Genomic DNA, 72,089 nt, shown 5'->3' with positions numbered 1-72,089 from the left:
CTGTCTCCAGTTTAAGAGAAATAAAAATCTTTGATTTAAATTCTTATCACTCTCAGATGGGCACCAAGATTTATATGCAGTCATCACATTTGGACTCCTCACAAGATCACACTAGAACAAAAGAAATTAAACCTACTTTTCCTTCTATGTAGATTTTCCAGAAAGTCTTTTTGTAATTTTCTAACTACAAAAAACATCAGTTTTGAGAGGAAACTGAGAACTAAAATCAGACTACCTGGACTGGAAAAGGAGGTTATCACTGACTGACCACATGCTCCAAAAGAAGTACAAAGAAATCAATCGGTTTTTCAGTTGACTGTGGTGTGCTGTCATTGTTTGTAGTATCAATATTCCTGTAGCTGAAAAGGGAACTGCAGCAAACTGACACCTAACTCTGGAGACAAATCTTTTTTCTCTTCAGCCAGTTTCTTTCTGCAATAATTAACAACTGTTACTACAGTAAATCCCTTTGGAATTCAAAATGTTCATAAAATAAACCCCAAAACTCTGGATACAGAAAAGACTTGACTTATTGGAGCTCTAGCTTTCATTTTCCTGTCTTATTTGTTCCATGTGAAAACAAAGAGATCTCAGTATAGTTTTGGGAAATATGAAACTCAGTTTGTGGGAGAACAAAACAGTGATCTCAAGATAACTAAGAGAGCACATCAGCTACAGCCACTGTTTAATTGTGTGTGAATCATGAGCCTGATGAATGCAAACTGTTGACTCGAAGTGTTCCCTCAGCAGTTCAGAGGTCTCTTTGATGACACAAATTAATATCATGTGGGCCACTGACTATATTGGATTTTGTGCAGAATTTTCAAAACTGGGCGAGGGAAGACCTTTAACCTCAGGAAAATAAAAGACAAGTAGACTCAGATGAAAAACAAAAGTCTTTCTCAAAGACTTTTTCCACTACATTTTTACAATGAATTCAACATTCATCTCTTTTTAAGCTATTTGAAGAATGACAAATTTAGAATAACACAGTATGGCAGAAGTGGGCCACCACTTAATTAAAGATGCATGACCAGTGGGAACCATTTGTGTGTGAAAAGTCATTTTATTTCCAGGGTTCTGGATAAAGACAATTTTGATGAACATTTGGTTCACAAACAGCTTAACTGATAGACAGCCTGTGTCCAAAGACAGTGGACCCATTAACTGGGACAGTAACAGCCAATTTACTGGCAAGTGACTTTGTGAAAACAGGCTAAAAAAACAGAGATTCTGAAGGACCTAATGGCCCTCATCACTTCAACCAAGAGCATTTGCTGAAGCTGTGCATGAAAAGGTATCAGTTCCCCAAACTGGACTTAGACCTAAGAAGACCTCCCAAGAGGTTGCTCTGATGCAGGAGTCTCAGTCTCTCTTCCTGCATCAATTTTCCTCTGCTTGACACACTAGCACCAAGTGGAATTATATGTCAAATTATAGCCACCAGATTTAGCACAGCAATCCATATTTGCTCCCTCTCTTTGGCCCACTCCATGGAAAGCAAACAAAGTCACAACCTCCTCACCCCAGAATAACCTGGAGCAATGTCTTCCTGCACACAAGAAATTACTGGATCCAGACAGCAATGATAAGAATTTTTTTTATTACTGTCACAATTAAAAAAAAAAAGAAAATAAAAGAAAAAACGGTAAACATCTTTGAAGTCTTTTTCTGTCTTTTCTCTCAGAGTTCACAGGATCTCACTACTCAGCAGCTAATTAGCATCATGTTGAAAAACAGTGCTGTGAGTCAGTGCCAAGTGACAGGGGAGGGGAGAGGGCTGGAGACTGGTTCAAGCACACACACTCCTTCCTCTGCAGCCTGACCACAGGCACAGGGAAGGGAGGAACCTGAGCAAGAGAAAGCATTGTGGTTTCTGATTTACTGGCAAGCCACAGACGTGATAATTGCACTCTCCGTTCTTCTCTCACATCTTTTGCAATACTTTTCAAGCAGGAATTTGGAACTGAAATAATTAAACAACATAATTAGACATTTATTTTAACTCTGTGGGCCAACGTGTTGGCTGAGGCTCTGCAAATGACGAAAACCACAGCTGCCATGTTCAGCTTTGGGAGCAGCTCAGCTGCACTATGTGTCATCAGTTCCCATCCTGCTCTCTTGTTTTAATTAGACTCTCTTGCAGGCAACAAATCAGACTGATATTCTTCCTAAATGCTGCAAGTGCCCAGAGCAAACTGTGAATACTAAGGGAAAAACAAAGAGACAAACTAGATGTTTGTGTTCTTATGTATGAGATACAAGAACTTTACCAATACAGTCAAATCTATCAAAAGAGCCACATCCAAAAGTGTCATGCTTCTGTTGCAGTAGTGTTACTTCAAAGTTGTTAGGCAGAAATTCTTCCGGCAAAGAGAATTTCCATGTGCTCAGGCTTGGATTATGTAAGGCTCCTGGCCCAGGTCCTACCCCCACTGCTCCTTCTCCAACATTTCTTCCAACCAAGGGGATAATGCCAGAGTATTGCCTGTGGCAGTGGCTAGGAAAGAATGGATGTGGCAATAGGGATGTGTTGTCCATGCCTCCTTCCAGTCTGCTCAGTAAATAGACCAGAACTCCTTTAGTTTTAAAATCCTTAATTGTCTCACTTTGCACCAAAACAAGGGATCAGATTGACTTCTTTTAGTTAAAGTCAACATGAGAAAATAATTTGCCCTTCTTTAGGTGGGAGCACAGGGCACTCCAAACTAAAACAGAAATATTCCTCTTTTATTTTTTATTCATCCCTCTTTCCCCCCTCAAAAAAAAATCTCCCCTGAAGTTAGAGAGATGGGAAATCACCAACCATATGAAGTTTAACCAAGTGCTGGATCCTTTGCCTGGGATGGGGCAAGCCTGGGTGATGGGAATGAGAGATTGGAAAGCAGGACCTCTTACAGGGAGTCCTCATCAGTGCCAAGATGAGCCTCACCTCAAGTCCTGTGTGCAGTTTTGGGTACCACCATTTGAGAAAGATAGAAAGTCTAGATGGAAAGGGAGTGTCCAAAGAAGGGCTACAAGGATGGTGAAGGGTCTGAAGAGAAAGACATATGAGGAGAGGCTGAGGTCACTTGGCTTGTTCAGCCTGAAGAAGAAAAGACTGAGGGGGGCACCTCATTGTGTTCTTCAACATCCTCACAAGGGCAAGTGGAGGGGCAGGCACTGACCTCTTCTCTCTGAAGACCAGTGAAAGCACCCAAGGGAATGGACTGAAGCTGTGTCAGGAGAGGTTTACACTGGATGTCAGGAAAAGGTTTTTCACCCAAAGGCTTGTTGGAACAAGCTTTTGGACAGTGTTCTTGGGCACATAGTGTGATTCCTGGGGCTGTCCTGTGCAGGACCAGGAGCTGGACTCAGTGATCTTTGTGGGTCCCTTCCAATTCAGGATATTCTATGATTTTGTAAAATTAGAACACTGAATCTTTCTTCTTCAATATTTTCCTCTCCTTGAAGAAGAGCTTTTTGAACCTGTGAGCTGTTTCCCATCACCTGAACTTCCTCATGTTGGCCAGTAATATGTTCTGCCTCTATTGTATGTCAAAGGACTTTGTGAATTGCTCACATCTCCCCCTCTCATGATCTGCATCTGCCCACACAGTCCCCAGGAGCACACACAGCAAAGCACATTGTGCAAAAGGGACCAAGTAGAGGAAACAGCTGTAATAAGTAGAAAATAGAACTTACTGTGGAGGAAAAAGATGAAGCATGTCAGGGCCTTGGCACTGTATCTTGAGATGAATCTTAGCTCCCACAATTTCTCATCAGCTGCAGATGAGATGTTCCTATAATAGGAGGGAAAGGGAGGGAGAACTCATGGTGTCCCAAAGCCCCCAGAAGTTAAGAAAGCTATTATTAGTAGTATTTTAGTATTACAGTATTTTAGTATTTTAGTATTACAGTATTTTAGTATTTTATTTTAGTATTTACTAGACAGTAATTGCTAGTATTATAATACTTGGTTAAATAGCAATGAAATGTTGGTACAGATGTTAGATGTAAGTTTCAATATAGATGTTATGTATAGTTATATAGATGTATATATATTATTACTAACCTATATATGCAATATAAATGCTGTCAAAGATTCAAACTAGAACCCCCATCACTAACAGTCAACTGCAGGGAATAAATCCAGATCTCAAACATGGAATTATTCCTTGCCAGACAGCAGTATATATTTGTTATCACACTATCAAAGTATTCTGAGCACTGTAACAGTCTCTTTTCTTCAGAAAAAAGAGTTCCAGACATGATGTGAGAAAAAATCCATTTTAGCAGGTTTCATTCTTTGAAAGAGGTGGAGGACTCTAATCTTTAATGTTTCTAAATTGGCTAAGACATAAAAAGCTGCTTCCACTTTTTAAACTTTTTAAATTTAAAACAATATATTCCCAAAGAAAATTATTTTAAACCATTCTCAAATCTGCAGACCATTTTACATAAAGATCTGAACTACTTGTGCACTGCATGAGCCATACAGTAACAGGCTAATTACTGAATAAACTACGGCTCTGAAGGATGATTACAGCTGAGGCCCTGGGCATACACAGAGCAAGATCCTATAATCTGAAATTATCTTGATTGGGAAAAACAGCAGAGAAGTAGCTTTTCTCCTGATGTTGTGGAGGTAAACTGTTTTACTGAGGCAGGAATGCACCGTGACAGAGAAATTGGGGGAAAAAAGGGCTAGTGAAGGCTCTCTCTGGAATGTCAATATCTGGGTTTTGAAAATATGGCGCTCACAGTCATACTCATTATCATGTAAGTAATACAAATTTCATTATCCTGATTCTGAAATATTTGTATTCTAATATAATTCTAAAAGAGTGTAAAAGGTTGAATAACAAAATCATCGAGCTGTGACTGCATGAATCCACAGATGACAAATTCCCAATTCTGGGCACTCATCTGATTTTCCTAAGTGAGGGCATGTGAAAAAATACTCAATTGTTGGGCTGAGTTGAGGGAACTGAGGGAATAAACACTGCTAGAATAATTGCCTGTTGACATATTGAAAGGCATGTACATGTTTGCCAAGGCAGGCAGCTCCTAGGGATTATGCTTTCCTCTGAAAAGCTATCAGCCTTCAGCATGTATCTGAGTTTACTAAAAGAGGTTTAAGAAAATATGTTGAACTGCAAACAAAAATAGTACCAAGTGCAGGCACAGCTCAAACAGCTGCATTGCAGTAGATGTTTGCTTTGAACATCGTGACAGAACGGCATTCAACAAAACTATCCAGTGCGTGCGCTCAGAGAGGGTGCCAGCACGTTGCCAGCTCTTGTACTCCCACTTACTGGGATGACAAAACCATGAGCACAATTGTCAGGCAGAAAGAAGAAATGAAGAACTGTGCCGAGGTGCTTCGAACAAAGGAACATAAAGATTTCTGTGATCAGCTTACGTGTCACCAGACTATAAGGGGAGAAAAGGCACGGGGAAGAGTGAATGAATAGACTGATGAGAGCACTAGAGACACACTCTGAAAGATAAAGGATTGGCACTGCAGAGAGGAAAATCTCTGCACAGTATTGAAAAGAAAGAATGAGCAAAAGATTATAGAAGAATGTAGAAAAACTAAATAATATAAAAAGAAAACATTGGAAAGCTCATAAGGTCTTTGGGTCAAAGTCTCTCTCTTCCTGTGTACCTTACCAAATATGACCAAGGCAGAGTCTCTGGGGCTACAGCTATATGGCAGACATGAGGGTTAAAGCAATTGTGCTCCACAGGGCCCCAGGATCTGTCAGATCTCTTGCCAGATATCCTTCACTAATGAAGCAAAGTGCGCTGAAAAAGATTACAATGAATCCATTTGGTTGGTTGTTTTTAAGTGAATTATAGGAGCTCAGTTAAACAGCTTTTTATGTGTTGAAAATTATCTGAGCCAACGGCTACATGTTAAATAGAAGAGGTAGGCAGGCTCCACAGCAGGACTTAGCCAACCCAGTTTTTTCCCCAAAAAATTGCATTCAGCAACCTTCAAACTGGGAAAGTAGTCAAATCCCTTTGAACACTCCCAAAATCCTCACTGACAGCCTTCTACTCTTCTGCATATCTGCTTCAGCCTGCCTAATTCAGCAACTAGGTCCCACCCAAGTCTCAAGAGGATGCGAAATTATTCATTCATCCACGAAAGAGTGTTTACACAGGTTTCATAATGCCCATAATTCACTCAGGACAAGACACTCTGAGAATGCTATTTGCACTGGACTAGTACAATTACACAGCTTCTCATTCAGAAGTGGTGAATATACAAGCAAAAATACCTTTACATTCAAGTCCAAGTTTATTTATTAAATTTATGCATTTATTGAACGCATCCTCTAAGCTAATTTAAAAATTAAAAATACTATGTTCTCATTTGTTGCTTTTTTTAAATCATACGTGATTTTTTTTCTTGGAAGGGAAGAAATGGGAAAAGCTGATTTTATTTGAGAGCTGGGTTGTTTTGTAGTTCAACATCCTTATTTTCTTTTTAAGAGATTCAGAATTCTCAGCTATTTTTTCTGACCGATTAGCTTCTTAAAACTTAAGAAGTTGCCTTTCCCTCTTATTCTTGTCCACTTAGTTATTCTAACACCTGATTTGTTTCAGCCAAACCAATTCATTATTATTATATGCTGATTTTAATGGTTTCTTCAATGCTCTTGCAAATGCCTCCTTTATTTTTTACCTGCCTCTAGTTCTCATGAAGCCACTTTGCTTCTTTTTTCACTAAGCTGTCGCATCATCCTTGATCATGCTTTCTCCATTATCATCACCCACAAGTTTTGACTCAGAAATCAAAGATCTTCTATTAGACTGTTATTTCAATCCCTGATGGGTAGATACTTCATTCTCATGACTTTACTCATGCATTTGTATATTATTTCAGTACATCCCTCTATTATTATAGTTATGTTGTTTCTGAGTAATATTTCTCCATTCTAATACTATTTTTAATATAATAAATGCCATTATCTCTTCTTTATTTACTGAGCAAAGGGCCCTTTGTTTTAACTCTGTGTTTGAGGTTGACTATAATTTTCTTTATCCTACTCATTTTCTGATCTCTAAGGCATTTAACTCAAATCTTCAGTCTTTCTTTGACTGCTTGAAGGCAATCTAATTCTTCCCAAAAACCTGAGAAGTTTACTAATTTAGAAAGATACAGAGCTATTTTGTACAATATTTGAATCACAGATTTCCTGCTCTTTTCTTTCTTTCCTTAAGTAAATTTCATACACCACCTTCAAATCAGTTTCTGAGCATCTTATTTCCATTTGTCATCAGCTCAATTTCCTTCATTCATTGTATATCATAGTTTAGTCTGAGAATTGGACATCTTAATTATAGACCTACTTTTGTTTTCACAAAATTCCAAGAGAACTGACAAATGTCAGTTTAATCTCAGGATGTTTTGTATTATCAGAACTTTTTTCACATTTCCAGTGCTTACACACTACCTCTTGATACAAATTTATATTCAACTATATGTTCAATGGAATTATAATATCAGAAACAGAGGGAAGCCTGAACAGAAGAACATGTGACTACACACAACTATCTATCTAGTAAACTCCACTTTCATTGGCAATTAAGATATAACACCTAATCCTAAATAAAGAAAACACAAACACGCCCTAAATAATAGCAGTCTAAAATAATAAACACATCATAACTAAAAGTATATAACATTGTTGCACCAATTAAATATATTTCCAAGAGTATGGAAATATATTTAATGCTAATGCACCCCATCTCTTCTTGTCCCTTTCCCCAATACACAGTGATACCAGTAGTGATGACAGCAGCAGTAATCAACAGTAATTAACTGCTGTGACTCCAGTACATCACAGCTACCTCTCTTTGAGCCAACAAGGTGCAGGTTTGTTCCCCACTCTGAAGCACTCATTTTATTGATATTCCACTTTTTACTGGAACACATGGCTTTAATGAATTCACCTGCAGCTTTTGCTACTTTGACATCACATCTGCTTTGCACCACAGCCCATTCCATCGTTGCACTGCTGAAATATTTATTCAGAAAGTTGTGCAGATGGAGGGCTGGAAAAACCAGGACCTTTTCGCTGCACCATCAGAAAAGAAGACAGGACATAACTGGAACTGTCTGGGTGAAACACAGTTTGGATCTCACCACTTGCCTCTACATTCAGCATTCTAATTCAACACGGGAAAGATGAGCTGCAGCCCAGTTAGAAACTAAAAGCAATATTGAGAACATCATGGTCTAAGGAAAGCTTTTGTAAAAACGATATTTCTATTTTTAAAAAATTAGTATTTTGATCATTCTACGTACAAATGTAGTCTCTTTATTTTTACCCTAGGAAAATTAATATATAGACCAGGAGTTGGAATGGGATTAGAAAAAAAACTATGCAGACAAACTGTCAGTCACCAGATTATTCTATGTGACAAAGACTGTTGCAGGAAATTTTTAATGAAGATGTAAACTCTTAAGAAACACAAGGAGTTATATTCACAAAAATATGAATCAAAATAATAATTTTTTAAAACCCACACTTGATTAGGTTTTTTTTTTTTTTCTGAATGAAGAAAATGCAACTTATTTTTCTTGACCATAAGAGGTCAGCTAATCTAGACACAAAGTCAAGGCAGGACCAACAGTATTGAAACATTTCTGATACAGGCTTTTTAAAAAGAAAAAGCAATAAGAAAAAAATCCCTATAGACGCTCCAGTGCTTGAATACAATAGCAGCTTGAATACAATAGCAGCTACAATGCCAAAGGTATCCCTCCTTTGAGTGCCTACCCATAAGTTTGAATTGCTGGACAAAATGCAGAAGACTAAGGAGTAATCTTCTACATACAGATAATCAAGAGAGCACATAAAGCCAACAAGATGGAAACATAATTAAAATCAATCACTGAAATACAGAGGGGAGTTGAACTAGTGAAATATTAATGACACAATATTGCCATCACATGAATGTCTCTGTTTTTCCAGACACATAGAGACACAGACCATTTTCTCAGTTTTAAAGCCTCACATATATAAATTTCTATAAAAAACACTCACTGGCAGACATGGGTCAGCAAGCACTGGGCTGTTTGACACCACCAGCAAAGAGCCATGAATCCCATAAAAGCTGATAAACCTGAAGGGGTAGAGGAATTTATGTCAGAGTAAGAATCTACTTTCAGTTCTGCCCTGCAAAGAAAGTGTTTACTACTCCTCTATCTCTCCAGTGATACTACCTTCACATTTCAAGTTTTCAGGTGTATTACTCCACTTAATTGTTCTTAGCTGTTTAAAGGCCTCCAACAGGGATTTTTTAGAAGCATTGTCTATACCAGCAATTGCCATTCCTGATATGAAGAAAGGTATAGAGCTTCTTTTCCTGTACTAGCTTGAATTCAAGAGCATTTAGAGTTTGCTTTTTTTATCCCTTACAATTTCCTGTTTGAGGATCATAGAAGCTATTCACTTTATGTAATTGTTTCCTTAAATTGCTGTTTTCAATTTGCATAATGTATCATTTAAGTAAAGGTAAAGAAGCATTTCATCTTGATAATTTCTGCCACAGCTGAGATTGCAAAATTGCTTCTTGTTAGAAGGAAATTTTTAAAAAGTGCAATCACTGCAACTTTCCAGATGGCATCTAACATATTTTTCAGTCTGCTGCAATAGTATGTTATAGAGATGCTTACTATTCAGTTCAAGCTAGGCAACATTTTCTCCAGCTGAGGTAGGTCTTTTGGCCCCACGTTTTCATACTGCATCACATTCCTTGATAATTTCCTGATTTATTAATTCCATAGCTCTAAACGTTTTCTTGTATAAAAAAAAATCTCTACAGGTTTGACTTACCAAGACACTCTATTTCTCCACTGCTAATTTCTTTGTCATTAAATCTGAATAATTCTTTTCTACAGCCTTATCTAAGAGTGCCATAACTTAGCCAAAATGCCATTCTATGTTTATCAGTAGCTTCTCCTAACTTCAATTTTCTTTTATTATTAATAGCAAGCATTGAAACATGCAGTACCCTATACCTCAGATGTACCCATAGGCTGAAATCCTCAAAACATAAAACTTCCTAAGCTTCATGCCTGTTACTTCTCTAGAATTAGCCTTTAAATATAGTGTTGCTAGAAATATCAATGTCATTTTATTGAATAGTTCTGTGCCGGTCCAAATCTGGCAATTGATTTATAAATATGTATTTTTGGTACATGTTTAGTCCCACATTCACCTGAGCTTTTGACTCAGCCAAGCATATGAGTCTTATACTTCTGTAAAGTATACTTACATGCCTAAACTTTGATTCAGTGTGGGAATACCAGCAGAGACTGTTTAAATAAAATTTATTTCATTAAATAAAAATTATTTTGTTTGAATAAAATTTAAATTTTAATCAACTATTTAAATAAAATTAAATGTAAAAAAAAATCATTTCTTTATAGGTGATAAAGAACATATAGATCATGGTGGCTGAAACAACCCTATTGCTTAAGACTGCAAATCAGACTCAGTGCCTGCCAGAGAGAAAAAAAAATAGAGTTAGCCTCAAGCTCTTCACCTGGTCAGGAATCATTCTTGTGTACCTGAACTCTCCCATTCTCCCTTTGCACTTCAAGGCAAGCAGGGTCATGGGCCTGTGCAGATAGGCAGCAAAGTAAAACAAGATTTGTCCTTGATTCCATCATCTTCCTTTCTTACATTTGGAATGCTGTATTTCTCTATCTCTCTATCACTTGCAGTCTCCAAGCTGATGCAACCCCTCACTTGAAATTCTTTCATTAGATCAAGAGCTTAAAATGGGGCATGCATATCCCTACTTGGTTGCTATATTAATCTGTCTTTTTCCATCAGAACTGGACAAAATTTCCAAGTTTTTCATTAAAAATTTGAAAATCATTGTTTTGTTGACTTGAAAGCTTAGATGTTTTAAGGATTTATCTTTCAACCACTCTTGTTTTCAAGATTAATTTTAGAACCAAAGAAAACAAAAATCTATGATAATGTCATCTTTTATGACATCTCTCTTGGTCAAAGTAAGCTCCGTGACACATATCAGCTTCAAAGAACTCCAGTGCTTCCTTTATGTTTGATGATTATGACATGGACTCAAGTGATCTGCAAGATCTGCAAGAAGGCAGCAAAATCAGCCACCAGCATGCAAGAGTCAGGACTGTTTATTGTCAGACCTGAAAGACTACAAAGAGTGCAGAGTTTATCTGGATTGTGTGCACATCAGCCACGTGGTTGTTCATGATTCAGGAGGCCATCACCATTTCTTGGTCTGGGTGGAATATGCTGGGGGATGTCTCAAGTGAATTGTTGGTGTAGCGCTGCTTGGATGTGGTCAGAGGCTGTGCAGTTCACATGTGACAGCACCAGCAAGATCATCTGAGATCTCTGAAATATTAAATAGCTTTATCTCAAACTGAAGGACGCTGTTAGGCTTATTTCCCTGGCAATGAAAAGCATTTGTAAAGAACCAAATTGTAATAATACATGCAATTTCATTTTGAAAGACAGGGATTAATGGCACACAATGCCAGTAAAGGTAGCTAAATTTGACCTCCATCAGGGATTGTTATAACCCAGAGGGTATTCCTCTGCAACTGCTTTTAAAAATTTTACTTCCCACAAAAAAGTTTGCTGTGTCCCTCCGTAGTCCTTTAAGGAGCACAAGGACTCTTCTGTACCCCTCTGCAGCCTGGTGCACCCATGCTATGAGGTTAAACCTGCCCAGGACTGTGCCTGTTGCTAAGGCCAGCTGGCACTGAGAGATGAGTGATGTCATTTTCTCCTCTTGCCCTCCAGTGAGGGCAACTGTGTATTGAGAAAACTCCCATCAGGAGCTCCCACTTGTGTCCAGAAACCACTTGACTAGCTGATGCAAACCAAAACCACCCCAAAGACTAGCTAGGTACTTACCTTCTAGCATGGAGATTGTCAAGAAAAAACAAAGACTTAGAGAAAAATTAAATAAAAACATGTCTTTCACAGATTCATCAAGGTTGGAAGAGACCTTCAAGATATTCTAGTCCCTCAACCCAGCACCACCATAATCACCACTAAACAACAATCCAAGTGTCAGGCACCTCTTGAGCAGCTCCAGTCGCAGTGACTACTACACCACCTACCTGGGGAACTTACTTCGATATCCAGCCACTCTTTTAATGAAAAAATATATTAATATCTAATCTGAACCTCCCCTAGAGCAAGTTACCATCATTTCCTCCTATATTTTCATTTGAGACATGGCAAAAAAGACCAATCCCCACCTCACAACCTCTTGTCAGGTAGCTCCCTCAGCCACTCCTCACAGGACTTGTGCTCCAGACCCTGCACCAGCTCCATTGCCCATCCTCAGACTCACTCCAGCACCTCAATGTCTTTTCTGAAGGGCAGAGCCCAGAACCAAACACAGCACTTGAGGTGTGGCCTCACCACAGCCAAGTACAAAGAGGCAACCACTTCTATGGCCAAACTACTGCTGATGCAGGCCAGGGGGCCATTGGCCTTCCTGGCCACCTGGGCACAGCTGGTTCAGGTTCAGCCACTGCCAACCAGCATCTCCTGGTCCTTCTCAGCTGCTCAGCTTTCCAGCCTCTCTTCCCCCAGCCTGTAGCACTGCCTGGGGTTGGTGTGACCCAGGTGCTGGATCCAGCACTTGGCCAACCTCATACAATTGGCCTTGGCCCATCAATCCAGCCTTTCCAAATCCCTCTGCAGAGCCTTCATGCCCTCCAGCAGATCAACACCCCCGCCCAACTTGGTGTTGTTTGTGAGCTTACTGGGAATGGTCTCAATCCCCTCATCCAAATCACTAAAGATATCCAACAGAACCAGCCAAAAAGCTGATCCCTGAGGAGCACTGCTAGCAACCAGCAGCTGGCTGGATGTAACATCATTCACCACCCTCTCTGGGGTGGTGCTGGCCCAGCAATCCAGCCAGCTTTTCACACAGTGAGGAGTATCACTGTCCAAGCTCAGGACTGCAGAGTATAGCTACTGCACTGAGGGATGCCAGCAAAGGCTTCCAAACTAATATGTAAGTATGTAAGTGGGTTTTTTTTTTCTCTTCTACAACAGGTATCTGAGAGGTTTGTCTAGTTGCCTGAACAACTTATTAATTAAGTGTTTTGTGATCAATTTAACATAAACAAATTGTTCTTGCATTTATTCATAACTCAGAAAAATCTTCATAAATGTTATTGCCTTCAAAGACAATTTCAGTCTGTTTAAATAGAGCATCCTTCTTCAGGAGAGCACTTGAGCGGGTCCTCAAGTTGCACTGAATTCAATTATTAGGTTAGTTGGGGGAATCAGTTACAAAGAGAGATTGGGGTGGAACACTGGACAAAGAAAAGCAGGAACTAAATAGCCAAGAAGGACAGAAACAGAATATGACACAAAGCCTAAACCAAAACAAAGCAAAACCAAACAAAGAAAAGGGCCAAAAATCCAGGCTTGAGATTAAATCTGGTGGCCTTGTGTCACTGTACTTCAGCTGTTGTTGGGTTCTGTACCTCACTCTCCAGCAGTTTCAGCACACAGAGTAGAAAATGTCTTCTTTACTTCTCTTGTTTCTTCATGACTCTTGCAAAAGTCTTTATTTTATACAACATTCCCTACAAAATTCTTTAAAGAAACATGTTAGTAACATAGCACAAAGACATTTGTAACCTGAATTAAGTACTTGTGATTTCATACAATCTTAAATACATTAATGTAATATGTATTAACTAATTAGTGAAAAAAACCTAAATAACGGTTACAGGCAAATGCAAGAGCGATGCATTTGCAAGGATATAATGAATACTCATGGGAAAAATCCATGACAATGAATTAACCACATGATTAAGTAATGATTTGGTTGATTTGCTCCATTTAGCACACTCTGCTACTATGATAACAGAAGTAAGAGGTGCTCACACTATATAATTTACTCAATGAATTTGACTTTCATGTGAATAAAGAAACAGTAAATCAAGGGGTGTGACACAAAAAAATGCTCAGTCTCATTCCCTCTGCTCTCCCTTTAAGCACCTGCAACTTGTCCCTGCCACAGGTCATTTCTTCCCATGACTGAGCAACACAACCAGAGCATGTGCAGGGAGAGAGGCCAAATAACTAACCAAAGACCTAATTTGGAGAGCAGCACAGGTTCCTACATCACCAAACTTAAATGTTTTTCAAGACTTGCATGGCATACTTGTTCAAGAAAAAGACATAAAAATAATGACCCACTGAGAACAATTTTTTATATTGTTCAAATTATGCCAATATTACCTGAGAATAGAGATCTTTTCCTCCCATTCATTGTCCAGCTGTACTTCCCTGTTACCTGTCTTCTGTCCTCCTCCCCATTCCTAGGAAAAAATGCAGGAAGAAAGGCCTTTTCTATGGTATCACTATGACATGGCATCTGCTTGGGCTTAAGTTCAGACTTTACTATAGGTGTGGATGTTGGATTTCAGTGGGAGGAATCAGCACCTAAAGTGTTTTGCTGGTTTTATCCCAGGGTTTGCAATCCAGAGGTTCAAAGGAGATGCTATTGGTTTTCTTCCTGTGGGATCCCTGACTCCTTATGTTTATCTGAGAGTTAGGGTGTCTCAGAGAGGGGTTTCAAAGATTAGGATGCTAAAGAGGGACTGTCTGGAGGTGGCTCAAAGGAAAACTGAGAAGACAGTATATCCTAATCTTTCTTCAACTGCTTCTTTGGGCGTCACTCAGGTTTAAAGTGAGATGTTTCTCCAGGCTAAAAACTATGGGTGAGTTGCTGCTAACAGCATTTTTTTTTCCCCAGGAAATTCTGCAGGCCTCATGTTTCTAGCACACCTTCTCAATTTTTCCCTCTGATGAGAGCATACTTCTTCCTTACTGGTAGCATTTGTATGCACTGCTTTTGCATTCCAACAGAGAGAGCACTCAATGCCTAAGCACTTAAAAGGCATATACAGCACAGGAATAAAAATTTCCATCTGTAGGTTTTGATGTGCCTACTTACCCAGCTTTGCCCACAGACACCTTGGATAGAGAACTGAGCCATCCATTAGAGATGAGCTCTTTCCAGACCTTTCTCAGCATGTAGACACATGTTTTTTTAACAAATTTCAACCCTTCCCAACAACTTCCCTCCCCATCATGATTTGCAATATCAAACTGATGGCCATTTATTTTCATGTGATTCTATTCCCATCCCAGAGAAGACTAATGGCTTGTATTTTAGAATGCAGCTTATTGGCAGCAATGTATGGAAATAAGTGCAAGATAAAACATGCATTACGTAAGAACTGATTGAAAAAGACCTGAGAGGTGCTGTGATAGGTAAGTGGTCACAAGTTTGATAACTAAATATATTCAGAAGCAACAGTATTGACATCTTAACTAAAATTATTAAAGTCCAAGATGTTGTTAGGATCCTAGGCTCTTAAAATTACAGGAAAAGATGCTTCCAGTTAGACAAATTAAGCAGATTTAACAATTACCCTCCTTGTGTTGTCACATTAATAAGCAGTTATAATATTTTCTTAAATTCAGGGATAGAATTCACCACATTTGCTCTCCAAAGGTGACATTTATTGTAATCTCAAATGATAAATTTAAAACATAGTAAAAGGGCCTTAAAATAATGCCAGCTGTGCCAGTTCTCAGGCACAGCTTGGAGCCACACAGAGAGAACGGAAACACATCTCAAATACCTTTTCCCTGTGATGGCCAGGGAATCTGGCAGGGGTCTGCTTCTGCAGTCCTAAGGCATCCCAGCTTCTCGACCTTCAGCCGTCAAGGGACAAGGCAGAGCTTACACACACACACACACACACACACACACTGTCTCCAAAGCATTGCTGTGCTTTACAGCTCACAATGAATCACATAGCACAGATGCAGGGCTGTTTAGAGGAGCTGGAAGTTTAGAAAAAAACACAAGCACAACTTCCAGCCTGAACTGACAGATGTAATTCATTTCCATAAAAGCAAAGACTGTTATTAAGGAGGATAAATAGAGGAATCAAAGTCAAATGCACGGTAAAAAAAGAGGCTGGTGTATTGCAGGAGTAAATATAATTCAGACAGACCCAGACTTGTGCAAATAATCAGGCCTGTTTAACTTCCACCTGAACACTTCTACCCTTACAAATTCTCTCTTTGAGCCCCATATCAACACCACTATAACAGCTAGTCATAAAGCTGCTGTGGAATTCCAAGGATGATTGTGTCCCTGGGAAAAATTAACTTTCCTATTGCTGGAATTGTGTCCATACAACCCACACAGCTTTTGGGCCTCTTCAGCTGAGTCCAGTTCCCTCCAGGGCCAAATCTGTAGGCATTCTAACATCTATTCCATCTCCATGTACATTACCTGGTGCTAAGGCTTCCTGCATGTAGAGGTTCCTCAAAAAAGGGGTCCAGAAACACTGTGAAAAACACGCAGGAAATTACCTCCTGAACCAGCAATGGAATCCTACATCTCTTTTATCTTCAGATCCTGGACAGACTCCTGAAGCAAAATGCCTTCTCCTATGCTTCAAGGGATCCCACAGGTCTTTTCTCCTGCTGTGGCCCAGTGACTGTGGTTACACACACAGGTTTTTTATGTCAGCTGGGAGCTGACACCTATATGCATGCTGTAAAACAGGCAGAAGACTTTCAATGTCTTTTATGGGCAAGTGCTCTAATCATTAGCCTTGTAAAGGAAGGTGTAACAACACCTCCATCTGCAATCACTAAAAGAAAAAAATCAACAAAAACAAAACAAAACAAAAAAAACAAACAAAAACCGCCAAACACCAAAGAAAAACCCCCAGCAGATAAAACAGCAGGGAGCTCCGAGTTGTTTGTGTCATTTTGGCAGGCTCTCCCATGATGTGAACGATACTTCAGAGTAGCTTTTTATTCAGCTTCTTGTTATCTGGAAAAGAAAATACTTCAATGCATTTTTAATGAATTTCCTGTAGTTTGCAATGAAATTTTCTCAGTCGAGAAAGTAAAAATCTCCACAGAACAAACAGAAAAAGTCACTTAAGAAAAATAGCCAAAATTGCAATAAATGCAGCAAATGCATCTGGACATGCTGCCCATCCTAGAATATCTTTGGCAATTTTCCCCAACAGCTTCACACCTCCTAGGTCTCCAGCAAGTTTCCTTTCACACTATCCATCAGAGCTGACACATAAATTCCATCCAAAGGCTTTCATCAGCATTAAAGCACTTCAGCAATACAGGTAAGTTCTCTATTCCTCTTAGACACCCTCCAGCAAATCTGAAAAACAAGCCTTTGATCTATAATTTCTCTAAATTTTCCAGGCTTAATCACACCAACTCACACCTCCATCTTCCCTCCCCTAACAGCATGAGGTGCTACCAGCTCCTTCCTGCACTCAGACTGGGACTACCCTTCACCTTGGATTTTGAATTTCTTTCCAGGCTCACTCGGCTGTGCTGAAGTTGAGGCAACTTCTGTCTCACTGTGCCTGCACTGGCTGCCCTCCTGACATGACAATTGCTAGCATAAGCTATGAAATGTCACATGGGCTACAGCCAGCCTTTTCCCAGATGCTTCTTCACTTTTATCTGGAGCTGTCATCTTGCTGGTTTCCTAGAAAAATTTAGCGTTACCATCTCAGACCACTGAATAGGCTGAGCAGGTTTTATATATATACATACCAGGTCAGAGGCTATTCAGTAGATGAACACTGATATTCAGCATTTGAGACCAAATGCTGAATTTAGTCCATTTCATTTTGTCCAAATTCAGCATTTAAGACCATAGTTAATTGTGTCTTCTCCAGGGCCATTCCAAAAGAGCATTCTAATTCAAATTTGAGAATACAAACTTGAGACTCAACCCTGCAGAAAGGAAGAAGGGAAAAGGGCAGAAGGCAGTGGCAGGCAAAAAGCCAGAACCTGACTTCCACAACTAAGTCCTCCTCAGCTGTGCTGTTCTCTTAAGAGAAGTATTAAGTACTACATATAAAAGCAAATATATTTTAATGGGGATTGAGAGCTCCTGTTCCCAGTTCAATATCAAATATTTCATGGGCCCACCACTCAGACAGAAAACACAGGCTCAATTCCCTTAAACCCAGACTGAAAATATGTGAACAGAAGTCTCATGCTCCTAACTACCAGAAATGGATCTAATGCTCTTAAGAAGCACTAATCACACCCGGTACACAAAGAGGTATTAAAAATTAACTTAGGAAGTGATTTTCACCAGCCCAGGTAAAGTTCCTGATAATTTTCAGCCTTCAAGTTGAATTCCTCTTATACTGTCAGCAGCCACAGTTCTAAATTACATAAAACCTGACCCCAGCATCCACTGAAACTCTCCTTAGATGCTAAACAGGCCCTTGTCTATAACCTAACAGCAGAAATCCCCATCTAATCAATGCAAGTGACGTGAGTAAAATGTGAGATTAGGGGTAGGTAGTTTCGTGCCATGTAGCATTAAGTGGCAGCAGCAGCATGTATGACTAATTTGTGCTACAGGCTCTGAAATGACAGCCACAGAAGCTAGGAGAATGGGCTGTAGTCTCCCAAATCTATGATCTAGCTGTGGTTGTCAAACATAGCAGATTTCTTGGCATCAACATCTGTCCCTGAAGCGAGCAGCAATTACAGCACTTTGCAGCACTGCAAGCCATTCTGACAGCTTTCAGCTCAGCCTGTAAAGAGATTTGATGGTCCTGGCCACACTTAGCAAAAGAAATTAGGATTCCCCACTCCCTGCTTTGCATGGGCCACTACTCATACCAAAATGATCTCTCCATACGTGCCTCTATACACATATTTGTTGCAAGCCATAGTTCATTTTTGCTGAAACAGAGTTTTTACAAGTCTGTGGCTTCTAATGTACAGAAGCTTTGCCAGGCCCAAGCAAAGAAAATCAGTTTAGGTCATGTAAAGAAACAGAGCAGCTGATGAATGGTCTGTTGGCAGGTAAGGCAAGAAGGAAGTGCTCTTAGATTACCTCTCAGGAATAAAAAAATAAATAAATTGGATAATAAAGTGAGCATTGCTAATCTGTGTGTTATTTGTTTCTGCTGCTGTGAGAGAGGCTAGGTAATTCATTTAGCTTTTTGCTTGTCGACATAGTGAGATACATCATGACAGTGATACATCAGTAGACTGGTCTGCCATCTTGATACTGATAAAGCAGATTAATATGTATTATATTGCTCATTAAACCCATCCCTTTATCTGTTCATATCTAAAACATCAGGTTGATGAAACCATTTAGCTAGCATCCATGTTGCAGCAATAATTTCAGGAGAATCCATATTAAAGAGATTTACTGTATTCCTTCCTCTTTCTGCTTCAGGCCACAATTAGAAAGACAACTGTTTAAGAACTCTCACAATTGTATTTTATTTGACATCAGCAATACACTGGAGTATAATAGGAACAATTTTTTTGCACAATCTTTCTTGCAAGATGGATTTATTTTCCAAATACATAGATGTTCATAATACAGGAAGGTAACAGTTAAGCTGCACAATAGCAAAACAAGTTGACAGCTATCAAACCACCTTTTAATTTTGTTAGTATACTCAGGTGACCAGCATTGAACATATCATTCAAATAATTTAGTTAACCTCTGATTCTTCAAATCTTCCCAGCCACATTGTTCCATGCAACTAAAATGTGCACCAAGAATAGTGTAAAAGAATTCAACAAAAGGCTTCCCTTGTTTTGATTTCCTTTCAGTTTTTCCCCATGTATGAGCCAATACAAAGGGATAAACATCAGAATTTGGAATTGCACTGGAACCTTGCAACATGCATCTGGGTCAGCCACATATTGCAGAAGTAGTAAGTTATTGACAGAGAATATAGGACTTCCCTACAGGGGGTGTGTAAAAAGCATTTTCACTATGCTTGCTTTAGGTGTATTTTCTGCATGCCACTACTTTTACGGAAAAAAAACATAAAAGTACTTCCAAAAGCTTCATATTTTTCACTGGGAGTCTTCCTTGCAATGTCTAAGCCTAAACCTAGATGTTTTCGTTGCAATGGACTGGGTTCTCAGGAAAAGAAAAGCTTACAGTAAAATAAAATATCGGTAAATACCATCTTCTTTTCTTTTCAAATTTTTCATTTTCAGCTTAAAATGACACAATATATATGACATATAGCAGCTGCTACACATCACATATAAATTCTTTTTTTTTTTTTTGGTTCCTCAGCTGGTACACAGGTCTTAAACTTCAAAGTAGCACAGAAGTTGATATCATCTCCCAGTCTGCTCCTCAGCTGTGAATTTGGGAGTAGGAGTGAGAGAAAGAATGCTTCTCCATCATTTGTTAGATGGACTGATATTACTAAAGTGCCCCAGCAGTTTGGAATATCAGGACTGGCAGAGTGCAAGGGTGGTAGATAAAGGTGAGGAGAAAAAGGTACCCAGGGCAACTTCTAGGTGCCTTATTTACTTACTTGACTTGTTTACTTACTGACTTGCTTACTACCAGCAAGTCAATACTGTGTCTGCAGATGGACTTTTAACATTCTGTCTCTGCTCCCTGTGCTTGCTAGTGATGCAGCACAGAGCACAGGTGGGCTGGCAGGGCTGGAAGTCATCCAGAAAATTTAGAAACATGAGAATTTTTGCCTGTTCTACAATTGCCCTGTATCTCAAGCAGCCAAAGTTGGTTTATGCACTAGCACTGGATCTTGAAGCCCACCCCTAAATCCTTACACAGCATTCTTGAGGACTCCAGCCCTACCCACAATGTGCCTTGCTGCTTGACTGCCAGGGTTTATCTGCCCCTGGCATGGATGCACATCCTCTCCCTGCCCAGACTCTGCTGTCCACCTGGTGATGGAGATGTGATGCATAGAGATCCTGTAGCCAAAGGGAAGGCATGGGAATCTCACACCATCCCAGAAAGGGCTGCTCCTCACCCCAGCCACACAGCAAGGGAGCAAAGTCAGGGACAGAACTTGAACAAACCAAAACAGTGCAAAAGCAGCAGAACATGCCAAAGAGTGGGTTCAGATTGTTCATTTTGGAAGTTTGAAACAGCTAATGAGCAGCCTTTAAACCTCATTCAACTCTTACATCTTACCTCAGGAAAATGCCTCAGCTGTTCTTATCCAGAACTGGGATACCTTGTCCTGCTGAACAGATGGCCACCACTTACAAAAACGTGCTCTGAACTCAGCAAGGCCAGCACTGAGTGCCCTCCTAACTGGACTGATGTATTGAACCTAAAAATTCCCAGGTCTTCCACAGTTCACCCATGGCATAGCAGAAAGAAATCTTGGAAGTGTACAGGGAAGCTGGTTAATTGCATACTTAGTAAGATCAACTGAGAATGTGAAGATCAAAGAATGCCTTTTTTTCACTCACATATCTTTTCTTATCTGATTTCACTATATTTATGCATATGATAGCTAGAGAGGAAGCAAGAAGTAGCATCTTAAAACCTCTTCGCATAATTTTCCTACCTTCTGTTTATATATTATCTCCACATTCTCCAAGGAGAAAAAATACAACCCATGTATTTATGAAATGGCCATTGAATATTCCACAGCTAAGCATCTGGTTTAGCTTAAAATCAGAAAATCCACATATGTTTCACCTTACCTTCCTAAGTGAATTTTCTACAAATAAAATTCACATTTTCAGTACAGAGAAAATATTCTTGTATATAAAATTGTTAAATTATTAACTAAATATCCTCCAAATTAGAGATTTTATTTGAAAACAAAAGCTATCTTTGTGAGATAATCATAGACAGAAGTTTGCATAGAAGTGTTTCCTACCTTCCTGAAGTTTGCAATGGACCTTATGATTTCCATGTCTGCAGGTGAGGAAGCCTCTTTAAAAAAAAAAGTTTAAAAAAATAAAAAGAATTCAGCTTGATTTTCTTCTTAATAATTAATTATGCAACAACATGGAGTGTCAAAGAGAAGCCCCTTTTCCCAGTGTTTAAGGTACAGGAGTGATGGTAGGGGCATAACAATTATCCCTACAAAAAAGTCAGCAATGCAGTTCTGTCTGTGGGAAGGCCCACAAGCTGCTGGCAGGAGACTCTGGGTACTTACCTGGCAGCAGCACTAAGCATCTTCTGTTTCATTACCAGACCTGTATTTATCATTCCCACCACTCTCCATTTCAAACATTTAGCCAATAGGCAAGGAGAAGACAAGACTGCAATATCCCTTGGTGCTCCTCTGGGACCTTCTGTGCTCTTGCAGTGCATATGAGCAGTGCTGATCTGAAGGAAGTTTTCATTCTGCCCTATTTTGTACTCCAAAAAAGCACTTTCCATCCCACCCCCACTACTCCAAAGACCCTGTTGAACTACAGGACAGCTTGGATGCACAGCAGCATGAGGGCATTCCAGCTGGCAGCAGGAGCTACCTCACATCTTTTCAGTCTTCTAGCCACAGCATCAGAACCCTTAGGGGAGATTAACTGTGCTGATCCTCGTCCAGGATTTGCTGCTGGAGTTGAATTCCACATTGCACTCAGCTTGCTCCTATGCTGCCTATTTGGAAAAGGGGTTTAGGGGGCATTTTCATAAGTAGCTTAATCCAATATAAGCTCTGCTCAGCCTCTGAGAGAGGCAGTCACACACTCTCCTTACCCTCTGTTTCTGACCACAGACTCCCATCTTCTCCCACACAAGCAACACAACAGCTCTCATGTACCTTTGGTGGGCTACACACACACACACACACACACACACACACACACACACACACACACACACACACACACACACACACACACACACACACACAAACACACACACACACACACACACAAACACACACACACACACACACACACACACACACACACACACACACACACACACACACACACACACACACACACACACACACACACACACACACACACACACTTTTGCCTTTTGTGGATCCATGCTCTGCAAGTGCCAGCTTGTGAATGTACATTTTCAGACATGGCAGCTCTAAATGCAGGTGCAGCCCACACGCTGCAGCCCTGACTGCATTATCAGAAATGCTCAGCACCAAACAGCTCCCGTGAATTCAGGTACAAGAATGAAGTCTTCAGATTTAGTAGGAATGCATGATACTTTTAAAAAACTGGCTGTTACTGTAAAAGCTGTTTTCTTCACCCACATCCCCTCTGATAACTGAATTAAATCAGAGACAGCATGCTCTCTATTTAGTCTCTTAAACATAAAGCAAGTTAAATGCTAAACATTCCAAAGTTCTTCATTACTGAAAATTAAATGTATAGAGCCCCAGAAAGATTTTTTTTTTTTAATGCTATGCTGTTTACATTTTTGGTTGAGAAATGTTCTAAAACAATGGAAAACAGTAAAACTTAATAAAACTCATTCTTTTTCCTTTCCCATTCTGTCTCCTAATTCTTCCTGGCTGACAAAGAAAATACCATTTTCGCAAACAGCTTCAATGGAACACAAATGTTTATAATAGGACATTAGACACTTTTCTTTAATACTTTCTCATTATACTTATAATGAAGGAATAATTATTTCTAGGCTGTTTCCTGCCAGATGCAGTTCTAGTACCTCTAATAGGACATATCTTAAAATAACTGCTTGGTAGCAAGAAAATAAATTTTTCATCCATACTCATGTTTTCCCTTCTCTCTTTTTCTCTCTCTTCAAATAAATTCATTGATTTTGGCTCTTTCAAAAATTCTGGCCTCCTTTTTTGTTGGTGTTTTTTTTTTTTTTTTTTTTTTTTTTTAGTCCATGATTTGTCATTGTTATAATTCACAAAATCACCTTTGTGGAGGAAAAATGACCACAAGGGGCACAGGCGGTTTGAGAAAGCTTGAGCCTGCCTTTGTTTTAATGACAGCAGAGGTAAGAGGAGAATCCTCAGGCTGTGGTTGCACACCAGCATTAACCCAGCTCAAAGCATCAATCCAGGCTCCTCACACTCTCCTTTTTCCCAGCACTAAGATGGGAGACAGATCAGACAGACCCCACTGCTACTAACCAGCCAAAAGGAAACAAGACAAAATTGGGGGTTTAACTGGACAAGTTATTTCAGCCTGCTTCCCCACAAGCACTGAAATTCTTCCCCACACACAAAGCAAGGCAATAGAGAAGAAGGTGAGAGGGCTACATTCAGCAGTAATATAGTCTTATGGTGGAGTCTTAAAAAAAGGTTGCAAAAAGCTCATGGATTCTGCTTGCAGTCTCTGTGGTGCAGACTGCTCCAGAAGATGGCAGAACATAAGGCAGCTCCAATTCAGAAGCCTCTAAGAATAAACATGCCCTGAGTCCTGCCTTGCCCAATGTTCTTCATCAGCCCTTCAAATGTGGGTTGAGTATTCAAGACCAGGATTTTTCACAGGTGGATTATTTTTTACCACAAAAGCACTGCTGGTATTGATTTGCAAAGGCATATATCTATGAAACAAATATTTTAAAGTAAGTGCTCAAGAGCTGTGGTTACCTGAAACACCTCAAATCTCCACCACTCCTCTGGTGATAGAGAATGTTGACACAAATTACCAGAAAAATGAAATGAGTGTACCTACAGAATCATCTACTTATGAAAAGTTCATTTGACATCCTGGTGCACCCTAACAGAAAAGGAGATTTTCAAGCTTACAAATAAAAAGCATACTGTGACATTACTCTTAGGAATAAGAGTAGGAATACTCTTAGCCATCTCATATTTTGAAATAACTTTGAAGAAATACTTGTAGACATTCTTTTCTTCTGAGACCTCCATCCTCATAGCAGTTTTATTTAACATGGAGATGAGCCACCAGCACAAGATGTTGATGCAAGACAAAACAGTACTCAACTAATTTTTTTCAATGTATTGAGCTCAGAAATACAGCTGAGTGCTTCATACTGTCTTCTGCTTCTTCTACCAAACTCTAGTTAAGTATTTTCCAAGGATGAAAACATGTTCACAAACAATAATTTCCTTTAGTGTTTCTTTATGTCATCAGATCATCCACAGACTGCTGTCAGTTAACAGCAACCTGGATACAGCATTCACAAACACACTAAGTAAATGTTGAAACAACAGCAAGATGACCAGCAGGAAATAACCCAGATTTCATGCTACTTGAAGATTAATTCAGTAATATCACACCCTTCCTGCACAAGATCTTTTTCTTGACAACAGGTATATGAAGACAGCAATAAAAAAATACCTGCCTCACATCATGTTTTCCATCCAGAAAGGTGCTCTTTCAGTACAGAACTAAGCAAGTGCATCTTGAGTCTGCCTCCTTAAAATTCAGGGAAATTATATTATTTCAAGGAATATATGTATATATGTACCCAGACTGCAATAGCATTAGTATTTTTAAATGCTAAAACTGCACTTATTTTTTTTAAAAAACTATTCAAAAATTGATGGGAGTTTGAAGGTTTTTCTAAAAAAGGGAATCTCCAAGGCTTTTCTTTTGCCAGTGTTATTTTTATTTTGAAAAAACCATCATGCTCTCCATTCCTCTTGCACAATAAAATGAAACTAGAATTATGACCAAAAATATAGTGAACTGCAATGGATATTAACTGGTTTTCTTTGAAATCCTTTCCAGTGGAATAATACAAATAGCATGAGAAGGTCTAAGAGATACTTTTAGATGCATTAAGTTATGGACTAGAGAACAATGCTATTCAATTCTGAATAAATACCTACCGCATTTCTAACTTATATGAAAACAAATTATGTTTTGCAAATTCTATCAATCTTACAATAATTGCATGTTTCCTACCCTGCAGTTAACACAGAATATAACATTAGCAAAGGGAGATCTTTACAGGGTGCTCTGTACTTCGCACTACTCTCACTTGCCTGGGATGTGGCAAAAATTTACTTTCAGAGTCTGATTTACTCAGAACACACTGAAACTCTCACCACACTCACATTCTCCAAAATAGCTACATCTTGACTCTGAGGAGAGGCCTACAAATGAAGATTGTACAAATTAGTGCATATCAGACTCCTCCAAAATGGCACATTTTTCCTCCCAGTAAATTTCCCTTTTAAAGTGCACTGAAGTAAATGAAAAACACATACTGGTGTCAGTGGATACCAGCAGAGATTCTTAAAAAAATGTAAACTCACCTTGGAAGCCCACAGTGAAAGAAATACAAGGTCTTGAGAAAAAGGAAATATATACATATATAAAAATAATTTTTAAAGATGCTACTGTCATTTAACTTAATTTTTTTTTCCTGGAGTTTTTTTCCCCTGTTTTTTTGGGGGGGTTGGTGTCTGGTGGTTATTATTGTGACCTCCATAATGCTATTTCCCCCTAAGATTTTCATTGAGTATGAAATTTTGTTTATGCAGTTTTGTTCTACCACCTATAAATAGAGGAGTTGTACTGCTTATCTTTATTGCTTTATTCCTGTCAGAGTATAAAGGGAAGCACCTCCTTTTGCTGCCACTTAGCACTGGCCTGCTGAAAACTTACTGCTGTATAGCCCTGAAGTTCTCTAAGACTTCTACAACGTTGATCATCCTTGGCTTGATCAATATCATCAGCAGATGTTATACTAAACCTGGGCTTCTCAACACTACAGCTGCTTTTTTCCTAATCTATTTTTCAATATTAGGATAAAACAAAAACAAGGGTGAGTTTTTGCCAGCGGTCTGTATTGCAATTCATAACCAGTGCTAGCCACACAAACCCTTTCTGTTTAGTGATGTTAAGCCCTATTGGTAAGGGCTAGGAAGTCCCAGGAAGACAAGGTACAACTCACCAAAATTTCTTTCCTCCTTAACCTTCTAAGTCAAGCCAAAGTTATAAGAAGTGTGCAAAGCCCATGATCTACTCTGCTATCCAAACAGAGCTCTTGGCAGCTCTTGGGATTTGTATGTATAGTGTGCTGCTATAGCACACTGAAAAAGGATCTCCTAAGAAATCTGTAGTGTCTATGGGAAAATGTCCCAGATGGCCAATGTGTGTCTCTTACAAAGCCTGTGTGTCACTTCTCCCATTCTGGCCTTCCCTACACTTCTAACAGCATGAGGAATATGGGAAGTCAGGCTTTGGATAAACTGGAGAAATAGATACTGCATACCCTGTCGTTCCCACATGAAATACAGACAATGAGCTACAGCATTAAGGGACACTGAGGCCAAATGACACACAGGAGGTACACAGCACAGTGGAAGAAGATGGAATTCTGGGCAAATCAAAAAGGGGAGTTCATTCATTTTTTTGTATAAATACTGGTTAATTCTATCAAACACATTTACTTGGTTTTCCCCATTTCTTGGTAAGGTCTATTCTGAATGATGAAGATGATGAGATGCCAAAGGCTACACTTGAACACCCTGTAATCAATAACTCTCAGCTCCTGTTAACAGAAGAGCTCTAATCACATTCCTTATTAAACTATTTACCTCTTTCATTCAATTATCATCCAGTTTACTTGCCAGATGAAAGGGTAGTGTAGGTGAATAACTAAACAGTTTGAAGTCTTTTTTTTCCCCTTCAAAGACACATGGGAGAAGAAATATACTACCAACATCCATTTGATGGAGACAAGCCCATTTTAATAGGAGTTAAAACAGATTCCAGTACTGCTGTGAGCTCCGAGAGCTAAAGTCACCTTGAAGGGCTGGGGTCTAAGGTGGCCACCTTTCTCATCTTCATTATTTTCACAGTTGCAGTGAAACCTGTTCATAGTGGGCTCACAATTGACTACAAACCACACTTCAGCTCCTGTGAAGGTAATCTTCCTGAACCAAGTTTTTAACTGTTTTTCTCAAGTGGCTGCATTAGTGGTCAGGCTGCACCACTGCAGTCTGTGGTAATTCTGTTGCTTGTAACAAAATTCTCTGAGGAAATAACAGTTGAGAGCTCTCTCTGTTTCCTTGTAAAGATTTTTGTCTTTCTCTCCAGTTTCCTTTCCTGTTGATAGATACGAACTTATCTGAAGTGTTTGATTAGTTTTAAACCCCTATGATACTGTCAAAAAAAAAAAGATTGCTCAACAAAGCCAATAGAAAAAAAGAATAAAAACCTAAAAATGTAGCTCCTGTAGAGTTCATCTCACTGAACCTCATCTCTAATAAGCTATTTGGTCACTGAAATGACACCTCAAATGTTGCCCCTTAGGATTTTAGTTAGTAGTTTTGGGCTGCTATATTTAGCATATTCCTCCTTTTGTGCTTTCAAGTTATGATATCACTGAGTACATTGCAAGCTCTTTTTTGTTTTACTGTTTCTGATCATCCAGAGAGATTAAAAATAATGAAGAACAACTGTTAACAATAAATTCCTATTTACATTGTCCACATGTAATTTGGAAAGGTAATTATGGCAATTTCTTCATATGCTACAACATAAAAACGTAGTTCAATAAATTAGTCCTAGACTCATAATGATTTTTTTTAATGTACTTCATTTTGAATTTAGGCATGCATGTGTTGGAAGGTACTTCAGAAATACACTGGCATATTTTTCTGTGACAGCATTGAAAATTTCTCCCAAAATTAAAGCATAGACATAAATATCTGTAATTTATTATTTTTGCAGTCCTTTTTCCTCCTCATAAGCCTTTAAACAGAAACTACAAGTGAATTCAAGCAGCACATTTAGATCAGTCTTAAGCCTGAACTAGTGTTGATCCCACTGAACAATGCACTAGAAAAAGTTGATTATAAAATCAGTATAGAGGGATGGGTGGAAAGAACAGACAACTGTTTCTAATGAATTGTTTAAAGCTCTGCCAGTGAGAGAACATCCTTGGTTTTCACCACAGAGGAAAGCAAAGAGTATTTCATTAACCTCCAGTGCAAATACTAGGTTGTCCACAGAGCAGGTCGCCGTTCTTCATGCTCAAAGTATTTTATCATTTGCGCAATTATAATCAATAATTGCCAAAAGTTTAGCTTTGTTTGTTCTGGTTTAACCAAATAAATAATCCCTTGCATACTATTTTCTCTTCTAACAATTTGTAACAATGTGATATATTTAGAGAGGAAACAGCTACAGCAACAAGCTGTACATCCAAAGACACAAACTGCTGCAGTTAGACATCTTGCATGGGTACTCCATTTCCAGTTCTCCATTATGCCACATAATGTTTTCCTAACGAGTGCTGTAGTCTCAACCATCTTCCAGATATAAAAGATGAAAAAGGAAAGAACCATACTGGCCTTTTGAGAGCATCCCATAAGCAAAAGAAAGACTAAGGCAACTGATTATATCACTCCATTATAATAAAGTTACATAAGACATTCCTACTGCATTCTATCATCTACAATTCATTATTACACATGAAAGAACCATCTGGGATCCATACTACACACTGCAGTATCTTTTGCCAGGTATCTCCCAGGTCCCACAAGTTAAAGGTCAGATTCTCAGCCATGAGCTGGCTAAAAGGCTTGGAGAGACAGAGGCACGGTCATAGTTTCACCATTACAGGGGCTTTTTACCCTGACTCTTGTCCCAGCATAGTCTAGGGTAGTCTTGTGCATCCCTTTTGTTGCCAGGAGCTTGTGGTCTCCATAAATCCCTTGATCATTCTCTGGGCACAGAACCCCTGAACACTCACCTGATCTGACCTGCAGCACACAGACTTTGACCATAGGCTACCAATCTCCTATCCCATCAGCTGAAGCTAAGGATTAGTCCAGACCCTTTAAAGGCACAGCCAGATCATAGCTGAGAATTTGGTCTTTGATTCCCACTTGTCACCTGCACAGAAACACTAACCATTTGCCAAGTCAAACAGCTCTGTACAAACATTTCGTTTCTTTATTGGCAATTTGTTTTCTACCTGTTCTAATGAAAATAACATTTATGATCAGGATTTCTCTCAGGTTTAACTATTCAATTCTTTAACAATGTTGCCTGCTTGCATACTGAAATTTGGTAGGAAAAGCACCTATCTATGCCACAGTTTAAAGTAAACAAATGGATCGTAAATTAACATTTTTAGCCTGAGATCCAGCTAGAAAGCTTACTTTCTTATTTATATCACAGCAGTCCTTCTCAAAAAGGGTGTCTTTCATTCACTCAGTGACATGCCACACTCATCTATGCACAGGAAATGGGGATTATTTTTTTGCTTAATTTCCAAGCCACTTTTAAAACTGTGTTGAAAATTCAACTTGACACAAACATTACATAAGGAGGTGGGGGAATGGAATATGTGTTTAAAGGAAATCAGGAGTGTAACTGAAAAGTATGGGGGGAAAAAAAACAAAAACAAAACAAACCCAAACCCCAAAGCATCCAAAGAAAAAGCAAAGAATTTAAATGAAAAGTTGAACATTGTGGTCTGGTCCTCATCTGCTACAATTGATGTAATTTAGAAATAAATCCACTCAAGCTGGTCAGCAAGGTCAAAGAAGAATCGCCCACTTAAGATCACCTTACCAAACAAGAAAATCCAATTTTGAGAATTACATCAGGTTTCAGATTTCACAAGGTTCACTCATTCTTAGTTTGGTGTGAGAATTTCCCAGGTTACAATGCAAAATAATGCTTAGTAAAAATATACGGAGCTCTACAACTCCTTTGCATAACTTTCCTGGAGTTGCACTCTCCCAGGCTGGACTCTCTTCCCTTTTGCCGCTCATGATTTTCTTCCCCCCATTCTGTCAATTTTTATCTAGCAGGGAAACTCTTTTTCTATCAAGCACTGTCATATACAGGACATAGACCTCACACTCAGAGAATGCAATGCTGTGTCCAGACAGCAGTGCTGGGTGCCTTGGGCATTTGTAATAGCCAACACGCATATTCCTAGCAGTCAGATGTGCTCCATTGCACAGCTGTGCACCTCTGCCTCTGATTTCTTTCAGGTGCATGTTCCTCCCAAATGCAAGTTCTGCGCAGCCAGAGTAGCTTGTCTCAAGCAAGTGTTGGTTCATTGCTGGCTGAAGGGAGGAAGACCCATTACTGTTACCTTTTACTCTGTTAAGAGTTAACTAATTATCCCCAATAACTCCAGCCTTTAGAATGGGAAAGTACCACACAGCTTTTATAAATAAGAATTACTGACCTTTTTAAATAGTTTCAAAAGAAGAAACTCTGCATCAAATGTGAGTATAATTTAGGAACTACTACATAGCAGCAAAACTACATTAGACTTTCTGATTTTTCCATGGTATCCTTGGATAGATACACCACCCAGTAGACCATGTTAAATGCTCCGAAGGTAACAGGAAATAAAATGCGTGCATATTTGTCTATCTTACTCGTGCCAGAGTGGGAGGCTGGGGGAGGAGGTGGTGTGACAGCAGATGGCTTTGCAGATGCTCCTAATGTATTAGGTGTGGTGGTCTGAATCTGCTCCAGTCTAGATCCAAGCAAGTGCTGAATGGAAGGGGATCCAGCTGTGGCATGCTGGGATACAAATCCAGTTAAAATTGGGGTAGAAGGAGGAGCTGGAGGGGTAGCTCTTGCAGAAGATAATGTCTCCGATGCGTTGATTCGTGTGAAAGGGTTGGGACTCGATGCAGAAAGGGAGTGGGGTGTAATGTCAGAAGACCCCTGAGCTACAGAGGGAGGCTGGACAGAGCTGTGCCTTGTGTCGATTCGGCTCCCACCATCAGCTTCAGACTGTACTGTGGCATTTGTTCTTTTCCTCACATTTGAATTGGCATCTGTACTCTGCAAAGTTACAAAAAATAATTGTCATTCTTAAAATAAACACTCAAACAAAAGCAATGGAAACTATCATCAAGCACTATCCAAGTAATACTCACAAATAGAACCATAGCTGATCCTGAAGAACAAAGATACCAAAAACTGATGGAAATAGATTTAATATCATATAAAGTGACAAACAAGAGCTCCTTTTACCTGTGACTGGAATACCAGAGTGAAGACATCTAAGTACATCACACTCCATATGGTGCAGTACCTATACAAACTGAATACCATGAAGCCAAGGACTCTCTGGTTAGAGTCACAGCTTTTTCCAGGCTCAAGCTCAAAACAAGATTCTCGAATGTCTACCTCTTTCTCTGATGATATAAAAGCATTCTAGATGCAACTTACCAGCCATTAAGATTTATTTATTCTATATATCTCCAGAAAAATAACTATCATATACTAGGAACTCTAGTCTTCTACAGAAGAGGCTGTTAAAATGCAAGTATTCAACAAACCAAGTTGCCACATTATTGCTCTTTCAGAAATAAAGCCAGTGTTTTTTCACATCAGCTATAGGCAATAAATTCACCAGGCACAACTGAACCAGGGAATAAATTAGTCTCTCATCAACTACTCCTCTCTGTTCATTAAGAGAAGTGGTAAATTCTCCATCACTTGGTGTCTTCAGGCAAGTCTGGATGTCTTTCTGAAGGATATTCTTCAACCAAATAGCACTTATTAGGCTGCATGAGAAACCAAAATACAGATAAGGAAGTACAGGAATAGGAAATCCATCAGAGTTTAACATTCTACTGACTTTTGGGAGTAGGACTTGGCTTCTGCCTTTCTTCTCTGTGCTTAAGAGGAAGACTAACATCTCCTGAACTTCCTTCTGGAAAGGTATCTAAAGAATTCTGACCTTCAGTGCTGCACCTAAATATGATGTAAAACATATAATATTTTAGATATGTGAATATCTTGTAGTTAAGAAACTAACAGATTTCCAGAAGACAAAGACTAGAGGACAGATAGGGTACACAGGTCTAAATACAGACAGGATGAAACAACCACTTGTTCTATAGAAAAAGTTCTATATTTTATGCCTCTCTGATGACACCATTCCCAAGCATTGTCCTGCACCATACCGACTGTGCCTTTGGCTCCCCTTCCCTCCAGCCTTCCCAGAAAACCCTGCCAAAGCCCACAGCAGAAATCAAAGAGAGAGAAAGCAAGCAGCAATGTCTTTCCTCCTTCATCCAACAGCAGTTCTCTCTAGCCAAGTGACAGAGCAGTAACACAGAGTAGGTACTAGCAGTACCTTGAGTGGTGACAAGAGTGACACTGTGTCTGTCTGCTACACCAGCTGTGCTTCACTGTTCTGTTCAAGGAAACAGAGAAATTGAAGCTGAAAGAAATCTAAAAAAATAATTTAAAAAAAAATCAAACCACTTGATAGTATTCCCATCATGACCAGAATGCTGGTCCCTAATCCTGTTAATTGCAGTACAAATCTGTCACTGGCAACACTGTTGGCCTGAATTTATCTGAAACTGTCACAGCTTTATGCCTGTTCATGTCTGATGTATTTGCCAGCTCACAGTTGATATATCAAAGAATCCCTCTTAAATTTCAGTTTTCCTTCCTGCACAGAAGCATGCCAATCCCTTTTATTTATTATTCTGCATCTGCAATCCAAAGAAGCAGAGGACTAGCAGAAACACAAGAAGCTGGTATTTCCTGAAAGAAACACTAATTTTACTGTTTGATAGAGCAGCCCAAGTCACTCTTTGGGAAGTGCAGAAGTATACACAGATGTGAAAATTGGATACTTTCATACTAGGGTTGTCAATGACCCAGGAATAGTAAAGCCATTTTCCAGACTGCTAAACTGAAATGATAAAGTACAATCAGGACAGGAGTACATTTACTAGAGACTTGGTAATACCTGGTGGAGTGCTGTATGTCACCTGAGGGCATGCAAAGCTAAGCAGATGGAAGTCATCAATGCTCACTGCCCAAAACAACATCTCTGTGCCATGGAGAAGCTGACACTAGTTAATGAGAGGAGGTGAGTTTTATCTTCTACATGCAGATCCTTGGACAACCTGGCTTTGCTCAAGTATTTGTCACCCACTGCAAAGCTCTCAAGCAGTGCCTGGGAAGCAAAAATCCACAGGCTGGGGCAGGGGATGCAAAGTAGATCTGCACTGGAACCAAGACATGTCTCAGTTCCTTCCTGTTCTCTACCTACCTTAGACAAGTGGCTTAGAAGTGTGCTGCTGGAGAATAGAATTACCACATCTTCAGCCACTCCACAGGTAACCATAAAGAATAGCCCAAAGAGCAAACCAATAAATTAGGTGCAATTAATTTACAGAGACACCATTTTATGTTGTTGCTCACTTCTACTGTCACCTGTTTTCAATGACCATCTCAGTATATTTCCCTTTTGTGCACAATCATCTACTGACACAAGAAAGACAGACAGGTAACAGTCCAGGTAACTCCTCACACTCCAGTCTTCTCCATTTCTTTTGTAGGAACTTGTTTCCATCAGTGTATTTGCATAATACCTCATCTTCCCCCCCCCCAGTTCTACTGTCATCTAAATGACCAAATCAGACCTGTTGCTATTGGATTCACTATTTATTTTCCATTACAATCTCTATTCTAGAAAAAAATTATCTATACTATCTTAAATGGTCAAAATGTATATCTGTGTAAAAGCCTACTGGGCATTTGCTTTGTCATTACTGATACAGAAAACTTCCAATACTTCAGAAACCTTAAGTTTAGAGAGAAACACAATTTTCTCATAACATACACATAAATGTACACATAAAGCTCAAATAAATAACATTGTAACATCTAAAAATAGCACAGCATAACAAGTACCAAAAATGTGGGCACACTTTTGTGTACATTTAATTCTCTGGAAACCACCTGCCAATCACTCAGATCATTGAAATCAGAAATGGCATTTCTAACATGCTCCACAGACAATGTACCACACACACCCAGTTGTTCTTGCACAATGTCTTTGTAATAGTTTGTATCTGTGTTCTTGAGTAGAATCTTGCTCTTGAAAGGTACTGAAACAAGCATACTTCCTGGAGCACCCACATCCATGCCTTGTCAAAGCTGAGCAGAAAGCACTCTCCTTGTCAGGGTGGCTTCAACAGCACATTGACCATCACATTCCCTCATTTTCCTTGCACTTGTTTTACTCAAGATAATATCATGACAATAGCTCGTTCTCTTCATTTAAAGCACTCGGGTATCCTTCCTTGTTGAGTTGTCCAGTTAAAAAATTTCTAGCAAAAATTCCTATTACTGGTTTTATACATAGGGCTCTTATCTATTTCTCTCTTCAACATTTCAAAGATAACTCAATTCTTCCTTCTTCGGTTTATTTCTCCTCTGTGAGAAGCTATCTCACAACTCTACATCATCTGAAGATTAGTGAAAAGGTCACTAATAAAAGTGTCAAACAAGCCTGATTCTGTGGCAAGACTTAATAACTCAAATTCTGTTGTAAAGCAGAGTAAAATACAATGCTCAGTTTGTGTTAGGAAAATCTTCCACAGTGATTTCAGTTGTGGTATATACCCCTAGCAAAAGGGTAATGTGATAATGACAATCTGACCAAAAAATATTATAAAGGTATGCAAAGCACTTGCTACCTCCCAAAATTATTTCACTTTATCTTTTTTAAAACAACAGCATGAAACACGAGACTACTGCCTTTTAGTCTGGAAGCACTGACTAGGTTTGCATGGCAAGGTTTGTGTGACCTAGGGGCCACAGGGGTGGATTCTGGGAGAAGCTGCCAGAAACTTCCCCTGTGTCTGACAAACATACACCTGCAGCCCATGGAGGTCCCCATGCCAGACTGTGGAGCAGCCTGGTTTTGAAGGACTGCACTCCATGGAAGGGTCCCACACTTCAGCAGTTCATGACAAACTGCAGAGCCTGGGAAGGACTCACACTGGAAAAGTTCATGGAGGACTGCCTGCCCCAGGAGGGTCCTCACACTACAGCAAGACAAGAGTGCGAAGATTTTTCCCCCTGAAGAAGAAGAAGGGGCAGAGATAACTTGGAATGAACTGACTGTAACTACCATTTCCCATCCCCCTGAACCACTGTAGGGCAGGAGATAAATTCAGGAGTAAAATTAAGCCCAGGAAGAAGGCTGCAGGGAAGATGTTTTAAGATTTAGGTTTTATTTTCTCATTACCCTACTCTGCTTTGATTAAACTAATTTTCCCCAAGCTGAGTCTGTTTTGCCTGTGATGGTAATTGGTGAGGGATCTCTCCCTGTCCTTATCTTGACCCACGAACCTCTTGTTTTATTTTCTCTACCCTGCACAGCTTAGGAGAGGAGGGATACAGCATCTCTGGTGGGCACCTGGTGTCCAGCCAGGGTCAACCCATCACAGGCACAAAACCAAGAAATTTAACATGAAAACCAAATAGGAGCCAAATGAAAATGCAAGCCAAGAAAGGAAGGGATTATCCAAAAGTAAGGATTCTTTTATGAGGGCAAGTCAGGAAACCACTCAAGTGTCCTGAGCCAACAGGACTGCCGTGCTAGTCCAGACGGGGCTCCACAGGAAACACCGAGTGCACATTTTTCACATTCTCACTCTAGATTGAGAAAGGTTCTGATTTTCTGGAGGCATTTCAGTAAGACTTTTGGGAGCCATTTAAAATTGTGTAGCTCAGGAATGCAAAATGGGAGCCTGGAAACTGCTATAGCATCCAGTCTATTACACTGTGCAGTGGCGGGCTTAATAGATCTGATAAAGATTGCCTGTCTATAAAACCACAAATTCTGCTTAGGTAAATGACACCTCACCTTTTCTTTGAAACAGTCTGATAGGTCCAACCAATTCCACATACACCAGAAACTCTGGTCCTAACCACCACCAAATCAGAAGTTGTAAGCACTTAGCTCTGATATATCCTCCTTCAAGAGGAAACCTTCTTGCTACAGATCTGTGAGGAGAATTCAGCATCTGAACCTTTACTGGCAGTAACAGTTTGGATGAATTTCAATATTTTGGGTGATCTGAGTGCACAGATTCCTGTCTGTGCATAATCAAGGTTCTCAAGAGCTCTGAGAATACATATATTGTCCTAATTGTAAGACATCTTCATTGGCTAAAGTTCTATGGTTGGCTGGGATACATTAATGTACACCTATTTTATTTTTAACAGCCAATATCAGCAACAGTGAAAACTAAAGTCCAGCCTTCAGGGAACTTCAAACATTTATCACCAAAACTTTGATCACGCCAGAGGTTGATAGGTGAGTGTAGTAAAGCCAAGGAACTGACCAAATATGGGAAAATGTGGAGTAAACTCTTTTTCAGAAGAGATTGATAATCACTTCTCCTTTCTATCCAAATGAATATTTCCTTAGTAAATACAACTTAAAAAAAAAAACAAAACAAAAAACATGCTCAGTAAAACAGGTTTAGAAAATTCCCATCCTATGCATAAGCACACTTCACTGAGGAGGAAGGAGGGTGTAGGATAGGACAGGAGGTTCAAATTCAGTCAGACAAATTTTGTCACATAGCATGCAATATGCAAGAAGATTTTTTAAGTATTGGCTGCTTTAAAAGACATTGAGATTTTTTTTAGTTTTAAGTATCACATGCTATTTCTCACATGTTTTATCCTTAAAAGAACTAAATTAGGGAAAGAATCATTGAATACAAATTCTTCCTACATGTGATGTCCCGATGCAAGATGCCCTTTAGCTAGTACTAAAACAGAAAGTCCATTTAGCATGAAGATAGGACATCTATACCAACCTCCTTACAAATGTGTGTAAAATGTGGTAATTAATGCTGTATCCTTCCCTTTACCAGTGGATTCACATGCATTAACCATGAATAATACAATGAAAGATGCTTTCAGCATAGTTCAGGATAAATCTATACAATTTATTGTTAAACACTGTGGCAGATATGAGGAGTAAGTTTGATGGTCAGCTTTTATGACAGAATGTATAGAACCAAAAAAAAAAAAAAACCCTTCAACAAATCTATTGCCAAAAGTCAACTCACACATCATTTGCTTTTCCATTTAAGCTCAACTTTGATGGATACTGCTGTTTACTACAGCACTAAAATGATGCACAAATATGAGTTGATCTAAATTCTTCAATATTTAACATGGTTTGTACACCATAAACAGCTGCTCACATAATGTGGAAATTCTGAAACTATTTCCAAGTCTATGTAAGCCTCAACTTGAGCCAAAAAAAAAATAAAGTACTGGATTGTTTTTTATGCTCTACCAGTTTTTGACAAGCAAGGCAATTTTGCACTTCAATGAAGTCAAGATTGCAAATTTAGCACGAAGTGAAGTAGCGTGCAGCAGCTGAGCTGAGGTTCAAGGGAAGGGGATCATCAGCACAGCAATATGCAGTACTGAACTGACAAACTTAGTCATCTTGTTACAGAACAAAGAGAGCTGGTAACAACCACACTGCAAATTTCCTATGATAAGGCCAACCAGAATCCATAAAACAAACAAGAACAGAATTTAAAAGTCACATGTCCTGGGGAGAATGCAGCAATGATAAAAATGTTACCAGGACACCAGGGAAGTTAGTCCTTAGGACTGTATTTAAAAACAAAAGCAGTGAGAACACTGCGAGCTGTGAGAAACCCTTGTGTTGGTACAACATTGTACAGTCAGCTGTTTCATGCAAGTCAAGAGCATCTTTCTGTAGCCTGTTAGTGCTCTACATAGCAACTTTAAATCAATCTCTGTAATTTTAAATTTCTTCACAGTTTTTATGATGGGCACATGCTTTTGAGATGGGAATCCAAAATAAGCAGCTCTTACTGCCTGAGCTAACAGAGTATCAGTAGTACTCAGCATGGAAAATCCCTTCTTAGGCTCTCTGATCACTAGGAAGCACAGCCATCATCAACTCCTGAAAAACAGGTGCACATTAAAACTAGAGCAATATAATTCAGATGCATTCTTCTAATCTTCCTCAGGACTCCTTGGAAAATAGCTCAGCAGTTGTGGGGTGGATATACAGACACTTCTGAAGACCTGTGTCAGGCTCACCCTGTGACAGAGCTTCACAGCATCACTGTGCAAGATCCCAGGGCTGCTTTTGCACTGTTTGTTTACTCAAGTGGAGAGCTCACTGCTGCAGGTCAATACATTTTCTAGTTCACAACAGATCTTTGCCACAGGATATCACTAAAATGGTATCTCTTTCTGGGACTGAGGTAGTACAATGCTTAAAGGAGTAAATTCTCTTTTCCCAGGAATAAATGCACAGCAGACTTTACAAGTCACACCACCACCATCTGGTACCAGTTCTAGTGGGAGAGAGAGCTAACACTTCAACATCCAGCAAGCAGCTGTCAAAGCTGGAGAGAAATGCCCTGGGTAGGATCACAGCCTAAATTACCTAAATGCCTTTGCAGAAGGAGCCACCCAACTGTATCCAGCGCCTCCAGCTCTGAGCTCTTTCCTGAGGCAAGACAGCTAAGTCACACTGTAAAAAGACACTCAGGAAAAGACTCTGTCCTGCTCTACTGTAAGCCAGCAACCAGGAAGGGAGCATGGGTTTGGTGATAGGAGACCACTTCTCTAATCTGCCCTGACTGTCACAAAGATATCAACACAGGCTTTTCACATCTCAAGTGTTTCCCACCAGGCCACTGGATATTCTAGGACAAGTGATCATCCTTCCTTCCTTCCTAGAGATGTTGCTTTCTCCACACTTCAATCTTGCCCTCCCATTGCAGTGCATGCACAGACAAGCCAGCTCCAGGATCAATTCCTTTCCTTCTCCATGTCCCCATATAAATTATTTAAGCTAATGAGAGCAGCTTCAATAGAACTTAGCATGCCAATGCCTACCTAGCAGTCTGGCTACTAATCTAATTCTCCAGTATTGAAAAGGCAGCACTCAAGTCTGCTCAGACTCCCACATGGGATTTGTGGGAGGCTGTATCTAATAGGCATGCCGGCCACCGAGTTGAAACAGGGTAGGTATCCACCTAAGATGCATGGCAAACACTTAACAAGCAGCAAGTTAGCTTTTCACGTGCCTATCCAGGGAAATTCAGTAATTTAGACTTTCAGGTGCCTAATCACCATTTTGCATACTTCATCTCCCTCGGTAAAAAACAAAACCCAAACACAAAATCAACCAGTCAAAAAAAAATTTCCTGAAAAGGGCACCACAATCAAAGCAGTTTTAAAATTGCAAAGAATTTTAATTGTTTATTGGAATAATCAGGCATGTAACAATGAGGTGTTAGTAGAATGGAATCAAAACTTAGCAGCCAATAAACACCTTTATGCTTTTCTGTTAATTTTCCAAGGATACAATTAGCATCTTTCATGAAAGCACTACTAAAACTTCAATGAGACACAGGTAAATTAATATACAGGAGTGTCAGTAATGTAATATATGAGAGCATGGGCTTCCCAAATGGGGAGAACTCAATTAACCCAAGCAAAAATTCATTCAAAAATTGGAAGGCTCAGAGCAACCAAAGTCTGACATCACTTACTGTTTAGCTGCAACAACAAAATTGTTTGTATGATTATTTAGTAATATTTTACTATTAAAATCTACCATAGTGGTTTTTATCCTTACCAATCCTTCCTGAGAAAACAGCCTGTTCTCCTGGGAGGACATTGTATAGCCTGCCAAATTCACACTATTTGACATTTATCAGGGAAGCAGCATGTTGTCATCAGTGTAAATAATGCTGCTTGTCCCAAATCCCACTGAGTCACCATATTGACCTGCTGTGAGCAAAAGCAAAACTTGGAGGAGAAATCTACCCTGGTTTACTACTGTGTTGCAGAGCCAGTCAATCAGAATTTACTGGAATAATACTAGAGACTTTGGACTGCCTTATAGACCCCTGGAATATAGCCAAGTAAAAGCTCCACCTGCAACAAAATACAGTGAATTCTCGTCCCTAGATCTAGCAGTGCAGAGAGCAGTGCAAATTATTTGGAAAGAAAAAACAAAGGGGAGATATAAGAGCCAGTTCAATATCCACTTTGCTCATTTTGCAATCTGAATCATGTGATGGGAAGGGAGAAAATGCAAGAAGAGCACTCCATTCTATGTTCTACCACTACACAGGCATAAAAGTGCACAAAACATAAATTACAAACCTTTTCTAAATAAATGAATTGCAAATTTATGCCAAATAAACCCATCCACCTAAAAGCCTTACACATGCAAATGTGTATGCACTGGTACACACAATTCTTGAAGATTTTATTTATATTATGACAAAATGAAAGAACTGAAAACATAACTATGGTGGGGAACAAATCTATTAGCCTAAATCATGTTCTAATGAACTGTGGAGGTTGCTTGTGTGACATCTCTGAAAGGAAGAAGAACGGCTGATTGGAACCAAGGACCTTAGTTATTTCCTGTATCTTTCAAATTTCACTGATTTAAAGCTACAGTTAAATTTGCTTTAGTAGTTTGCTGAAAGTGCTTTGAACACTCATTGCCTTGTAGATTTTCCCAAGTCTCTCAATGCTTCTTTCTTCTGATTCCAATATTCCCAGTGTAAAAATGAAGTTACCCAGAGATCTTACACACAGCAGAAAATTCAAATGTGATTTGGTGTCATTAGATGCACCAGTATTGAAAACTTTGTGGAGGGGAAACAAAACTAATATTTAAATATAAATACATGAAAAGGTTTAAGCAGAAAATATGAAGTCTTGTGTTCAGAGACGTCATTTCATACCAACCCTCACAGGGAAAACTACAAACTCCCCAACAATTTTCATTGTAAGGGTTGATGCTGGAAAATCTGAAAATTTTACCCCTGTCACTGTAAAGAATGGCCCTTGACTTGGTGTTTCTGAAATCCTACCACATATTTTTTGACTACCTAACATTTCCATCTAAAATAAAAGATTTTTAAAAGGGAGGAAATTGACATTATATCAATAGAAGACCTATCTGAATGCCTGCCACTGGCACTGGCAGGAAAATAACTTTTTATTAAACAAAAACACACGTTGTATATCCTAATGAAAAAAAGATAAGGAATATGGGTTTTTGGAGCAAGACAGTCTTTTTGTTTTTCAAGTAGATCATCACAATGACAGAGAAAGACATTCAGACACATTTTTGGAATTTAAATCAACAGGATATACTATTTTTTAAAATAACTGCATCATGCTTTGGTTTCCAAAAATAAGCCTTATCCTAAGACTATCTAAATAAAGTCTTCCACTAGTTAGAATAAGGTATTTTAGCATCAGATGAGTAATAGCCAAGTATTACTATTACTCTATATTTCCTTGTCTACTTTGTGAAGGTTCATTCTAATATTTACAGGAAATTGAAGAGTGATCAATTATAACATTTCCTAATAAGGCCTGGAGAAGACAGCACTCCAGAAGGATTTTTTGTTATCCACCAGGTGCTGCATCTAAACTCCTGCTTCTTTTTGTGCATATTGAAAAATAAAATCACAACAAACCCAACCTCCCCCCCAAAAAACATTTCCACTACAATAAGGAAAAACTTCATTGTCCACCTTTAAATCCCAACAGTTTTGATCAAGCACCTGCCATTTTCTATCCTCACTGTAACGGAATTCTGGAGATCAGTGGAGTTTACTGTCAAGTTGGGTCAGAATCCAGGCACAAATCCCATACTACATTGCCTACTTCCATTAATTACTCTGCTCACTTTGCAATTAGAGAAATTTCTCTAATTACAATATAAATTCATTCCACAGCCCAAGCATGTTAAAGGTAGAGTAATATCAGGTTGTTGAAGAAAAACAAAATTTTTTAATAAGGAACTTTAATATGTGCTATTTAAATAGAAATATTATGTGAAATATTAAACAAAAATTTTATATTTTATGTCTCTTATTTATGCCCAAGTCATATTGTTTGAGCCCATTTTTAGCTTTACATATTATGAATAGTGGCAGTTGATCAGTAGAACTGTCTAAGTCTAGTGAACCAAGTAAAAAAATAAAAACAAACAAAAACCCCAAAACAAACAAATTATAAAAAAGAACCAAATCAAAAACCAAAAAAAAAAAAAAAACCCAAACCAAAACACATACAACCAAAACCAATAGCAAAAAAGCCCCAAATGAACACACAACACCCACCTTCCCAAGAAAAAAGCCAAAAAAAAAAACCAACAAAAAACCCACCCAAAAACTGCACCAAAAAACAAAGCAGCAAAACAACAAAAGGCAAATAAAATCAAGGAAGCATAAAAAGCCCCACAAAACATTGTACCTGAGCATCACAGCTAACAAAATATTTCATTAACCATTTTGGATCTATCTTCAGGTATCCAAAAATTGAAACTTCTCACTAAGTCACTGTAATCTTCTCCCAGGTGATTAATCTCTCCTACCTCTCAAGAGCATTCAGTACAAAATGTGCCAGCTGTTTATGACCTGCACCCTCTCTTATCCTATTTAAACCTGATGCTAGCATATCTTGACTGTAAATCATCAACAATAAAAATATTGACTAATGAAATTAGAGCAGCAGAAAACTGTTAACATGTCAAAGAAATTGTTCAATGGCACATCAGCTTCCATTTGTAAGGTCCTGTACTTATATTTAGATGAACTCTATGCATTTCTCGAGCCTGACTTCCTTCATTAGGATCTGAGTTTTAAACGCCACTGCCCTAAAAAACCCAAACCATAACACCCTAGGCAGTGGAGAAGTAGTGAAGCAGAAGAAAATGGTCATCATATTTAAAAACTGAAATGATGTCCTAACTGCAGGACTGTTTAAGTCACACAAAGGAGACAGGCTGTGGATGCACATAAGGAGTCCAGTAACCAGACCTGTGGCCCAAGCGTTGCCATCAAGACCAAGCTACTCTTCAAATACTTCAATACATTTGTGAGGCAGGAGGGTTTAGCTCCACTTCACTATTGCTGGGACAAAGGAAGCTATTATTCCACTACTCCAAAGAAGGAGCAAAGTAAGTGGTGCTACTCTAGGTCTGGTGTGTTTTTTGTACCTCTCAATTACGTCTGTGTATTCAAATAAAAGTTTTGGTCCGGAGGCTAAAATTTACAGTTTCACTTGAAGTGCACCTTTAGACACACAAGTGTATCTGCTGACATCTCACCATTAATCAAATTCAGGGATTAACAAAAACAACAAAAAAAACAATGGCACACTAAAAAAAGAAGAATCCTACCTATAGCTTCAAGATTGTATGCAGCCCATCAGAATAATTTATCAAGCCCAATCTTTGTTCTGTAAGTCAGGAGTTTGGGGAACAGACCTGGCCATCCGCCAGATTAATTGCTCTAGATGTCTGTTCACCAAGGGCTGCCAAAGAATTTCCATTTTTCTCCCACCCCACCATGTAACTTGAGCTGTGCCCATAAGTGACTAAAAAGATAAGTACTTCATACCAGGGAAAATACATCTGAATCACACAAAAGCAGTATGCAGGTTGTCCACACGACAACATTTCTCACAAACTTGTGAGGTGGATTCCAGTCACAGAGCACTCAAGCAAAGAGAGGAGTGTGTGCTTGCAGGGCACTGAACAGCCTGACCCCCGAGTTCCCCCATTAGATGCTACAGGACTTGTTAAGGACAAGATGACATTGAACTGTCTTCAGAAAAGAGGAAGAAAAATTGAGAATTACAACCTACTTGTGGCTGAGTTTGAAGAAATAATTCCATTCAAAAGGGTTTTTTTGAGTCTGACCTGATTTTTCCCGAGTTTCACACTCTTAACAAACAGCTGAGGTTGAAGCTCCTGTTACCACTGTTTAGGAGCCTATTTTTTGAAGACTACTTTTTAGTAGCATTCCTCATCTCTAAAACTGGGTAGGTCTTTAAAAATAAACTTCATAGGAATACAGTGAAAAGGAAATAGTACAAAAGCATAAAAATAGACTCAAGAGTCCAATAACAAACTATAAATCATTCATTTCCATCACACATTGACTTGCAGCAATATTTCTGCTTATACTAACAAAAGCAGTTCAGAACATTTAGGGATAGATTCATTCCTTCTAAACAGAAAGCATTTTAATTTGCTCCCCAAAGAAATCAGAGGTAACCAAGGTTTAAGTCACCTCTCTTGGGTTAGACATATTTCAGTGCCATCCTGCTGTGCCTGACAGAAAGTCTGTCCAAGTCCCTCGTGAACTCAGGCCAGACCTCAGAAAAGCTTGGGTCCTACTCCTAGGATGTCCTCTGCAGACCTGCACTCCTGCTCATTAAAACTCATTAAGTTAGTATCAAGAAGTTAAAGTCAAGAAAGAGTAGGCAGGGGAAGGAGTATAAAAAATATATTGAAGATTACCATTGCTAAACTCAAATCAAGTGATAAAGAAACACAAACTGCATCTGCAGCTATTGCAGGCTTACTCCTCCTACCTTCAGCCCAGTAAATTAGCTGGATGCCAGGATTTTTTTTCTTGGAATTAGTACAGTTCAGACTACTTAGCTACCCTCTGAACTGCATTTAATGCTTATTTTAATCAATGTATTAAACAGAAACACCCATCACATGCCCCTAAAAAAGTAAATATAATTACATAAGAGAATAACTTAGAAAAACAGATAGCCCACATTTTCTACAGTAAAGATTTATTGGTTCTAGTGAAGAAATATATAACATGAAGTAAAATATTTTGATCATAATGATAAATGATAGGAGTTGCTTTTGATCCAAGGCAACTATAAAAGTTGTTTTGACTGAAAAGAGAAAAATAACCCACCATTAAAATTTCTAATTAGCATGAGTAATACATGAGCTGATTCAATACAGAAAACCCACTTTAATTCCATGGTAAGAAATTGGTCAAAGATATGAAAAAGGGAAAAAATTATTGTGAAAAAAGGACTTCCAAAAATGTACAATTTATCTTTACTTTATCAAAGTTTACTATTTATATGCCTAATTTCTAATATAATCAGATAGAAAAATCTTCATATTCTACAGCTAATCTAGGTTCACAGCCCAACTTGCTCCCTCATAGAATCCTTCAAGGACAATCCCATCATGTTATTTGAGGAAAAAAAAAAATCAAATGTTTGAAACCATCCAGTTAATAATACAGAATCAACAGCTCATAAAACAAAACCCCTATTTAAAAGTGTAATGTCACCATGTTTGTTTTCCTTAACGACCTCAACTGCTCCGTAATTTTTCAGGGGACCTATACAGGTGGCACCTCAATTGCAAAAACAGTGGGCAGAGACACCTCTATGCCATTTCAAGGCAGGTAAAGAATAAGGCAAATAGGCTTAAGACAGGGATCTCCCCTCCCAGTTAGTACAAGATCCAAAGCCCATTGCAAAAGGTGACATATTCAACAGAAAGAACTGTAAGGATTAGGCATCTCCTTTCCCAATAAGCATACAGTTTCTTTCTGGACTAAGTGAAACTTTTTCATTTTGGGAGACTGGAAAATTTACTATTATAGGCAAAGTCTGTTTGAAAAAAAGTTCAGGTTTAATATACAACTTTTCCTTGAGCTCTGGCAATTGTACTGCTACTTACAGAATTTCAACCACAACAGTGCCAGCACAGCACAGATTTTTTAAATACTACTAATACTAAATACTATCATTTATCTATCGAGAAAAAATGTGCAGATTTACATTAAGAAACACTGCTTGCAAATTACATGCTACAGTCCGGGTATTGTCCTGGATTCTTTGTGCACCACAAACTTACCACCAATCTCAGTACCAAGGAAACTGAGATTTCATTATTAGCACTGACTAGACAGTCTTTGTGCAGAGCAAAAAGTCATATTCATTATAAGTAATAAAAAAATAATTCAATATTAATAATATAATGATAAAAGATAAAATAATATAATACATAATAATAAGGGATTTTTTTAAAAAATCTAGATTAGTCCTTATAAGTAAAATATAGCAAGGAGTATTTTACATGTCAGGTTGGAAAGCAGGGTGTAACATCCATGTAAGGTTCTAGAGAATTAGATCCGAGCTTCTGTTCTGCACAGTGGGAGACCAGATGTAATCTTCCAGTCATGGAAAGAATTGCAGAAACAGTAGTTAAACCTTTATTAACTGTAGCTGTGGGCTCACCTTGTACACCTGTCTTGGAAGAGCAAAGTCTCAAATCTTTGTATAGGCAGAATTAAAGAGAAACCCTTGGGAAAAAAATAACAGTTCAAGGTACAATCAACACTATCACTCACTTACATACTCATAACATTAATGTGTAACCCCTTGAGTAGATTACTCCCTTGAGTGCTTTCAAAATCTCCCAGTCTGTGAGAATGCTTCCACATTCATCCCAGCAGTATTAATTAAGCAGTAGAATAGAACTCTTCACGTCTCATTTTATCTATCTTTCAAGTTGAAAGAAGATGTGTTCTGTTGCTGCTGTTTTCTTTAAAAAAATAATAGCAATAATAATAAGAAGAACAATAGGGAAAAAAAAAAGAGAGAAAGAGGAATTTCTCCAAAATGTGTATAAATGGCTAAGTATTACACACTACTAACAAAGCAATCGTGTCCAAGAATCAAAAGAGTTCTTTGAAGCCTCTATAAGAATGTTTTATTAAGTTACCTGAGTAAATGACTGTTTTCCTATTGTTTAAAATAAAATCTAATAAATAAACCTAGGATTAAACTGTCCTTAAGTAATTTATTTTCCTAGGTATCCAAATAAAACCTACCACCAAAAGCAGTATTTACTTTCACTCCTCAGGAGCAGCCAAGATACTCTACTAAACTTCCTGCTGCACAGTCAAGAAGCTTAGCATAAGCTCATAGCACTAATGCCTCTGTGTACAAGGTGAACTACGTGCTACTATAAGCATATTTCTTGGTTCCTGTCTCTTACCAGCAGGAGTGACAAATAACAAACTCTTCAGGAGCATATCTATCCTTTTAAGCAGAAATGAGAGCTAACATAACAACACAGCCAGGAGATTGAAAACAGTATCTACAGTAGGAGAGAAAAGAAGAGGAAGAAAAATGGAAGTGGGTGGACAGCAGCTGCGCAGCGATAGAAAATGGAAGGGGTGGGAAGGCAAAAATGAGAAGATGAATAGGGAAGGAGACAAACAAGATGTGAAAAGAGACAGAAGACAAAATTAACAAGAGTTAGTCTAAAACAGCACTTCTTAAATCCTGGCTCAGCCAAAGGAAATTACAAAGTCAGCCTGACAGGAAGAGTAAGTAAATCACAATGCTGCTGTCAGCGTCTCACTTCTTGAGTGGTGTTGCCAAGAGCCAGTCACTGCTGGGAAGGACTGGCCCACTCCGTGGCTGGGACAGGTGCTGCAATGGCTTTGTTAGCTACATGTCTCCTGAACAGCTGCTTCAGAGAGCAAGCACCATTTATTGGGAATGGGAAAAGAGAGGAAAGGGTAATCACGAGCAGACCCAACTGGAAATGAGATTGAGCCCTTACTAGCTGGTCCGCACATTAAAACAGCTCCCCACAAGTCACATTTAATCCAAAGCATTAGGAAAGCAGACAAGCATTTTGTTAAAGAGAGCCACAAAAACTTATCAGGAATTGAGAAGATACACAAATTAAATTAAAATTATATCTATGGTAAACAAAAGGTTTCCATCCAACGTTCTTCAAAAACTCCTGAAATTGTAACAGATAAGGAAAGAAAAATCTTGGTAGGCAACACGAGCAATGCAAGGAGATCTGTGATGTTTAGGGAAGTGCTCCAAGGCACAGCTGCAATGCTTCAACATATTTTAATTCATTAAAGAGACTAGCCACATAGGATAACGTGGTGCCCTTATAAACTGCAACATCTTGGCCTGTATAATCAGTCCATAAAGAATCAATGTGGAAAAGGAAACTAAGTTTCCTCAAGATTCCCATCCTTCACCAAAACACAAACATAGAAGAGACTGCACATATGGATGGACATAAGTGCCACCTCTCTCCTGAGTTTATTCAATAACGCAAATAAGAATTAAATCATGTTTTACAGGTTTTTATAATTGAATATAGTGTGGTATTAGCCTTCCATAAATCTGATGTACAATGCACCCTTAGCTCCAAGGGAGCCTGGGAGGAAGCTAAAGGCCAATTTTTACTGAGAAACACTACCAAAAATACAGAAAATGTTTGTGTAAGCTGGAAACATACCGTGAATGTCTCTTCTGTACTTCTTTTCCTTTGTACTGGAGCAACTGGAAATTCAAGAAGGGACTTGACCGTCTTCCTTTTGGCTTTTTCCATTTGAATGTTAGTAAAATAGTTGACAGCAGCAAACTCAATCAGAGCAGAGAACACAAAGGCAAAGCAAACCGCTATGAACCAGTCCATGGCAGTAGCATAGGATACTTTTGGCAGAGAATGTCTTGCACTGATGCTCAGTGTCGTCATTGTCAACACTGTGGTTATTCCTTCAAAAAAATAAAGCAAAAGAGCTGTTGAGTCAAAGTAAAACAAAGCAAGAACTGCCAAGCACCTTCCAACAAAGAATTTTAAATCACATATGAGTCGTTCTCTGCTGCTTGTGAATACTGCATTAGATTCAAGTCATGGCAAGCATCACATATCCATGAGCAGCTAAATCTAAAAACAGTTTACCCCTTTTTAAAGGAGGCACAGAAAGCCATGACTTCAGCAGATCATCTACAGCTCACATGAAGAAAACACAGAAGCCTTCATTTTCTATGTTTTTCACATCAAGTTCAGTAGAATTTTTTAAGTTATAACTTTTTCAAGTTATTTTCTAAACATTTCAGTAAGATTTAAGATGGTAAATTGGGAGTTCTCCTCAGACTGCAACAAAAACATGACCTCTGTAAATGGTTCTGAATGCCCCCTATTAATTCTGCATCTGTGCCTCTGATCACACTTGTGGCCCAAAAACACTAAGTCCTGACAAATTATTTTGGTGCTAAGGAAGAATATTATGCTAAAAACTCTGTTAGTTAAGAAACCTTCAGGTTTTTTTACAGCCTTCTGCTACTAGTCAGCCAATGAAATTTAATTAGATTTTCATCTTCTGAAAGAACAACTTTAATTAAAATGTATGAAGCACGAACACTGAAGATGGCCATTAAAAGATGGCCACTTCATAGTAGTACTTCAAATGCAAACACATGCTGCATAAAAAACAAATGAATGGGGTCATTTTTTCATTTTTCATCCAAAATATCCCATATCATAGAAATGTAAAACTCCAGGTATGTATTGCACACTGCATAAATCCTAGCATGAGAACCTCAGTGATGAGTGACTGCAGATAGAGATGTCCTTACTCTTATGAAAAGAACACTGTACCCATTCTAATTCAAGATGCAATTCTTATGCTCAGAAGAATTTAAACTCATTAAGATTACGTTTTACAACTGATTTCTCACATCCCTATTTGCTAAATGATGGTGTTCCATCAAGGTAATATAATAAAAAAAAGCTTCACCTACACACTGCCATACAGAGAAATGCTCACAATGGAATCAGTCCTTCCTTCCAAAGGGGAAAAACAAAAAAGGAGTAGTAGCCAGGTCATGACAGCTCAAAAGATTTCTCAGAGTGTTTAGGAGGATAAAAAAATACAGATGCAAGCTCACAAAACCTTCTTCAGTGGGAAGGTGTTGAAAACCATACCACTGAAAATGTTTAAGTCTGAGGGAAAAAAATCATGGAAAGTTGGTTGGTTGGGTTTTGTTTCTTTCCCTGGAGGAAGCCCATCTCTGTTTAGCCTTATCCTTTCTAAGGACCTGAGTGGACCTTTGCCCACTTCAAGCAAAAACTTTGTTTGAATTGTTTCTAAAAACGTTTGTTTAATAGATGTAAAAATAGAGTAAAGTGAAATAAATGACCAAACATTAACCAAAAAAGAGGAGGTAGTCTGTGACAGTATTAGTTTACTGACAGTCTTTAGCAGGTTTTTCTCTATTAAATCATTCTTCTGCAAGACTTGGAGCTGCCAAGTACAACTGCCCTTATAACTCTTGCCAGCATCTAGCAGTCTATAGAGAGGCTTGTGGTAGAACATTCTCTTCCTGCTTTAGCCAGTTTTTGAAATGTTTTTATCCTATTTCTTTGTTAGGAAACGTATTTCTATTTAGATTCTTGCACTTTGTCTTCCACTGAAGATTTTCTGGTATTTTCACTGTGCCACCTCATTCAAGCTGTATTTTGAAAAGATCAATTTTAAAATCTTGTGATCATTTCGCTTTTGTAATTCATTTTCATGATGGCAGTGGCGGAAAGGAAAGAAAAGCACTAAATATGAAATTACAGTAACAGAATCTAAGCCTTATTCATAGCAAGCTTCCACTAATGGCACAGATACCTCATAACAAGACATTTGGAACATCTCACACACTCCAAATCAATTTATTTTACAAGTATTCTATAAACCTTGAGTTCATGTATTTTCACTGCTATCCGCTGTAGGATAAACCTGATCTGGATGTAGACTAAGGACTTGAGCGTGTTACTCAGAGACAGATCTTTCCAGTTTGCTCCCTCAAACAGGTAGAATCCCCAGAGCTGAGCAGCCATTTGCTACAGGTTACCATGCCACCCTTCTGGTTATATATTCCAAGTTTCTCTTCAGAGTCCAAGGATTCACTCAACAACATTCTTCATACATCAATAGCAAGATTCCCTCTGAATTTAAATTATTCCCTTGTTTCTGCAAAAGCATGGAGTATACCCCAAGGCACTGAAAAGGCCTATTCTAGTGAGGGTTATTAAAAGAGCAAGTGCAAGAAAAAGTTTATAAAAAGGAAATAATTACCAAATACTGTTCTAGCAGGAACTGATTCCTTATTTATCCAAAATGAAACTTGAGAGAGGATCACGGTCATAATGCATGGGATGTAGGTCTGAATCATAAAATAACCCATTTTCCGTCTGAGATGGAAATAAACTGTCATAACAATATATTCACCTAAAAAAAAAAAAGAAATATTTTTCTGGGTATAAAATTTGGGCTTCAGACTCTCAAGTAGGATTGTTTAAGGTGATTCTATTCACATAACTTAACACGCACAGAACGATAACTTCTCAGAACAAGAATGAGTGAAGGTTTGTTTAAAAATCCCAGAAAGAGCAGGTCCTTACAAGGAAGTTGATATCAACAATGCTATATTACTACTAATACTGAATTTCATTTTACAATATAAACATGATTTTAAAAATCCTTTTGACAGCTGTTGAAGAAGAGAATCCAACAACAGAATTTATCTACGTACCACAATATCTGTAACATTGTGGTACCTACCTGCTGAATAAAAAAAATTAAGAACAATGATACACATCAAATGTTATGCAAGCATATCAACTTTTTGCTAGATTTATAAGTCAGTCCCACTATGACAGTGAAAAAAATGTAACAATCATTGAGAAGAATTTAAAATACTCTAAATTTATCTAAAAATTTAGAGTATTTTAAATTTAATACAATTTATCTTAATTGTATTAAGCAAACAGACCAAAAAAGCAGTTTTACCATAAACACAATAAACTGTCTACATAAAGCACTACAGAATGAGCCTTTTGGGACAGCAAGGATTTTTTTTTTAATAAATTTTATAATAATCTATATGCTGAGAAGTAAATTCCTAGTGAATTGCAAAATGCCATTTTATCTTTGAGTAAAACATCCGTAGAGCAATACATCAAATATATTTGCTTTATTGGTTTCATTTTGACTATCTCACAACACCCAAACCTGCTGATGCTTAGAAAATGATTCCAAATTTTAAAAATATTTTGGGATTATGCTTGTTTATCACCACACTGCTCATCAGTGATACTTCACTCATTTTGGATGCCTGTAGTTGCCATTTGCCTTATTTCTTACAGCACAAATCAGCAGAAGTATCTATTGTGACTAACATATTTGTGCCTACCCCTATCTGGCTAGAGGGTTTTTATGGTTTTAATAACCCATTCTGTGTGCTGTACTTCTATCCCGAGCTGTTTGCACCACCAAACAAAGGAACTCTTTTGCACATAATGTGGATACAGTGCTGAGAAATTACTTCCTCACCCAGGCATCCTCTTGACTCTTCAAACTGCATTTTAAGCAGTGATTAAATGCTCATTTTGTCCCTCGGAGTAATGATCTCATCCTAGCTTTCTGAAAGACTGTCGCAATCTACTGTAATGAATCTGCAAATGTAAATCTCAAGGACAGAAACCTAATTCAGATTTACACTCTCAGCCCTTAATATGTACCCAATGACATTCAGTAGAATTAAACTTACAGGAAGAAAAAGAAAAAAGGCTTTTTGCAACGTTACAGGTAGATTTACCTCAAGTTGATTTTTACTGATGAGATTCCTACCTGTAATAGATTTTATTGTTTCAGAGGACACCGTATGCCCAAGCAGGTCATACTGAACTAAACTGGAAGACTCCTCAGGAACTTCCACTGACTTCTCAGGTCCCTTTGTCCAGGTATAAATCATTTCACTCTTTGGATAAGCATCTACAACACAGCATCAGTTGGCATAAATAGGAAACTTTTTCTCATGCCTTACTAAGAACCAAAGCCAAACCTACTGAAACCAAACAGTAAAACATACATGAACTTCAGAAGATACCCATCATGTCAAGTGACCCCCAAAAAGCCACCCTCAGAGCAGAATAAATGAGAGCTGAGGTTATGTGTCAAGTGTCACACATAAATTCTCTTCACATACGAATGTGAAGACTGAACATAAATCCCTCATGGATCAGCCCTTACTGGGCATGCAAAGTTTATTTTAGCAATTTCTAACTAAAATTTTACTATTAAAATATACTTATCTAAAAAATAAAAGAGTATGTACAAGGAGGATATATTTTGAAGATTGGGTGCACATTACTTTACAAAAAATCATAATTATACTAAAAATGGCAACATTTTAAACTTCTGTTTAAAATATTTGCCAGTAAACCGTAGGTCAGTAAAGAATTCACAACGGCCCCAAAATAAGCACACACAAAGAAACATTTCACATTTAATGCAAAAGACATGTCTTAGGGCTACCATTCAATCCCTACACAGTCCAAACTCCTGTTAAAATAGAATCAAATCAGTCTTACATTTGAAATGGCTACACATGATTTCAAGTTTCACTGCGAGAAATATCAGACTAGTGTTCAGCAATTCCTGCTGAGTGGTGGTTCTGTCTGAAGAGCTGTTTCTGTGAATGAGCCCCCACTATCAGAGCACCCCTATCATACAGCTGATACCAAAGACAAATCTTGCAGCACCTGGTCTCCACTGATGAAAAATCATATCAGAGCTGTGTCTTTCATACCCCCGTTCAGGTTGACTCTCCAGCTGTATAAGCTAAATTTATGCAATGGAAAATTTCTGAAGGTTCTCCAGCGATTTCTGACTTCAGAGCTCTGGGGTCAAGGAAGACAGATTATTGTCCAGCCATTGGAGGGTCTAAAGCAGAGAAGCCAGTGACCAGGAAGGCTTAAAAGAATAACAAGATAGTTAATGGAGTGCACCAACCATTTCCAGGGGGTCGCAGAGGTCTCTGCTTTGGATTCACATCAGGGAACCACAGCTACCCTCCCTAGTTTTTCATGCAGAAATCCCAAACTATTCCTCTATCCAAAATCTGGATCTTTTTTACAAACCTATATCTGACTTCATAGCAGAAAAAGTCATCTGCATTAAAATTTTTCTCACCAGTTAAAAAGTTATTTATTTAGTCTAAACTTGCCATGCAGACTTCTCTTACCAGCCAGCAGACAGACAATTACAACTAGACATCAAATCTCTGTATATAACCTACACCTCTTTCTTAAGATGCCAATGTGCTTCCACTGCCTGTAGAGAAAGTCAGCTAACCTGCTTCCCTGCGTGTCTTTTACCTGGCTGTGTAAAGGTAAGTTTGTCTTCTCCAGACAACCTCTGACTTCACTGAGTATCCAATTCCTCCCCAGGAACCAAGAAAAACTCCATATTTCAAGCAATTGTGTGTCCAGAATAGTGGGATTTAACATAATAGCTGAATCACCCCCTGCTTTTTAGTTCTCTGGGCTTAATTTTTGAGGTCCTAAATTGAAGTCCTGAAGAAATTAACAGGAGTTTTGTCTGCATAGAGATTGCATATCAAGACATAACTCTATAAATTCATAAAGTCTAGTAACCGCTCAAAATTTAATTCTACTATTTAAATTCTGTAGTTACAAGAAATTTGATAATTGCAACTTACAACTCCCAAATTTGAGAGGACAAGCATGACCATCCATGGGAAAATCCACTAATCTCATGGGACACTCTGCACTTATTGTAAGCCTATAATGGAACAAATTAAATAGTCTCTGGTTGCCATTTTGTCTAGGCAGTACAACTTTTGCATACAGTAATTGTAAGAAGTCGAACAAACACATTAGATACCTCATTGTGTACAGGATGGTGCCATTTCTCATTATTCTGAAGAGTTTATTTGGGGCTGTCATATTATGTGCAACAGACTTTTTCCCATTCCTGAAGAAAGTATCAGGAGTCCATACCTTCGAAACCATCAAGTTGTTAAGTCTTAAAATTTCAATAGGGCCATCGTATTTTAATCTTTTATCTACCCATGTCTGACGAAAGAAGACATCCATTGTATATTCCTGTATTAAATTGCAGAAAAACAAAGATCACATTTGCATGTGTGTCTCCTGTAAAAGAAGAAATCCCTCAGGAGCAAAGAAATCATTAGAGAAGAAAATCCTAAGTCCACTACAAAAACATCTTTCCACCAATTAAAGTGTCTTGTGTATTTCTTAATAGCTTAATTTCTTACATTAGTCATATCAATAAACTGCTACACATTTAATCATTAAGGAATAATTAACCTAATTAAGTTGCAGGAAGCAGGCATTGGAATTTTAAGTCAAGCACATAACTGGAAACAAAATTATATCTGACAAGAATTGTCAACAGATTTTCAAAGAAAATATATACATAGATTGGCTGCTGCTGGCTAAATTGAAAATACCAGGACAAATGATTAGTTCCACTTTAAAGTTAGGAAAGAAAACCTAACTTCATCTCATGGAAAGTAAGCTTTTAACTGAGGAAAGCTAAGTCTTTTGCCATGCCCACAAAACAGGGATAATAAATTATATAGAGATTTGCATATATATCTACTATTTTTAAAAGTATGTAACTATCCCATTAACTTCCTCAGAAAAGCCACTCAGATGCTCCAAAAAAAACATGCAAACAACTGCAGAATGGCAGACATAGGCACATCATGAGAAATCATATGTGAATGAATGGATGAAAGAATGCATTTCTCATCTCAGGAAGCTGAAGCATTTCACAAAAAAACTACAATGTGGCAATGAAAAAGGTCACATGAAAGGCTTTAAGTCCTTTCTAACTTACAATTTTGATTTTGTTGTTAAGCCAAACAATGTTTTCTGACAAGATTTCAAATTCTTCTGAATAATGTCTCCATTGAAATTACTTGTAAGACTGTATCTATTTGCATTGGCAGGGAGGCATGACTACTAGTGTAATGCATCTTAGGATTATAGGTCTTTTTTTTCATGACTGTATCCTCCACTATGATTTATAGTTAATCCATGAAAAGTGTCTCCTCTAGTGTCATTTCTTGCTGGCAACTTCATAGCTCATAAGTAGCAGTTTCTATTATTAGCTTCTACCTGACAGATTTTGTAATATATTATTTCAACCATTTTCATTAAATGAAAATCATTCAAAAGATGAAAATGGGTACAAGAGCAACTAAAAAGACATTCTGACCATTCCCTGTACTGAGACCATAGCCTACGTCACTGCTGCAGCAAGTTTTATGAGTGCAGCCACATTCAGATTACATTGGGTCACTAATGGATATATTAGCTGAAGAGTATTCCAGAAACAATTCCTGCATCCCTAATTAGCCGCCTAAATCATCCTTGATGAAGAAAGGGGAAATAAACTCTCCTTTCGCAAGTTCCTTACCCATCTCCAGTCCATGTTCTCACTTCTGCCTAGATAAATGCTCCAACATAACTAATAACTTCCCATGAAAATGAAACCTGAGAGATGCCATGCAGCCCTCAATGCAGATTTGAGGCACTTCTTTCTAGATTTGCTTGGGACCACATTCTTGTACCCCTTGTCACTCTGACAAGCATCATCTTGCACAGAATAGCCAACAAAGGAGTAAGATGCATTTCAGCATGAGAGTGCTGTCACAACTGTAGCTCTTGAAAAAATATCTTGCTATCACATACCTTTCCACATAACAGAATTAAATCAGGTGCAACACAAGGTGAACAACAGCACTATATGGGAAGAAAATTACTACCCTGAAACTGCTTTTTCCATGAAAAAGTTCAGTTCCACACATATGGCTGCATTATTTCCATGGGATTTCTTGATTATGTTATAAAAAGATCAACTGCTGTGTGATTTAAGGGTGTATCACTGTATTTTAGAAGTTGATGAGAGTTTTGCTGGATTTGACCTTGAAATCAAAAACCATTCAGCCACAAATAACAGAACATGCAAATGCAATATTTCTCCTCTGTTACTATTTCATGCATGTCACTTGGACGTTTAATTTCTGCATATACTTGTGAAAACTCCTATCAGAAAAACATTTGTGGAAAGTGATGCTTAAAGGAGCACAAAGATCAGCAAAGGGCATTCATCTGAAATGAAAATGTCAACAAGTATTTTTGAAGTGATGTCATTACTATTCACCTGAGAATAACACAAGTTTCAGAAACGAAAAGCAATTTCAAAGATATTACACATTTTCCCCACAGTAGACTTTACTTAGACACTCTGCAAGGCTGGATTCTGCCTCTATGCCGTGAAAATCTGTTTTAAATCCCATGAAGTGAATTTCTTAAGCCAGCCAAAACCCACTGAAAGTGTGACCAGAATCAGGCCTTATGTATCTAATTATAACCTGTAAATTAAGCTGTTACTAATCTTGCCTAATTTGCATGATTGACAGAACAGTACAGATGAAGCATCCACTCCTACTGCAGCTAATGGTTTCTCAGAACCAGGAAATGGCATTTTAATCTCAGAAATACATACCATTTCTACATCAGAAACAGGTCCAAAACTGGTGACATAAATATCTGTTTTGACTTCAGTAACAGGACCTAATGTATGAAAAGGAAGTGAGCAAGAAAATTTGAATTTTGCAGGTCAACAATTCCCATAAATGATCCTGGTGTGTGACCAGTTACCGCTTTCAGGGTTCTGTGGACGAGCAAGAGCAAAATGCAAACAGAGGTGAATTCAGATATGTCTCAAATAAGAAGCACTGCTCCATTACCTTTACCACACAAGTAAATCAAAAGCAGCATTTCCATGCAAATCCCCATTCAGAAACCAATGTTGACTCAAGCGCTAAGAAAAATGATGCCAAAAAATTAAAAGGCTCACTAAAAACACCATTCCACTTTACAACAAGCACTGAATCCCGGAAATCCACTTTCTTCAAAGCATTTATTACTAATATTTGGACCTACTGGCAATAACTGGGCAATGGACATTAGCATGCCATGTACCGAGTAATTTAGTATGGCAGAATCAAGAACTGCATCCATTTCCTGAGGTGTACTTAAGTGCTTTAATACTAACATCCAAAAGAAAAGTTGGAGGTCTAAGTACCTTTGAGGGCTTGAACCAAGATCCGCATGCTGCTACAATGCCTGTCTTGAAAGAACCAATGATACTTAGGACACTCCCAAAAACAGTGCACTGAACAGAGGTTTTGCACTCTCACAGCTGCCTACAGCAAATCAACCACCAGAGAAAGCTGTTCCATTTTAATGTATTATTTCCTTTACTACCTTGAAATCTTAAATGGGCATTCGCTCTTCATACACTCTACATTTCCCCTTGAACCAAAGAAAACACACACTAATTTCGCTGGGATTTAGGTCTCTTCCTAACGTAGTAGTCTAGAAAGCTGATCATCATTATCAGCCCTTATGATGATTTTGTGATCAAAGCATTAGCTAACAGTTTAATTCAGGTAATTAACTAACATTGTAAGTTTAAAAAACAAATGTACTTACATTTTACCAAATGTCTTACCAAAAAGTATCTGCTTGAAAAAGTGTGCATCATCTACAAATTTACAACTTCTAAATCCCTACAACTCAAATTACTAAAAAGGATAAGTGGCTCAAGTCTGATAAATCAGGTTTTATCATAATATTTGCAATCTAAAAATGCAAGAAGGAAAGACTCAACAAAGTTAGCAGCAGAAGAATGTCCCACTTGAAAAGAAAAAAAAAAAAAACCCTAAAACAATCAGTCTTCACAGATGTCACTTTGAATCAAATGGTAAAAGATAAAAAAAGATGTAAGCAATGGGAAAACAGGGAAATTGAAGTTCCTGCACCTAGAACAAGTCTCAAGCTGTGAACAAAAAGTAAAAGAAAAAAGTAAAAGAGAACCATGTAAAATTGCTTTAGTATAGAATTTGCCAATTATTTAGAGAAGAAAAGTGAAGAGTTTTTCATCTAAATGTCAAAAAGATTACTTTACTGGAAGCTAAGTTTCACAGAAGGGCATTTTTTCCAAATAACTCTAAAGAAATTCCACTGCACAACAGTTGGTAGCTCAGAGGTCCCTGGAAAGTTGTATTGTTTGGCATGTCTGTCTCAAAGAGGTTTTTGAGAAGCAACCTTCCAGTTCCAGATAACACACTTTCATACCATGCCATTTGTTTTGCAATGGGTTGCTCCCTAAACATGGAAGCTGCTCCCTTTTCTACAAATAACAAAGTGTTCATCAGTCATGGAAATCCATGAGGGTTTAGATCACTCATTTTACTACCAACATAGTCCAATGACATTTCCTGAATATATTGATTTCTGGAGAGCAGAAGAGCTCAAAGAGATTAGAAGTGAAAACATTTATCTACAGTGCTAGAAAATAGGAGAGAAAAGCCAAGCCCAGCCCAGCATGTAGAAATAGAAGAGATTCAATCACCACTGACCCCCCATAAGCACACTTTAAAAATTCATCCAGGATTGATTTATATACACAGATATTTATTTCATTTATCTTGAAATATTTCTGCAGTCAGTTCTGTAGAAATGAAAAATTCATTTTCTCACATAGCTTTAATAAGAAAATAACAGGAAATTAGTCTTTGTTACTCAATAAGAAGAGAATACTGAATACTGCACTCAGTTCCTGAAGGAATCCCTTTCAGAAACTGAGTTCAATATTCAGTACTCCCTCTTTACTGAGTAACAGAGAAAAGTGCCTGAATTCCTTTCAGGAACTGCTTTACCTGTTAGTCCTAAGAAACTAAATAGGAATAGTCCTTAAATAAACCCCAGACCTTTAAGTGTTTTTCCTCTGATGGAGTCTTTTCTTTAGCTCACAGAACACTATAATTTTACAATCATACCAAATTGAGCAAAGGGACAGTTTTTCCTACAGGCATGAGGTGCTTCTCCTCAGACATCGATTTCTTTCATTTATTAAAGGATTACAGCTTCATGGGCAACAGGCATTGCAACTTTGTTTTTTTGACTTTCTCAGAAAGAAGGGGAAAGCTAAGATCAGGAAGCTAATCTCCAAATCAGCAAGCCTACAAGTTAATGCTATTTAAAAACACTATAGCAGCAGCACAAGACTAAAGCTATGTTTGAGGTCACTCTCCAGTAACTGCTATTCTGCTCTCAAATATTTATTAGTATGACCCATGAGAATGAAGGAAGCAGGAGCTCTCAGACAATTAGGAGGCCACAAAATAGTGTTTACTTTTGGTTGCTTGCCCAACATGATGGCAGAAGAGTGACAAAGCAGATGTGAAAATCACATTTCATTCCACTAGAAAATGGCAGATGAATGCGGATCTAGAGATACCTTAAACATCATAACAGTTATCCAGCTAGTACAGACATACAAATCCTTGATTTGCAGCCAAAACCTTGGCCAAACAGTTCAGTGTCTGGTAGGAGCAAAGACAGTGAAGCTGATTATCTCCTTAATGCTTTCTCTCCAATTGCAGCCCTTTCATGAACCACATCTTCCACCTACACTGGCCTTAACAGTTGTGAAATGACAAATCCTGGATTTTCTAGCACATCCCAGCACTTAATGCCAACCCAGGAGTATCTATGGCGACACCAATACCTACCTCTTATTCTTCTTGCTCTAGAAGAAAACATAGTTGGTAACAATAGAGGGGGTATAAATAGTGAGTCATGCTGCTGCCTCTTTTTTAAACTATTATTAATCGTGGGAATTCCTGTCAACGAGGAGGTGATCTGTAGTCACCTAACCTACTTTTACTGGTGATTTAAGCAGCCCTCCAAAACGAATGTGTTGCACCACTTAATCAACTCAGGCTCTGCAAGCAGAAGATCCTATTAGAATCCCTAACGCTCTATTACTGGCAATAAAATGCAGTGAGTTGTAAGAAGGCCAATTAACTTTAAATATGACCATTTGGGCATACCCCTCAATGGATCTTCACAAAGTATCTATCCACCATAAATCTTCAGGAATGCTGAAGAACTATTTATATCATACTGGTGTGTATTTTTATGTCAATGAAATAGGAGGAGAGTCCTACACACTGCAGTGGGAACAGTTACGTCTGAATCACTGCTTGCAAGATAATATACTTTAAAGAAGCTCAGGCAAGATTAAAAGCAACCCCTGCAAAAAGCCAGAATAGTTCAGCGTTATAGATGTTACATGTGGGCTGAAGAAGTGATGCCAGGCCCGAACCCTGGGAAGAGGAACACAAGAGAGCTCTCCCATGCATTTTATGTCAACATATGGGTTGAACTGCAGCACAGCTCCCAGTGAAAGACTTCGGGCTCCATTATCCCTGCGTCTCCATAGGCAACTGTCACTGCAGAGATCCCTGCTGTATGTAAACACTCAAATCCTGCACAAGCTTTCTGTATATTGCAAATTTTGCCAACAAGGGTCCCACAACTAATTGGAAACATTAGCAAACAAGCCTGTACAAAGGTTTCAACATACAAAGTGCAGTTAGGCTGTGCAGTTATTGGTGCTATTATGAGATCAGTCCCAGGATATATAAACCACATAAAACCATATTACATCAGTTCCTACAGCTACATTAAAAAAAAAAAAAAAAAAAAAGGTAGTTGCTACAGATTTTTTTTTAAATATAACTACGTGTGAAAGATTTGGTTTTTTTCTCATTCCAAGTTCTTGCTGCCTGAATAGGGTTGACATTTTTTAAGGGAGGAAAAAAAAGAAAAAAAACCCCATCATATATGTAAGAATTCTGCTCAGAAGCAAGAACTAGGTAGGGCATTTTTAAAAAAATTAATGCAGAATTCAAACACATGGGCTACATTCTCTACCAAAAGACAATACAACAAACACAGCAGCACTCAATAACCTTTGTCTCTATGTATGGTCATCCATCAGCATGTCTGAACCTGAAAAGGGAAAAGTATACCTCCAGAAATTAGGAGATTACTGTTTCTTTGCCTATTTATCAACAAAACATCTCTGCTGAGCCAGCCAGTAAGCCTGATATTGGTGCCAGTTTTCATGATGTGGACACCTGTCTACTAAGAACTGGACTAAGAATATCAGCTAATTTTATACAGATCACTGAACAACAGACAGATGGTAATGACTTCAAGCATTACTAACCGAGGCCAAATTCAAATCTGTCACCTACAGGTATCTAACACCATATCCTGTTAAGCTTTGAGTCATCAAATTTCACCAGCTGAGAAAGAATGGACAACTGCCGAGAAAAAAAAAGTGACCCACTTCTCTTTTCAATGCTCACTTGAAGTCCATTTGCAATCTAAATAGTAAAAATAAATGATAATATCTATTCTGCTGAGCAATGGAACATTTAAGGTATGCCTGAGTTCCTAGTAAGAGCAAATAATCATGCAGATATTTTTATTTTCTCTAAAAACAGAAAATTGCCTTTGCACTTCAAATGTATTCTGTGTTTATTTTCTGACTAAAGTCCTGCATAGACAGGAAATGAAACTCTTCAGAAATGCTGTTCATCAGCTGAACAACACACAGACGAAAGGGGCTCAGAAGCCTTCTCCTACCCTTCCTAGGGGAAACAATGGCCAACATATTTAATTCTACCAAGTACTCAGCTGCACTACTGAGCTGCACTCAGTCACAAGATCATGAGAAAGAACACAAAAGGAGGAAGAAAAGAAAAGAAAAAGGGGAATGGATGAACACAGTCCTATTCCTTCTATTCAGGAGTCAGCAAGGGGTATGGCAATTTCCAAAGAGAAAGCCACAGACTGGTTAACACCAGTAGTTGACAGTGAGACTCCAAACTTATTCCAGGTTCTACCTCACACAAGTTAACAGAACTCAGGAAGGGAAAGGGCTCCATCTTTCACCAACTGATGGGCAACCACACCACAACACATCAGCAACAGGCTGCAGGCAATGCCACAGCTTGTGGCCTGTGGGTTTCACAGCCAGCCTGAGAGCTTTGGGCAGGAGGCAAGTCACACACCACTTTCTTTCTTTCTTTGGTCTGGCCATACAATTGGCATTAAAAGCAAGATGCCAGAGATTAGATGTTGTCTGAAAGGCACAATTCCTTAAAATTAGCAGATACACAGCAGCACACAGTCTTGTTACCCTCATCAGCTTCAGTCTCCTTACTCCTTCCTACATCTCTAAGTCCAGGTTTAATTGTGATTAGTTATTGTATCATGAAAAGTTCAAAGACACCAATACATTTTTAAAGTTATATCCAATACAGGTTTGAATCAGCTCTTGCAGACCCTTGCTAATGTCAAGAATCACTCAGGTAAAGTCTGAAAGCATGCAAGGGTTTATAATTGCAAATCTGACCTAGGTTTTTTACTTCAAGTGAATAAGGCTCCTTTCCAAGACTTTGGACTTCTATTGTCAGTTTGAAACTAATGACCAGAAAATAAGGTGATTTTCAGAGAAAATACAGCTTCTGAGACTTTCATGTAATACACAAAATTTTAAATGCAGATGAAAACTATAGACAGGGTTTAGCTAGAAATGCTTCTACTTCAAACTTTTACAGCTGAATCAAAATAGTTCTCTGGTAGTACGCTCAAAGTTTTCCAGCAGATGATGATTTTAATTAATGACACTACAAACAGCTTCTGTAAAAACACTGTTTTTATAGAGTGGTTTTGACCACAAAACCTACTTGGATTATAAATTGCATGCAGAAATTCAGGATAAGGATATAACAGGTCATACAGTGTAGGGAATGAACTAACTTCACTTCCATCACACTACTTTCAAACATCATACAGCATTACTTTACTCATTAGACCCTAAATATCTTCCATCTACTCACATTCAAAACTCTTATGCACTTAAAGTCTTCCTGACAGCAGTTGCAGGGTTTTTTTTTTTTCTTTCCTACATGAAACTGCCCATTCTGCTTTATTTCATTCAATTTCTAGGTGACATTTCTTTGCTACTCTCTTTAGATTCTCCCCCTGCCTCAACTTAATGAGAACTTTCACTTAAATGGTCTTTAGTAACCTTTTTAATAAACCCTTCTGGTTTTGTTTTTCACACTACCAAGCCTCACAGTGCCTAGTAAGGTGACAGCAACTTTTAAAGTTTATTAAATTCATTTAATAAAGTGAACTTATAATTCAAGGTGTCAATGCATAACCACCACCAAGAGAAGCTTCCACATACTCCACTGGGGTTCACAAGTCTCCCAGGAGACCACGTCCACGTTTGTAAGCATGCTGAGGCAATTTGACTTCTCCTCCAAAACTACCAACATTTGTGCAAATTAATGATAGTATGGAGAATATTGATCCAGTTGTAGGAAATTTCCAAAATCAAACATTTTCTGCTTTGCTCTGCATGTCGATCATCTTCATGTATTTTTATTTGTGGTAATGCTGTAACATGCCAGCAAAATTCAGAATTTGGCTACCTCCCTGAGTCTGATTTTAAACATAATTTGTGCCAGAATTAGAAATATTTTCATCAATTTGAAGTTTAAAATCAGCATCAGTCAGTCCTCTGTGAGGCCTTTTGTTCTTAAAATAAAACCTTCATTTCATTTCAGGCCCTGTGAAAACTAGATGGTGAATCAGCTTCAAGAAGAAAACAAAAATAAGTATTCTGCTGTTCATCAGAAAGTGATGTAGCTTTAACATTACCGAAACACACTATACTTTCCATCTCTGAATATTCCCATCCCCTCTGACATTTTGTTTGCAATGCTATAAAATAGTGAGTGACCCACTTTCAAGCTACAAATCCCACTTCTGATAAAGATTTATCAGGAAAAAGCACCAAAATATAGGTAAAAGTTGATTTTTATATTCTCCATTTTAAGAAATAGTCTGTAGTTATTCCTCTGAGCAATGTCAAAAAGTGAAATCTGATCGATTACTGAAATTGCTTTCTTTGGTTGGTTTTGTTGTTTGGTTTTTTTAATCCAAAGTTGTTCTTCCCAAATCAGGTGTAGATAATTTTCACTGTAAAGACCTAGGGAGGCAAGCATCATTTTTAAAACCAAAGCATTTTCCCCCCATTTTTTACTTAGAAGTTCAAAACTCAAAGATGAGTGGTAAAATGTTAAGCATAGAGATGGTTATGAGGAAGGAAGAAGCAAAATAACATCCATTTTGTGAAATATTGGCCCAGAGGTGTTTTCCCCAGGCTGAAATCTGAGTTTCTGCCTCCCTCTCTCATTTACTTCAATATTCCCAATGTGAAAGCTCAAAAAGATACAATGAACTTTTTCTCCTTGATTGCGTTTTGCTGAAAGTCTTCCACACTTGCAGGGAAAAAATACCTACTCTTGCAAAACATCCTGCAAAGGACAACTCTATTAAAATAAAAATCACCATATATTACATATTTAGTAGTTGTTTAATTTTGGAAATCTGATAATGCTCATAAAGCATCTTTGCTAGATGACTAATTAGTTGGCATTCAACCTAAAATGATGCCAAACTTAGCACATCTCTTGTACGCGTGCAGAAGTGTCTGTAACCTCTCCACAAAGACTAAATTGCAAAAAACTATCAGTTCCCAATGACTCCTCCGGGTGTTAACAAATTTAGATTCCTTCTCACTTGATGTGTAAGCTAACTTAAGAAGGCCTCATTTATTCCACACACTCAAAATAATAAGAGTGGTCCATGGGTGCCAGGTGCTGTCCTTTAGCAATCACGATCATGCATGTGAGAGCACTGCATATGGCAGGTGGGGAATGTGCTGGCATACATGTCAGTGTGGATGGATCACATGTATGGAGAAGGTACTTCCAGAGGAGGAAGAAAGTATTTTGCAACATAAACCTACGCAAGGATCTCATTCAATCCTGTATTGGAAGAAGCCTATAAAAACCTCGTTACAGCTTTGAGAACCGTGAAAAGGTCTGTAGCATTTTTTTATAAATATTTAAATATTATTTTTACTTTCAAATTTGCATTTTTAATACCTTCATTCCAGATTACAAAATAAACTTTCATTTTGCCTGGATTTTAATGATTTTTGGTTTCAAGACCCTACACAAAAACATCAAAATCATAAAGAACAGCAAGTCTGGCTGCTTCCTCAGCATCACAAAACTGCATCTTAACAGCCTGGGGAAAGGAAGAGGCCCAAAACCCTCACGCGCAGAGCACAGGTGAAGGCAAATTTAAAACCCCGCCACATCTAATTTTTATACAGCAATTAAATCTACTACTTCTACATCAAACCTGGAATTTCAGCAACTGTGGTAAAGAACTGGTGCCTGAGCTCTGATTTCCCCTAACTAGGGGAACAGAATCCATCAGACCTAACCTCCTAGGCTGGTAAAAGTACACTTGTTTCTATTAGGACCCGATCGTGGCATTTACGGGTCAAAACATGCCAAGAACGAGAAGACTCTGGGTGTTAGACAAGTCACTCCGTCCCCACCAAGCCAACGCACACCGGCTTCAGTGCTTATTTTTTCCTCCAGCGCAGCAGCAGCAGCCGCTCGAGCCCGGGATGCGGGCAGAGCAGCAAAGCGGGGGCTGAGCCCGGGACCGCCCCAGCGGGGCCCCCACGGCCGGGACTGCGCAGCACCCCCCGGGCTTTCGGGCCAGGCGCTGCCTCGCTGCCGACCCCTCCCGGAGGGTTCGGACCCCGGAGCGCGGAGTGGGGACACACCCCCACGTTTTCGGTCAGCAACGGGTCGGTACGAGCGGTGAGCGCTGCGTCCCCCGCCCCAGCCCAGCGACCCCCCGCCCGCCGCCGGCACCGCGCCGCCACCGTACCCCCGAATCCCGGTCGCAGCCGGTTGTCATAGCCATCCAGGAGGCTGTTCAGGATGCTGGTAAAATTCTCCGGCCACAATTTCTCCTCTTTTTTGATCTGCCCTGGCGGTCCGGTGAGACTGCGAGGCAAAGAGGGAGCGGGTGAGCGGAGCCGCCGGGAGCCCGAGGGGAGCAGCGGCACCGGACCGGCCGCCCGGGTCCCCCGGCGCCGCCGCCGCCGGGCTACTCACCAGGTCGCCAGGCACAGGCAGTGCAGGAGGGCGATGGAGAGACCCGAGGACATGGCGATGGCTGGCTCCTTGGCAGAAACCATCTTTGCATGCCATACTTCACGCCTGGGCACGTTAAACGCCTTGTCCGGGGCGGGGTGGGGGACGCGGGGCCCGGCGGGGGGGCGGCGGCCCCCTGCGGTCCCACATGCGCGGCGCCCCGGTTGCCAAGCGCCCGGCACGGGCGGAGGAGCGGCGAGCGAGTTTCCCCTCACCGTTAACTCTCTCGGGGCAACAGGCGCCGGTCCCCGACGCTCCCCCCGCTCCCGCCCCCGCCCCGCCCCGCCCGCGGCCCCGCGCTCCGCCCCGCGCTCCCCTCCCGGCCCGGCCGGCGGCCGCCGCTGCCACCGGCGGCGGTGCGGAGGTGGGGTGACAGTGCGGGAACGGCGGCCGGGGGCGTCGCGGGGGCGACCGCGCTGGCGGAGCCTCCGCTCGTCCCGATCGCCTCTGCTCCCCGCGAGGGGAACAAAACCGAGAGCGGGGGCGGGCGGGGGCGAATAATTCCCCAGCGAGGAGGGCTTGGGAGCAGGAGGGTCTCTCCGTTCCGGTAGGAGAGGAGCTGGCAGGAGAGAGGTACGAAGAGGAGGTGAAGGAAAGCTTTGACTTCAAGGTTAAAACAGAGCGCGCCCAAAACAGATGGAAGCGAGTGGGTTATCCCAGGTTTCTAAAGGCAAAAAAAAAAACAGAATAAGGGAATCGTTTCACATTATATCTGATGCGGTTTTTCTTTTTTTCTTTTCTTATCCATTCCTATAATTAGGAAACATGATTTGGTGACCCAAAAAAATTCCATTATGCAAGGTCCAAGGGATTCTGAAGAATTACAGTAAAATCCACTCAGAAGTGTTGTTAGTCTGTCACAAACTATTGGGATGGTTGGGTGGAGGGGGAAGACTAGGGGAAAGGAAGAGAAGGGGGGATGTTCCACAAGCAGTAAGTATTGGCAATAAACAACTTGTTCTTCTAAACAAGTGTGCTGGGGAGACAATCTGAGGTTTGAAAATCAGTGTGCATGTCAGTTTTAATGAGGGTGGTGAAATTTATCATGCACATAGGGCAGGTATTGTAATTGACTCAATGGCTACGTGTCTTTTACTGTCAGTGCCGACAGGAAAAACTCTTCCTTGCTAACTACAGTATCTTTTAGCACTGAAATGCCTGATTATCTTCAAAACCACTGTACACTTGAAATCTTCCTGATTGTACTTCAGAGCTTGCTCTAGCTAGGGTGCCCTTTGCTGATTCGTTTGAAAAACAATTAAAGCTGTGCTTGAAATCCATTTAGCCTGCTGACGCTGTTTATCTTTCAAAAACTCTGTCTAGGCAGTCAGTTCTGCTTCCAATTTTAAAAGCCCTATTCAGGCCTCTGCAGATTACTAGTCTGCTTCCTGAGATTTTGACAAGGATCCTCATCTCCTGACTGCTTTACAGGATTCTGATCTGACTGCCTTAGTGGAATGACAAATGTGCTGCCAAAACGTCACCGAGTGGGGCCGCCTGCCTATAGAGCACACACGCTCTGTGCAGTATTTCCAGACCTGGGCAGCACAGACAGCAGGATGTCACACCAAGGTCACTTCAGCTCTCGTGATGAGGCTCTGTTAAATTCCACACCCAGGTTAAAACCAGCACAACGGACAGAGTCCACTGCTCTGTCTCCATTAGCAATCTGATCAGGAACAACAGAAGGATGGATGAACAGCTCTTCAGAAGTTTAATTTCACCAGAGTCAGATAAATTTCTCTGGGTTAATCAGCCCCTCGGGATCTTCTGTAAAGTGTTGTGATTTGTTTCTCTGGATCAATCTTCTGCTCTAGCATAGACTATGCCAGGGGCATACTGAGAACTCGCCTCCAGTAAAGAGAGTGTCAAGTTTTTCTCCCTTGAAATAAAAAGTAGACCCTTATTGAAAATATTTCCTAGTAAGATTATCTTATATAGGGATACCTCAGTTAAATTTTGCTGACAGAAGTGAAACTCAAAAAATGAAAGTGAGGGCAATAGAGGGTAATTGAGAGCTGGGCCGAATCCTGCTGGTTAGTCACAAACTTGGAGCAAAACATGGCTCTGTGGCACTGTCACTTACTGCAACTGCTGAAGAAGAAAATAAACACCCAAGAGGAGCTGGGGACACCCTCGGGTTTAGATTGTTTTAATACCTTCTGGATATGTATAGACACCTGTGTGAGCTGAAATAGAAAATCTGGTGGTATTCACCAGTAATGATCTCAGCACATGAACGTCGTGAGAAATGCTATCGCACAACCCCCTCTCAAAGCCATGCCTGGAGTCAGCAGTTCTGCTACAGCTAGAAATCAAAGAAATTCTCCCTTTCATCAATTCTAGGAACTGAGCTGGTCTTTGAATGATTTCCAAGTTCTTCAGAACAAAGAACAATATTATTGATACTTTTTGTCTCTTCCATACAGGTACTTCAGTGAGGTAACTGAAGTAACATTCAGTAAAAGTAACATCAGGTTACAAGATTCATGGACATGCCATGCAAGGGCAAGAAATACTCATGGCTTCTAAAAAGATGCTCATGTTGTTTTTTCTAAGAAAATGTAGACATAGTGCCCTCCTGTCATACCAAGCCTCGGGTGTCTGGGTGCCACAGGTCTGCATTTACTCCCTACAGGTGCTAAAACTAAATGAAAATTCACTTTGTATAAATTTAGAAAATTAATTCTAAAACTCCTCAAATTCATGGGTTGCTAATATCTCCCTTAAATCCAGCAATGATTATCAAGAAATCCATAAGATTAGTACCAAAACCAGACTGCTGTCCTTGATATCTGAAAAACTGTATCATTTATAGATTGATGAAGTATTTACAAAACTTGAAGGAAAAAGGAGCATAAAGCAGTTCAAAATAACAGTAAACAGTCCTGTGTTTATTACTTCTGATTATGCATTGCCCTGCTAAATTTCAATGTTTTCTGAATTAGAACTTAAGAGCTATTCTGGGGTTTTTTTGCTAGTGTATTTGTAGCATAAACACACAGAAACTCCAGAGGTTCTTCTTTGTCACCAGCAGATGTATGCTGTTTTCAAAAGTACTGCTTCAAATGGGCTTTGATCTCTTCACAGAATATCTGGGTTATATCCTCTCTCTAAAATAACTTGATGACTCCAAGAAGGATTTAGTGGTCACAGGCTGGATTGATGGTCCCCAAAAGTGTTTGCTGAATTCAGCATTTTCCCAGCTTCTCCAGCTTTTACCACCAATTCTTCCAAGATTTCTCTGAAAAATTCTCACCCATCGGGGACTATTGTAAGAAGGGGACTATTTTTGCCAGGCTCCATATGCTCAGAAAGCACTTGAATTTTTTAAATAGAATTTTTTTTCTGTCCCTCTACTGATGTATCCTACTAATGATTTTTGATGAAGCAAACATTCTGGCCAAGCCTCAAAAGAAGGTTTATCCAAAGCTATGGATCTTAAGTACAGCTTAATCATTTTTTATTTGTTACAACACAGAGAAGCAGATTTTCTTATCACCCTTCCCATTTCTATTTTGCAATCAGATTAAGCGGAAAGAAAAAGGAAGTCAGTTATTTTCTTGTGTTAATCATTATCTAACCTTTACAGGGTTTGTACTTTTTGGTTTTGCTGCTTTTTTCCCCTCTTTGTAAATCATAGGCTCTATCAACACTACAGGTTATATAGGTAAATCATAGGTTCCATCCTTTCCTCCAGCAGATTTAATTATTCAGCTGATTTTTACCTGATTTAGTTTTGGCATCAAATCCATGAAGACAGACAAGATTAAAAAGCCTGTGGAAATCTTTAATGCCCAGCTATATGTTGCATAGTTAAAAACCTCTAACTCTTAGAAAAGAGAAGATAAAACTGGGATCACTGCCAAGTATCTCAATGTTTCTTCATCTAAATAGGTAAGTCATTGATTTCTTGGATTTTTTAGTTTCTATCCCAATCAGTAGAGTTTCTTACAATATTGAACAAACAACCTGTCTTCACATACATCCTTTTTAGAAAAATCAGGGGCTGGGTATGCATTCTTTGGAAAATGCATACCCCCATCCTGACTTTTGGCAAATGACCAAGAAAATTTATGGATACCTTTACTGTACTAACTAAAGGGTCTTTCATTCCCTTCTTCTCCAACATCCACACTGATTAAAGACATCAGGGAAACCTGCATGTCTTGGCTTTATCAAAACTTTGATCTGGAGTTCAGGGCAAGTCTGTACCACCTGCTCAGGAAAGCGTTTTCAATCAGGGAGGATACCAGGACACTGTGAGCCTTGACCACATCTCTAGTGATGTGTTTATGGTTAAGGAATGTAGATTTTGGGTCTATTGATTGAAACTTAAGTTCTGCTCTGGGAACAGTAAGATAATAAGAACAGTAAGATAATAAGCTCTTTCTGGGTCTTCTTCCAGTTACATCTTTCCCTGTAGTTCCCTTTCCTGATGTAGTTCTAGAAGTTTTCTTTCCAGTTCCTATTTCAGTATCTGATCACAAAATTTTTACCTACACACTTGCCTCTCTAGAGAACTTATATTCTAGCTAAACAAGACTAAGTAAGGACTGGATACAAGAAAGTTCTGTTATTTCTGTTTTGCTGGGAATAGAGGCACCAAAAGCTTAAGTGGTAATGCAACGCAATGTATGAAATGTAACTGCTTCCAATATAAGAAATTTGCAGCAGAACATGAGATTAATTCCAGTCTGCTGTGTCCCAGGTCAGTTTTCTAGTCACATCCTCACCTGTCTTTTCAGAGCACAGCATAAGCTCTATGTAAAACTGAACCTCCAGCTGGCCCAGCTTTGCTTCACTTCCATGGCCAGAACTCCTACGAAACTGCAGGAGCTGATGCCGACATGCATTTAGCTGTGTATTTTTTCCTCTGACATATGGTATTTACAAGACTGCTCTACAGTACCATGGTTATTTTAACACATATGTCCTTGATTGCTTGGAATAAGACTAGAAAATCCTTTGATTACCAAATATATATATATATACACACACACATGCATATATTGCTATTACTGATTGCAAGAAGATGTATATGGA

At 39.0% G+C, this 72,089-nt stretch overlaps 1 protein-coding gene across 1 annotated transcript; it reads right to left on the bottom strand.

Moving 5' to 3' along the window:
* Positions 1-27,544: 27,544 nt before the first annotated feature.
* Positions 27,545-66,888, bottom strand: GABRA4 (gamma-aminobutyric acid type A receptor subunit alpha4). Its single transcript, XM_030239329.2, has 8 exons — positions 66,775-66,888; positions 57,587-57,654; positions 54,932-55,152; positions 54,747-54,829; positions 52,874-53,017; positions 51,320-51,472; positions 48,706-48,965; positions 27,545-31,568 (listed from the first exon to the last, which is right to left on the bottom strand). Exons 2-8 carry the CDS (start codon positions 57,587-57,589, stop codon positions 31,035-31,037), a joined length of 1,398 nt encoding a protein of 465 aa, XP_030095189.2. The 5' UTR covers positions 57,590-57,654; positions 66,775-66,888; the 3' UTR covers positions 27,545-31,034.
* Positions 66,889-72,089: the final 5,201 nt, after the last annotated feature.

Source organism: Serinus canaria, chromosome 4 (assembly GCF_022539315.1).
Source record: "Serinus canaria isolate serCan28SL12 chromosome 4, serCan2020, whole genome shotgun sequence".
NCBI lineage: Eukaryota > Metazoa > Chordata > Aves > Passeriformes > Fringillidae > Serinus > Serinus canaria.
This window is presented reverse-complemented; position numbering and strand designations above follow the sequence as displayed.

Coding starts and splice junctions, on each gene's coding strand:
- GABRA4 (XM_030239329.2), bottom strand. Junction 51,473..52,873: donor AACAATAAAATCTATTACAG/GTAGGAATCTCA, acceptor TTTTTTTTTTAG/GTGAATATATTGTTATGACA. Junction 48,966..51,319: donor TCCTGCTAGAACAGTATTTG/GTAATTATTTCC, acceptor ATTTTTTTGAAG/GAATAACCACAGTGTTGACA.